Source organism: Podarcis pityusensis, assembly GCF_964106645.2.
Source record: "Podarcis pityusensis genome assembly, chromosome: Z".
Lineage (NCBI taxonomy): Eukaryota > Metazoa > Chordata > Lepidosauria > Squamata > Lacertidae > Podarcis > Podarcis pityusensis.
In genome coordinates this window covers 35587556-35659644 of record NC_138044.1, presented here as the reverse complement: position 1 = coordinate 35659644, position 72089 = coordinate 35587556, and the positions used below count along the sequence as shown (strand labels likewise).

Sequence of the window (72089 nt, the reverse complement as noted above, 5' to 3'; positions counted from 1 at the left end):
AGTGACTTTCAGCCATCTGGCCAATAATGGAGGCAATGCCAAAACTGGAGACTGCTGCTGCTGCTTGCTGCTCCTCGTCTTCCTCTTCTTCTGCGGTTTCTCCCTCCAGCCCCACACCCAGTGTTATTTTTCTAGAAAAAGAGGTGCCGAAACTCACCATAAATGCCTCGCTCTTTCTCTTAGAATGGCAATGGCGCCCACCTGAGAGGTGTCGGAATGGAGTTCTGGTGAGTTCCCTCTGAAAAAAAAGCCATGCCCACACCCAGTGTCTGTCAGATTCAAGCAGACAACTCCAGTTGCCCTCAAAGTGAGAAGGTGGGTTGCAAAAATCAAAACAATGTTAAGAACAGTTAAAACAGCTTACAGAAATATTAAAGACCATACATTTCAAGCATCCAAAGCCAGGGTAAAGAGAAGCACCTTCAACATTCAGTGAAAGTGAAGATGCCAGATGTACCTCTATAGGAAGGGAGTGCCACAACCTAGGGGCTGCTACAGAACATAGGCACCAACTATGTGGGGCTCTGGTTACCTATGGCTGCCTAGGCACCCATAAATTTTATATGAAGGGACCACCACCACCCAGGTTCCACTCAATGACATGTGCACACTGTGGGGCATTCACATGTCATGTCAGCACACCCCTGCACCATGCACAAGTGACCTCAGCATGCCACAGGGCATGCCGACATCACTTGGGTGTGAACGCACACCACAGTGACATCAGCATGCCCTGGGCATCCACTGTTGTGGGGCCAAGTCGGCACACCTCCTACAGAGAATACCTTCTCCTGGGTCATCACCATCCCAAGCCTCTGAGAGTAGGAGAATGACCAAAAGGGTCCCTTTGCCTATCTTAGCACCCGAGAGGGTGTGTAGGAAAGGTCACCATTTAGGGCTTTGAATCTAATGTGAATACCTTGAACTAGGTTTGGAAATGCCCTGGCAATCAGTGCTGGTGTTTTAAAGCACAGATTATGTGTGATCCAGACAGAGCATCTACCGTTCTATAGTTCTATGTACATCTTCCTTTCTCCTGCAGCCAATGATGCACGCCCTTCAACATTTTACAAATGAAAAAAACAGTGACATGAGTCTTATACCTCTCTACTCATTGTGTTTTATTACTTCTTTCATATACCAAAATACACACACACACACGTGCCCTACTGCAACATAACAAATAAATCCACCCCAATATAACAACAACAAACCTACTCCAGCAAACAGTACCAGCCGCAGCAGCAACAAAATAACATTTCCCCAATTCTCCATAAACGAATTGAATACTTAGCATATAATATTTTGCAGTTTGTTCACTAGAGGGCATGCTTTAGCTGTAAATGTAAAACTGGTGATTAAGGTGGGGGAATAATAATAATATGTGGGAAAAAGAACCTTTTCTGGTCTAATGCGACAAAAATGGCTAACAAGATGTTAACATTAATTTTATCACAATCATTATTTTTATCCTGCTTATGATGGAAGGATTACTATTTCCTAAAGTATCTGATGGTTCCTTTCCCACAAACCAACAAAGCAGAGATTGGGGTGGGGTGGGGGAGAGCTGAGATAAGATCATTCCCACTCGGGGGCTGTTAGGTAGGGAGGAATGAAAGTATGGTGTGTGCACAAAAAAGGGGGGGGGGCGGATCTCTCTAAGGCCCTTAGATCAAGTTGGTATTGCTGGGCCATCACCATGTGGTGAAGAAGTACCTAGCTCAGAAAAGGAAGGAAGGAAGGAAGGAAGGAAGGAAGGAAGGAAGGAAGGAAGGAAGGAAATTAATTAACTAGGATAGCAGGGATAAAGTGTTTCACTTGTTTGATTGTAATTTCCAAGTTAAAGTGTCTAGTTGTCATAACAACATCACCTACATAAGAGCGAGGGGAAGAGAAGGAAAAAAGGAGAGAAAGAGGTTTAAAACAAGAAGAAAACAAAGTTGCAGAATAGGTTTTGAAACAACCTGAATGGTTGGTGGTGGTGAATCTATTCCCCATTGTAATTCGATATTCTATAGTATTATTTTATCTTTGTATTTGTATTTCTCTTCCTGATATTACTACTACAATGGTTTCCCTGAAGCAAAACCTCTCCAGAGATCTACCCAAGGAGCAGCAATTCATGGTCAGCCCTGCCACTGACATTAGATTAGCTATAATTACCTTGCTGATGTCAAGCAGAACGACATTGCAGAATGAACAAGGCTTGTGAGACTTAAAGTCTAAATATGTTTTATTTCATTTTACCCTCCCTGTCGCTCAAGGCTCCTGAGAGATAACAATGTTTGAAAACAATGAGTGAGCTTTAAGGGGTGTGTATGTGGAAACAGTTCAAATAGAAAATCTGTTTCAGAGATAAATCCCCTGCTAAATATATTTTCTTCTCATACACAAGTAGTTAAATACTTATATGGAAACACACTAACACAGGAAGCTGCCTTATACTGAGCCAGATCATTAGTCCATCTAGTTTACTAATGCCTACACTGACTGGCAGCAGCTCTCCAGGGTTTCAGACTAGGGTCTCTTACAGCCCTACATGGAGATTCTGGGTGTTTAACATGGGGCCTTCTGCATACAATGCAGATGCACTAGTAGCTACACTACTGAGCTACATCACCCCCCACCCACCCCCGCCTGCAACTCTTTTATCTATGGCAGAGATTTAGAATCTCCAGGCATTATCCAGAGAACCACAAGTTCCTCATCCCCAATCCATGGTATACCATTAGGAGAAATCTTGGAACAGTGGAACAGACTGTCTTGGTAGGCAGTGGCTCTGCCTTCAGTGGAAGTATTTGAACAGAAGTCAGGTGACCATATGTCAGGATATGCTGCATCCCATGTTGCAGATCCTGCATTGAGCAGAGAGTTTGACTAGGTGACCTCCCCATCTTCTCTTCCAGCTCTATAACTCTCTAAACAGCATGCCTTCCAATCCAAATCCAAATGACTTCCTAACAAAGGTAAAGGGACCCCTGACCATTAGGTCCAGTCGTGACCGACTCTGGGGCTGCAGCGCTCATCTCGCTCTATAGGCCAAGGGAGCCGGCGTTTGTCCGCAGACAGCTTCCGGGTCATGTGGCCAGCATGACTAAGCCGCTTCTGGTGAACCAGAGCAGCGCACAGAAACGCCGTTTACCTTCCTGCCAGAGTGGTACCTACTTATCTACTTGCACTTTGACATACTTTCGAACTGCTAGGTGGGCAGGAGCTGGGACTGAACAACGGGAGCTCACCCCATCGCGGGGATTCGAACCGCCAACCTTCTGATCAGCAAGTCCTAGGTTCTGTGGTTTAACCCACAGCACCACCCGCGTCCCACCTCCAGACTAGAGATGATCAAAAGTCACCCCCCACATTTGCTTCCTTATTCAGTGGCAGAGCTACCTGTTGCTGGCTGCCAGCTGGTTGCCACCATTCCTCTCTGCACAGCACCCAGAGTGCCCAATATGCAAGAAGTGGTCCTTGTATACAGCTGAAAGAAAGAAGGCTAAGTACTGATGAAAATCCCCCACAGCTATATAAAAAAAAGTTCAGAGAATTTTCAGATCACTCCGAACCCTTTTGTGTCCGTAAGGTGTTATGTGAAAGTCCACAGAAGACAGAGTTACCTGTATAATTTGCTCACACAATAGGTAGTTTTGGCCACCAAGTTGGATAACTGTAAAAAGGAATGAGACAAATTTATGGAGGATAGGACTGTCAATGGCTACCAGTCATGGGTACTGAGCTCTGCTTCCACTGTTGGTGGCAGTGTTGCCGCTGAATACCAGTTGCTGGAAACCACAAGAGGAGAGAGGGTTTGGAGCTCAGGTCCTGCTTCCAGCACCTGCAGATACATATATAATGAAGCAAGTAAAACAACCATCTGATCAAATACAGAATATTGTAATGACTGACCATAATTGATATAAAGATCTACAATGCTAGATTTACCAAACTCAGGCTCATAATAGTTTGCTTCAGGCCAAAGCAGAAAAGAAGTATTCTCAGTCACATCCTGAAGGGACTGCAATGTTTGTGGCAGACCCGTTCCTTAGTCCAAGCCAGTATTGCAATATACCCTCATTAGTCAAATGTGAGTCCATCTCATGAGCTGGAAAGGTAAGGTGGACACTTCTGCAATGCCAAAAATTTGGAATGCATCACCCATTAAGAAGGGAAAAGAACGATGTAATATTTTAAAGGAGACTGCATATGTATATACATAGATTTCAAATTATTTACTATGTTCAAGTGCAATATTTCTCATCATAGTGAGATAATCTGTGACCAGGTAGCCTAGCTGCCTGCTCAATCTACTAGCTGCTGATGGGCAACTCCAAGCCTCCTGCAATCCTTCATATGGCTCTTTATCTTTCAACTCTATCAATCCACCCTTCAAACAGAAAACTCTGGCAAATAGAGGGCTTTCTTCCATAAAGTAGGACACGTGGCCACCTTAAGACTGTGGAAGCTAGGAGGCATTTTAGAAGGAATTCAGGGACAGAACCAAAACGTCAAAGTCTGCAGTTTGCTCCAGCCTATTCTGCATCCAATTATTTTACCCCAGAGATACAAGCTCTCAGCTTTCTACAGGAATGTCAGTATAGAGCATTATGCTCAGTTTTGCCTGTTTGCACTGAACCACATTTTGTTACCACCTGTAACCAGCAAAAAAGAAGAAGTAGCCAGATGCTTGAAGCTGCCAACAAACTCAAGATGGCTTCTACTCAACTGTGGTTTTTTGCTCTCTTGTCACCATTCTGTTTCTAAGAGTCTGGCACAACAGACTCCTTTTATCTTCAGTGCAGAGCACAAAGTGGATCACTAAGTGCAGCTAACCTTCTTCTCACACCAAATACAGTGGGATTGGCACCAGGGTACCACATGGGCTGGCACCTCTTGGTGACCATGTTCCACCCACTTTTGACGCTGCTGCTCCACCTCTCCATTGCTGCCAGTCAACTCACCCACTCTCTGGCCAGGATGGATTGAGCAAGTGAATAGTAGTGAGCAGTGATGTTCCAGAGCAGGAGATGCTACCAGCTGTTTACTTGCCAGTTCTCTTACTAGCAAGCCAGCAGCCAGGAGAAATTGTGATGAAGAGGATGAGGATCCACTGGTGGAAGGAGACTACTGTGAGAAGGCACCCTTTACCCAATACCCTCTACCCTGCCTCCCCTCCACAATGAAAACCCCTGGATCCGACAGGAAGACAGACACAAGGATTTCCAACCTGCATGAGCAGATCTGCTAAGTTGGAACCTGCACAACTAAAAAAAATGAAACTGAAACAATTTGCTTTTCACCTCACCTTAAAGGTCCCCTTATCGATTCCCTTTCTCCTCTTTCAGTTGCGCCTTTAATACCATTAGCTTAACTAGGTTACCACCGATTTCTCCTATGCGAGATCCAAATGAAGAGAAGGTGAGGACAAGGCAGGGGCTTGAAATGATCCTCAGAAAAGCTCCGTAATGAGAAATGTTGCCAGGTGAGTCAATCATATTTTCATCTGGAAAGTAGTTTAACCTCTGACTTTGCGGCTTTAAGGTAATTGTTCTATGCAACCAGCTGCCCCATCTCTACCAGCCCCTTGGCCTGGACTTGCTGAAATCATTAGCGAGGAAACCAGTAAAGGGCGGGGGGGGGGAAGCTGTCGAAACTCATGGTGGCAATGGGGTATAAAAGTCTTTAATGGTAATAATTCACGGAGAGAATGACAATTCATGGCTTTTTACAGCACACTGTATAATTTATGGGATGTTACACATTGAGGTGGGTGCCTAATGAGAGTTGTATAAAGTCATAAATCACCAGTATTTCCAGAAGCCCATTAAGGGCTGTGCATTCACCTCTATCCCAGCACAGCAATGCCTCATGTTAACCACACCCTGTCATGCCTTTATGGAGAAGGTATAGAGAGCTTGATGCTATGTTTTTTTAAAGCAGGGGGAGGGGGAGCAATCACACATACACACTAATCCAAAATGATGGAACAGGATGATTCAAGCTGAGCCAGATACGGTGACCTGACTTACTGGGGTATACACACACACACACACTGTTATTATTATCCAGGGCAATGCACAGGAAACACTTCATCATATAGATCATCTTCTGAAAAGCAACATTGTATTTAAAGTTCTAACGCAAAAGCCAGAGGGGGTGAGGAGGAGGAGAAGTATCTCCCACTATAGCAATAAAGTCCCCTCTCCATCAGCGATGAGCAATCATCATGACTATTGAGTGTTCTGAGCAGTAGAAATGAGCACAAGGATGTTTTTGCTATATTCACTAAGGAATTGGGTAGGAATATAATTTTGTTTGCTTCTTTTCTGTCCCAGGGCTGAAAATGCTTCACAGCAATGAACACCGGGTCTCTGAAATTAGACTGCAATTTTATACACCCTTATCTGGAGTAGGGATTGGCAGATCTGTCAGTTTCAGTTTCTCTCAGTTTCTCATTTCTCCAGTCTTCCACATTTCCACTTATTTTAGTAAGTCCTCATGAAATTTCACTTTAGTGTGAGTTTCTCCCAATATACTCATTTTTGCAGAACAACTTAGCCAAATGTATTGCATTTTTGTATGTTATTTTCACCAATATAAGCATGCATACTTTGTCAGAATATATGCATTTTTCTATACAGTATTTGGCTAGAGAACTGCAATGCAAAACTCAGAGATGTGTAAATTTCTAAGGATGAATTTGCTTCAGCTTATAATTTCAGAAAGTATGGATTAGGTAGGTTCATCTTTAAACATGAATTGAATCAATCTTCTGCCTCATCCCTACATGGGAGTAATTCTCATTGAACTCACTGGGCTTGTTTCTGAATAGGCACATTTGAGTAAAATACACATACTATGAGCCTATTCAAATGCAGTCTCAGAAAATAGGTTGGCCATGTGATGGGAAACAGGAATGAGCACTGGGCTTATACAATCTCTGCCATGAGGTGCAATTCAATAAGAACTATAGTCTACACCCATAGATGTCTGGTTCTCAATGCAGGTTTGTTGCATGGGGGTGGGTGGGAATACAGGAACTCTCCAACCCCACCACTGTGGATATTCAAGCTGTTAGGGTTAGGTACATGTAATAACCTTCAGTTTAATATGCTTTTCTCCATAAAGGAGTTGATTCTACATTTCTCCCAGGAAAAGTCAATTATAAAATGAAGATTAAATTATTCAGTGCACAAAATGTCATGAGAGAAAGAGAGAGATGCTCCAAGGGGTATATAAACACATTTATTTAGCAATGGAGTTAACTGTATGATTACCTACTGTTCTTTTAATTCAGTGAATGGTCCCTAACAATGTGCAACAGTGCTATTCATTAATGGTGATATTGCTGCTAAAAGATCATTATAAGCACATTCTTTTATTACAGTATCAGGAACATTAAAAAATGAATGTAAATGTACTACCTTGAAATAAAGCAGTTCTTCCAACAAAGCTGCATGTTCTGAAATGCAAATCAAAGAAGTATACAACAGAAGAATTCAGTGCAGATCTCCAGATCCAATTATATTTTCATGGTTTCCTTACTGAGTTCAGAGGCAGACCTCTGGTACCCGAAGCAGCGCTCGTCCCAGGAGGAATAGCACATGTCCCAGGGGGCATGGTGCACATCCTAGGGACATGGCATGCCACCTGCGGGGGACATGGTGTGCATCCCGGGTGCATGGTGTGCTTTCCTGGGGGCGTGGCGCACAGTGGCACGCACCCCGGGAGGTGCCGCTGATCGGGGGTCTGCATTTTGTCCCCCCCTTTGTAATGGCACCCTGGGCGTGCCCCGCTGTCCCCACCCTGGAACACCCCTACTCTCCTTGACTCAAATGATCAACAGAGCTTTACACTGGTCATGCACGTGCATTTGCCTGCAAGTTTACTAGATGCAAGCTACATCCACCACCCATTCAGAAATTAACTGCTAGAAACTGATGAAGAATCTGAATCATGAAGAATAGCAATGCTATTCACGCTAACAATATTTCAACTGGACGTCCTAAAAAGGGGATAAAATAAGGCCGGTAATTTTCTAAGAACAAGACAAAAAAAAGAGCCTGTCAGGTAAATGTGAACAGTTGGGGCACATGGAAAAGGCCTCTGAACAACTGTGAATGCACATCTTAGGGTATGTCTTAGTTCATGAGATTAGAGACACTAGAGGTTACCTCATAATGTTGTTGACATCTGTCTGTCTTGAGAGACAATGGAGTGCACCTCTGAGGGTGAAGTTAAGCCGCTAGTGAATTACACTGCCTGTTGTGCCTCGAGAGGCCAGTAACTGCTGCCTCCCATGTTGCTTTTATGTGTTAGAAGCTCTGAAGTGACCCTGGGGTACAAGCCTATGCAGTGTGTATGGAGGTCCTAGGCTGCACAGATGACAAGACTCATCTCTCTGCCTCACTGGTGTGGTTCAAAGGAAAGTTGAGCAATATGTTTGGCACCAGCTTGGCTGCAGGCGTTGTTGGAAGGATGCGTTCAAGATGCTGTCCAACCACCTTAGGGACTCCTCCCTGGATTTGTGTAGGGTTTACTCCTTAGCCGTTTCTTCTCCCAAAGATGTCCCACAAGGCAGCAGATATGGATTTTCCTCTGGATTTACTCTTGAAGCTATTATCATGAATGAGTACAGTCACAAGACAGCAGAGGTTTAGGGTCAGAGTTTTCCTTCTCTTAGTTGAACTACCTTCCCAGGTTGTTGAGTACCATCTGCTCCTCACTTCCCTCTACAGTACATGCAGTAACTGCCTTCTTGACTGTTAACCCATTTAATCTACTAGAGCCTCCTGTCTCTGCATGCAGGGGAAGTCCCTAACTCAACAATCATTATATCAGGTGTAGGGAACCTTTTGTTCTCCTAAGGTTGCTGAACTATAACTCCCAGCAGCCCCAGCAAGCATGGTTGATGGTCAGGGATGATAGGAGTTGTAGTTCAGCAGCACCTGAATATTCAGGTAAATACACAAATAAAATCTCTTTTTTTATTCTTCATCAATCACAATACAGTCGTACCTTGGTTCTCAAACTTAATCCGTTCCAGAAGTCCGTTCCAAAACCAAGGAGCGCTTTCACATAGAAAGTAATGCAAAACAGATTAATCCATTCCAGACTTTTAAAAACAACCCCAAAACAGATGGGTAGCCGTGTTGGTCTGCCATAGTCGAAATAAAAAAATTCCTTCCTGTAGCACCTTAAAGACCAACTAAGTTAGTTCTTGGTATAAGCTTTCGTGTGCATGCACACTTTTTTTATTTCAACCCCAAAACAGCAATTTAGCATGAATTTTACTATCTAATGAGGCCATTGATCCATAAAATGAAAGCAATAATCAATGTACTGTACTATAAAATAAATAAGACAGTATTGTTGATGATAAAAATTAGAAAAATTTAAAAAAAATCTTACCTACACTGATAATAGTCATTGTTTGGATGGGGGGGGGGCTTTTATCCATTTCTGCAGCCACACAATCAATCAATCAATCAATCAATCAGTAGCTGAACTGGGTTCCACATAGTTGCAAAAACAAATTAACCAAAAAGGCTTCAAAAACAAAAATGGGGGGGGGGGGGACAAGAACAAAAGTGTCAAACTTAATCCATTCCGGAAGTCCATTTGACTTCTGAAATGTTTGAAAACCAAGGCGAAGCTTCTGATTGGCGCTGGTGCCCCGGAAACAATAGCTGACGGTCACATTGGATGTTTGGCTTCTGAAAAACGTTCGAGAACCGGAACACTTACTTTTGGGGTTTCGGCGTTTGAGAACCAAGGTACCACTGTACCGACCAAATTAAGCAATTTACAAAACTATTTCTCATGCAGGCCTTAGAGCCAAACTATGCATGAGCTTAACTGTACAGTTGCACCACTAAGTTCATGTGGATTTCCACCCGCAAACACACACACAAAATTGCCATTTTTTTCTATTATTCTATTCTATTCTATTATTCTATTCTTATTTGCAATGCAGATTGTAGGCATGGAGACCTTAATCTGGACTGAGGTTATGGGAGGGCAAAGGGTTAAAACTGTAGGGAGTTGTCATTCACAACACACACACACACACACACACACACCCCATAGGGCCTGATGCAGATGTGCACATCTACACCCACATGGTACTGACAATTTGTAGGGCAAAATTGTACACGTACACTCAAGGGCAGAACCACTGCTAAGGTCTTGTGTGCTTCATGTGAGCCTCCATTAACACAAGGTTTATATATGCCTTTTCTGCCAGCCTGGCACCACTAGCTGCCGAACTGGAAAGAAATGTCCAAGCCGAACCAGGCTAAGTATAAAAACAACAAATTACTGATTAAGTTTTTAAAGCCTCGAACTAATCTTGGATTCCTCCAAAGAGCACAATTTCATCCCTCAAGCACTCCAACCTGTTCAGCAGTGATAAAAGTTTGAGCTTCTGTCGCTACCTTTTAAAAATCAAACAAAAAAACCAACCCAAACAATTATCTTCCTTGTGAGATTCTACTCTATTTATTCCTGCCAGGGCCTTTGAGCAAAACGTGTGTGTGTGTGTGTGTGTGTGTGTGTGTGTGTGAATTCCAGCGTCTGAAACAGCCTTTTGATGTCATCACTATACAGTATACAAGCCTGGCCACAGTACTGAATTGGCCTTGACTGATGGATAGCCTCTGTGGGAAAGTGGGACAAGGGGAGTTCAACCTTGCTACTGCTTCTTGATCTCTCTGAAAATTTTGATACCGTTGCCCATGATATCCTTCTGGACCAGCTCCATGAAATGGGAATCAGGGACACTCTATTACAATGGTTCCAGTTTAATCTGTGCAACAAATCCAGAAAAATAGCACTGGGTGAATGCTCCTCAGCCTCCTAGCACTATTTATCCCCAAGGCTGTTTAATATCTATATGAAGCCACTAAGGTGAGTCATTAAGAGTTTTGGGGCAAGGTGCCACTTTAAGGTGGTATGATGATGCTTCAAAGGTATAGTGCAAGATGGGGTCTTTAAAAAACTGGGGGATTGTTTCCACTGGAGAGACTCCAAAGGTCCATCTCCAAAGGGAAAGTTTGCAATCTAACATAGTTTCTAACACAGCACATAATGGTTGTTGGGGTAAAAGTAAACATGTTCACTTTGATAAGGTATGGTCCCCATATATCAACTAGGGAAACAGAAGCAATGTTAATATGAGACCTCCAGACACTCATGCGTACTTGTGGCGAGGCTATGTCACGAATGGTTGAAGCCTTGAATAGGTATTCAGTTAATTGGTTATTTGACAGTGGAGCTGCTCAATGTTTCTTTTTATATGCATTTGATATAAGCACAAGACATTCTACAGGTTTTGTTGGAATTGATTTGTCATTTTACTATGAATTAATAAAATTTTATATTTATAGAAAACTGGGAAGTGTCATCTCTGCCCCACATTCACAGCATGCATTTAAAGAACTATGATACTAAGGCCATGATTTCCTTCAAAGAATTATGGGAGCTGAAGTCTGTTAAGGGTATTGAGAGTTGTTTAGTAGACCCTTCTTTCCCTCAGAGCTACAGTTCTCAGCATGGTTTAACAATCAATCCCTTTTCCTAGGGAACTCTGGGAATTGTTGAGCAAAGTAATAACTGCCCACAAAGTCAACATCTTGATGTCACAGCATAAAAATGTTTGTATGAATCAGCTCTATATAGTAAGATGTGGACTGAGGCATTTCCTTGAGGGAGAGAGGGTGGGGGAGAGAGAAAGAAGAGGAGAGAGATATACACACATTCAAAAAGCCTGAATGATTTCTCCTCTTCTACATGTTGGTAATTAAAATTAATGGGCTGTATTGAAAACATGTGCATTGTTTAAACAGTTACAGGAAAAATTAATACTGCATTTCTGACGGTAACTGTAATTTATCGTTAGGTGGTGTTATTGGCAAAAGAAGCGGCTTCTTTTGTTAATATGTTCAGGAAGATTTATTCCATGCAAGTGTGAACTAATGAACACAATCTATATTCAGATATTGCTTTTACTCACTTAACTGTTCTGCTGTGAATTTTCAGAACAGTTGGCAGAGGTAGGAAGGATGAAAAGAAAGAAAAAACAAATTAGCTATACCCAATGCATTTAAGCCACAAAAAGTTGGGGTGGGGAAGAAGAGGACAAGAATGGATAGAGTTACCAGGAAAATTCCTGCTTCTATGAAGATGTCCTATAAGAGCGTGACTCAATACTGAACTATTGGATGGGCGCAATGGACTGGTTTGTAAGTCACAGGGACACCAAGGTTTGGACGTAACGATGGAAGCTTCCTTGTGCTCAGCCCATCCAACCCAGTGCTGTTTATGCTGATCAGCAGTGACATTCCAGGATTTCAGGCAGGACAGTCTCCCAGCCCTACATGGAGATGCTGGAAATCGAACTTGGAACCTTCTGCATGCAAATCAGATGCTTTACTACTGAGCTACAGTCCTTCCCAGCAAAGTATAGTTGTTCCAAACCAAGGAGGGAATCTGACTGCACAAGGAGAGAAAGAGGGGAATTACTTTCAACAGTCATGGGGGAAGAAGAAAAGAAGAGTTTGGATTTGATATCCCACTTAATTTCGTTGTCCCCGAAGGGGGCAATGACAATAAAGATATTATTATTATTATTATTATTATTATTATCACTACCCAAACGAGTCTCAAAGCGGCTAACATTCTCCTTTCCCTTCCTCCCCCACAACAAACACTCTGTGAAGTGAGTGGGGCTGAGAGACTTCAGAGAAGTGTGACTAGCCCAAGGTCACCCAGCAGCTGCATGTGGAGGAGCGGAGATGCAAATCCGGTTCACCAGATTACGAGTCCACCGTTCTTAACCACTACACCACACTGGGAGAGCCATAACTGATCAGCAGAGCCAACCCTAACATTGGACAGAATAAGGTGACTGCCTGGGGTGGCAAATGCTTGGGGAAGAAGGAAGCAGTGGCTGGATCAGGCCAGTGGCCCATCTGACCCAGCGTCCTATACTCAAAGTGGCCAAACGGGTGCCGATGGGAAGAAACTGAAAGCAGAAACTGAGTGCAACGGTTTCTATTTGTGCCTCCTAGCAACGGAAGTGGAACTTAAACATCATAGCTGGTAGCCTTATCTTCCATGAGTTTGTCTAATTCTCTTGCCTTAGCCACTGATACTGTTGAGAAATGTGTGTGCATTACCAAGGACTGGCTAGCTTGCTTGAAAGCTATAGGACCTTGCAAGAGGTCACATAGACACATGCACACTGAGATCATATGATATGCCAGCAGGTGCATTCTAAGCCAATATGATTCATTTTAAGAACATAGGAGTTTGTCTACCAAATACCTATGATGCTTTAGTTGATATTCCTGCATTGCAGGAGGTTGGACTAGATGACCCTTGGTATCCTTTCCAGCTCTACAGTTCTATGATTCTATGACCAGCTTCTTATCTGCCAACCACATAGCTGCTGTACCTTGGTCACCGTACACAGAGGAGTTGGATCGTGGCCACTGATTGGATTTTGAGAGTATTAAAAATTTGTTTCCTAGTTGCTCTTAAAGATTTGTAAGAACCCTGCGGTTTTTTTCTCCCCTTTAAATTTACCTAAGTGATTTTAGATTAATATCCCATTCCTCCCCCCCCCCCCACAATGTGCTGTATAATTTATTTACACTGCTGTACTCTACAGTATGTTTTATGTAGCAAATTTACAGGTCAGCAACTCGTGACTTGTGGCACTGTAAATTAAGCTAATAATTGGATTAGAATAGATGGCGGCGTGATTCTATTTGATGAGGTTTCATCAATCCATAATGAAGATGAGCTCAGCCTGCAATAAAAGGGAATTAGCAAACCTGTGCAAAAACTTACTTTGCCTTCATTATTGGATTACAAAATTCCGATGGCAAGAATTCTTTATGGTATAACGCCAGCCATAAAACTGGGGGACAGTGCTTAGTATGGAAGGAAGAGGGAACAGCGAAAGGTGTGGGAACCCACAGGTGATTGAATTCCTAACTGACATTTCATTGCTTTCTTAGATCTGCAAGATAAATTCAATATCCATAAGAATAAATTTCAAATATGGGAAGATTAGAATTGTATCCTCACAAAAGTTAATAATTTATCTGTCACTCTAGAGACATTCAACTCAGCACATTACTGGAGACTGAACACACACACACACACACACACACACACACACACACATACACAATGTTTCACATGCTTTTGGTACTCTCAGCAAGACCCAAATACATACTGTTGTTACATTACCTATATAAAGAAAGTCTGATCTTCAAATCAGTGTCAATATCTTTAGTAACAGGAAGAGTTCTTTAACCTGCCTACCTTTGTGGGGGGGGGAATCCCCCTCAAAAAGAGAACTTTACAAATCAGATACTAGGGTCAAATGGATCACAGTCAAGTCGTAGTTTACTTGTTTTTTTGTTCTAAAAAAATGAAACGTGTTTGAGAACGACTTCGATTTATCATAAGAATATGCAACTATGGGAGAGATTGCTGTTTACTGTACAAGGTTTAAGTGGAATAGTACCTCGTATCCATAATGACTCCAGCATTGGGAACATGAGAAGCTGCCTTATGCTCAGTCAGACTACTAGTTCATCTAGCTCAGTACTGTACATATTTAACTGGCTTTCCAGGATTTCAGGCTCCTGGAGATTCTTGAGATTGAATCTGGGACCTTTGGCAGGCAAAGCACTTCATAATGAACATTTCCTACATCTTAATTAAGAGAATTGTAGATTTGTTACATTATCATAGCTGTACAGTCATAACTTGGATCCTAAATGCCTTGGTATTTGGACATTTTGGCTCCCGAATGCCGCAAACCCAGAAGTGAGTGTTCCGACAGGGCTTCTGCAGCTTCTGATTGACTGCAGGAGCTTCCTATAGCCAATCAGAAGCCACACTTTGGTTTCCATAAATTTTGGAAGTCAAAACGGACTTCCAGAATGGATTCCGTTTGACTTCCAAAGTACGATTGTACAGTAAACCTGCAACCTACGCCAGGGTTACGTTTTGGGGATTGTGCCTAAAGCCAAAATTTGTGTATAATCAAAACGCACTGGATGCAATGGTGGATGGGACTGCAAAAGCCTTTTCCCCCAGATGCCCACCCCCTTCTGCTCCCTTTTAAATTTGTTTACTTCCCCCCCTTTTGCCCAGCACACAAGTTAAATGTAAATTGCAGGCTTACTGTATTACTTACTTACTTAATTAATTAATTAATTTCTATACTACCCTTCATCCAAGGACCACAGGGTGGCTTTCAATATTAAAACACAAACATGCATACATACCATAGTAACAAACAAAAACCAACACTGCCCCGTCTTGCTGGAGACCACTGCCAAGAGATCAAGGAAATGCCTGTGTTAAATAGGTTTGTCTTCAAAAGCCAGCAGAGTGCCAGTACAGATATATAGATTTCATACATAGATTTCATACATTTCAGGAAGGAGTGTGTTCCCTAACATCAGTGACACCAGTAAACAAATAAACACCCACCTACACGTCAACGCAAACCGATAACCATTAGACCATGTCAAGACTAACTGGGTCTAATTTGTTGATCTTAATATTCTCAGTGTGGTTGCACATTATCAGGAAATAGTTCTGCTTATAATATGTATTACAGACTATAAATTCATTGAGGTGGGACCTCTTTTAATGCTCAGTGACAGAGCATCTGCCTGGCATGCAGAAGAACCAGGGTTCAATACCTGGCAACTCCAGGTCAGGCTGGAAGACATTCCTACCTGCGCTCTAGTCAGTGACCAGAATTAATCTATTCATTCATTCCTACCTGAAACCCTGGAGAGCCACTGCCAGTCAATGTAGGCAGTACAGTCATACCTCGGGATAAATATGCTTCAGGATACGTTTTTTCTGGTTGCGCTCTGCGGCAACCTGGAAGTAACAGAGTGCATTACTTCTGGGTTTTGCCACTCGTGCATACGCAGACGGTCAAAATGATGTCACACGCATGCGCAGAAGTGGCGAAACGCAATCGCGCATGTGCAGTTGCTTCTTACGTTCTGTTCAGGATGCAAACGGGGCTCCAGAACAGATCCCGTTCGCATCCTGAGGTACCACTGTACTGAGTTAAAGAGACCTACTGCCTGAGTCAGGGTAAGGGTCATAGGTTTTACATACAACAAATAGGTTGTAGGCAATACTAATCCTACTCAGAGTAGCTGCCTTGACATTAATGAACATGACTTAGGGCCATTAATTGCAATGGGTGTCCTTCGGGTAGCAATTTGTTGCATACAACCCTATGTACCAAATGTTATGCTTTAAAGTGGAATGCAAATTCATGGTCTTCCAATAAGGGTAATAAGAGTTATAAATAACATTCAAAGGAAGTATTCATCCACTCCACAGCTTCATAATGTGGGCAGCACCAGAAGTTGAAAAATGAAAAAGAGAGAGGTGAGCCACAAGCTGACATCAGATGAGAAGATGTAACTCCAAAACAGTAGAAATCTAATAAGCCTAGCATGTTTTGATATGAAAGCTTCCTCAGGCAGACTACATCCTGACATCCTGTGCTTTCAAAGAAGACCCTTCCTAGACGGTTCTCTCTTTGTTCACCCTTTCCCCCCAAGTTTAGCAAAAGGAGCAAAGACTTTCCTTACAGTATTCTCATATATGAGGAAATGCTTCCAAACCCAAAGATCAGTAGAGCAATGGAAGAAGCTGCCTATGGAGACTGTTGGGTCTCTCCCGCCTTGGAAGAATTCAGTGTGAGCTCTTGTGGAATCAAAGAGCTGGGCAGAGTCCAATGAACCAATCCTTAGTCCAAGAAACTAAAAGCTACATTTCAAGTCTCCCTGTTTCCCTTCCTCCTTCCTTTCCCTCCCTCCTGGTGTACAGGATTCTAAGAAAAGGAACCACAGCAGAAGTGTGGTGTGAGCAGGAATAAAATCTCTCACAGCTATATTTTAGTAGCAGTAGACTCCTTTCAACAAAAGTTCACAAAGTCCTGAACGCTTGACAAAAAAAATGCAAAATAATTCATCAGTAATAAAACTGTTTGTGGGGAGTATGCTTTGCAACTCCCTGATAAATGGCATTAGGCTGATGACCCTTCTATATTGTTTTAGATGCCTGCTGATATGTTTTGTTTTTTAAAATAAAATAAAAATCAACAAACCTGCACAGACATTTAATTTATTTGCCTACCCTACCCACGTTTTAAAGTTTACTGATTTTATCTATGTTCTAATAATAATTATTTTATGTCTATTTTAAATGTTCTGGGTTTTGGGGGGGATTTTAACTATCTGATTAAATAGTTTATAAATCTTATAAAAAAAAATAAAAACCACAATACTATCAAAGTAATCAGCAGCAGCACAATACATAATCACAGGAACCACAATGCAACCATCTTGTTAAGCCTCATACGCCAAAAGGAATAGATATGTTTTCAGTAGGTAAAGAAAAAATGGATGATGGACTCAAGGGCATCCTGATCAAATGTGCAGATGACACCAAACTGGGAGGTGTGGCTAACACCCCAGAGGACAGGATCACACTTCAAAACGACCTTGACAGATTAGAGAACTGGGCCAAAACAAACAAGATGAATTTTAACAGGGAGAAATGTAAAGTATTGCACTTGGGCAAAAAAAATGAGAGGCACAAATACAAGATTGGTGACACCTGGCTTGAGAGCAGTACATGTGAAAAGGATCTAGGAGTCTTGGTTGACCACAAACTTGACATGAGCCAACAGTGTGACGCGGCAGCTAAAAAAGCCAATGCAATTCTGGGCTGCATCAATAGGAGTATAGCATCTAGATCAAGGGAAGTAATAGTGCCACTGTATTCTGCTCTGGTCAGACCTCACCTGGAGTACTGTGTCCAGTTCTGGGCACCACAGTTCAAGAAGGACACTGACAAACTGGAACGTGTCCAGAGGAGGGCAACCAAAATGGTCAAAGGCCTGGAAACGATGCCTTATGAGGAACGGCTAAGGGAGCTGGGCATGTTTAGCCTGGAGAAGAGGAGGTTAAGGGGCGATATGATAGCCATGTTCAAATATATCAAAGGATGTCACATAGAGGAGGGAGAAAGGTTGTTTTCTGCTGCTCCAGAGAAGTGGACACGGAGCAATGGATCCAAACTACAAGAAAGAAGATTCCACCTAAACATTAGGAAGAACTTCCTGACAGTAAGAGCTGTTTGACAGTGGACTTTGCTGCCAAGGAGTGTGGTGGAGTCTCCTTCTTTGGAGGTCTTTAAGCAGAGGCTTGACAACCATATGTCAGGAGTGCTCTGATGGTGTTTCCTGCTTGGCAGGGGGTTGGACTCGATGGCCCTTGTGGTCTCTTCCAACTCTATGATTCTATGATTCTATGATTCTATGAAATATTAGTGAGGAGGATGAGTGTCTTCACTCAATGGGAGGGAATTCCACAGAAGAACCCACAAGTCACCCGCCACGGCGAGGCGGAGACCCATCAAAAACCACAGGCGGGAGAAGCCTGTGGACGTGGGATTCGGCTGGCACCTTTGCGCCCCCCCCCCACTCGCGGGGAAACCCTGTTTTGGGGATCCGGAGCGACGTGGGGGGAGTGGCATGGTGCTTTGAATCGACTGCTTCTTTCACGGAGTGAAGCCGCATTGCTGTTGCCAGAGAGCGCTGACTTTTTCCTGTGGACAATTGGATTTTAAACAACTGCCTGTGAGTAGAACGGAAAATTGGACTATGAAATTTCTTAATTAGGCACCGAAAGCGGGAAGGTCTAAACAGGAAGTCCGCCTTCCGCTTTTGTAGAGAGATTGAAGCAAAGACACGGCAAGCTAGAGTTTAGAAAGTCATCTGTAAAGGATTAAATTTTCATCATTTAAAATTACTGAACCCCCCTTGGAAGCAGGAGAAGAGGGGGGAACCTTTTTTAGACTGTTTAAACCTGCAGAAAAGAGAGTAAAGAAAGGTAATTTTTCACCGTCTTGAACCTGGGAGCGGGGTGTCAGGACAGACGTTTTGGGGAAGTTCATTGACTATGGACAAACGTTTTTGACAGATAGTTAAAAGAAGAGAAACATATTGATTCCATTGTTCCCTTTCGCATTTAAAAGGAACAAAATATCGACAAAATATCCAAAAAATGAAAACTTTGTTGCTAGATCTGCTTTTTTTTTTAAAAAAAAAAGATGGATACAAATAGAAATTGTTTCCCCTAGAGGGAGCTTGTGAAACTGTTATTAAAGTCGAACTGGGGAGCGTTGCAGCTGTAAAGATTAAAGATCGTGGGACCAGACTTCGACCTTGAACAAGAATGTGCTCAGAGGGTCTGGTGCTTGCCTTTTGCAAGACAAGTGCTTTATTGGAACAGTTACACGAGAAGATGGATTTGATGACTGTTGCGATCGGAAATTTTGGACAGGCAGTGGGTACCTATATAGAACCCACTCAGGAATTAATCCAGGAATGTGCTTTGACAGACCAGATGAGGGAGGAGGTTGTTGCTGGACCTCGGGTGGCAGAGATGGAGGGAGCTGTGGCCCAGCAGGAACATGAGTTGTTGGATTTGACGAACGAACCTGGAAAAAGTCAGATTTGGAGAGATGGAGTTCTGTTTGGCTTGGAGATGGGGGGCTGGATAGACCCCCCTATGCAGGGATGTTTTGACCTTTCAAGTCTGACTTTGGGCTGGGGGGAGTTCGGAGTTGTGGGGGCCCTTAACTTTGGAGGGACCTTGAAACATGCCTTTAAATACCACATGGATTTCAGTGTTGACTATGGAAAAGGGGCTGACTTGTCGAGAAGGGACAAAAATATTGTCAAGCTGGAGTCTCCCCGAGTAAAAGGAGCAGAAGACAAAGCAAAGTACAGGTATAAACATGAAGAAGACCTGCGAAAGGGACATGGAAAAGACTTAAGAGCCTCGGATATAAGGTCACCAGGTTGATGGACTAGATGGATGGGATAGAAAGGACTGACAAAACCCGAGACCAGGAAGAAGAGACGATGGATGAAGATTGGAAGAAAGTTTTAAAAATTTATTTAGAAAAGTATCGTAAAATTAATGAGTATTAGAAAAATGTTGGAATGAAATTATTTGGCTTTAGCAGAAATGTTAAAAAGAATTATGTAAGAATATGTTATGGTTAAAAGAATTTGGTATAAATAAGATTTAAGTTTTAAGTTTTAGGGTTTTTTTATGGTAAGATAAGGTTAAAATAGATTAAGGTAATTTAATGACAGAATATTGTGAAAGATGGAAAGGATTTGCTGAGATAATTAACAACTAGAATACAAAAAAGGGAGGTGTGAGGAGGTCGATGAAATAAGTTAATGAAAGTTAAGGATTTGGGAATATTGGATTTGTTTTTAACTTTTTTGTTTATTTTTGTTTTTTGATTTTGATGCATTGTGTGTTTTGTTTTTTCTTTTTGACTTTGGCTTTTATTGATTTGTATTGTTTAATTGTTACTTTTATCTACTTTTTTCTTTCTTTTTCTCTTTCTCTTGTTTTTTCCTTCTTTTTTCTTTGTAACTTTAAAATTCTCAATAAATATCTTTTAAAAAAAAACCCCACAAGTCACTGCTGCACATGCCATAGTGAAGAATGGCACTCTCAGTAGATCTGCATCTGTTAATCTTAAAGTACATATGGAGAGAGTTTCTTCTTCAAGAACTCAGGCCCCAAACTGCATATGGCTTTATACACCAAAGGGAGCACCTTAATTGGACCCTCTAACTAACTGTCAGCCAATGCTATCTTTTAAACAGTGATGTCACAAGATCAAACCTAGTTTTTCTACCCAATAATCTGCTGGCAGCGTTTTGCACTAGTTGAAACTTCTCATCCATCTTCCATGACAGCCCCACATGCAATGCATTACAGTAGTCTAATTGGGAAATTACCAGCTTCATGTATTATGTAGGAAAGCTCGCAGACCTTTGGTCCTGGCATTGCAGCCTCTTTCTCTCCTTTGCTAGTTGGGTGTAATTACTGCCCCACTCCTATTTATTTAATATAATTCTAACAAGTCTTTCATCAGCAATAAAATGGATATCTAATATCCTTTGAATGCCTGGACAAACAAATGGCTTTTTTAGGTGGTGCCAAAATGTGCCACAGAGGGAAGGGCATTCCATAAACAGGAAGCCTCCATTGAGGTGGGAAGGTGCTTTCTTACATCACTGCATAACAGCAACTTATCCATATGTAATTAGTACTCACATATCAGAGTTCAATATCCAAAGCAAAACTGTATAGACTAGAAGTACAATTATTTGCATTCTTACAGGCAATAACTTTTCCAGCTCTCATGCAGAAGTAAATCCTAGCCTTACTACCAGAGCTACCACTTAACTCAGAGGCTTTCCCCCAACTACTAGGAACCCACCCATTCACTTCAGTGGAGGAAGCAGCTCTGCAGAAGCAAAGGGATGCACCTCTTCTCTATTGATGTGAAGCTTCTCTACATAGTTGGTTTGCATGCACACTGCAGCCTCAAAGTGCTTTGTACTGGGGCTCCAAAAATGAGAAAGGATAAATGCCCATTTAGACAAGGGATGGAGGAACTGGTAGCCTTCCAGAAGCTGATAGGTTCCAAATCCCATGCTCCATAGGAAGCACAGGCAGTGGTCGGGGAAGATGGGAGTTGTAGTCCAACAAAATATTTAAAATGCAAACCTCTTAACTCTGGCTGTGGACACCTGAAGTGTTGTGTGTTTTAAGGGCTACCCTATTCCTGTCACCACCCTGGGGCCTGCTGGTGAAAGAAGGGCAGGTAATAAATTTAATCATCAGCATCATCACTGGGGGAGGCAGAGGTTCACCATCCTTCCCTTAACTGGAAATTCCAGGGACTGAGGCTGCAACATTAAATCATCCACTGAGCTCTGACCCTCCCCCTATTCCTATTCTTAGCAGAAAGGAAGAATGATAATTGTCCCCTTTTTCTCTTTCCACCTGCAAGCTTTTGTTTTATCATTTGTTTTCTTTAAACAAGCTTCCTTTCTTTTACACCAAAGTTTCTTTGAAAACCAAAAGTAAAATCCATTGTTTCTGTGTCACGCTATAAAAAGAATAGATTTGTGACTATGGATGGTACTCTGCTATTTCATTAAGAATGTGATCATAAAAAGGAGAGCCAGCAGAGGGAGGGAGGGAGGGGGTGCTCATCAGACCATCACAGCAATGAGCAATTCGCTTGTTTTAGTCAAGAGGCAGGTAATAGATTCAGCTATAGATTTTCCTCTTATTGCATTTTTCTTATGATATCTATATTTTCAGAGGGAAATGTGCAGCTGCTTCATGTGGTGAAAAGGAAGATGGGAAGCATTCTAAAAGCATTTGAAGGTACCTGTGCAGTTTGCCAGTCCAAATTCACATCAAGGGCATTGTCTCTCCTTTTTGAAGCATCTGCTTTAAGTAAACAGAAGCAGGCTTTTGTAAGGATAAATTAACATCAGTTTGTCACATAGTAATTGGACCCATTTATATGCAAAACCTCTAACAGCAGCCGATGTATATGTCATAATTAAAGCAGGGGGGTAGGGTGGGGATTATCAAAGTGGCCTTACTTGGATGTGGCAAGGTAAGTGCTTCCTTCATCATTTCATTGGTGGAAGGAGGGAAGGAAGCTGTCTTTCCTAAGGAGGCCTCTGAAAGAACAGCTGATAGAAAAACTGTCAAAAGAGTAATGTATCCAACTATATAGATTCTTGCTCTAAATGCCATATAATCTGTGCATCCAAAAAGTTGAAAGCAGAAAGCTTTAGGTCCCTAAAGACATGCCTTGTGAAAAATAAATGCTTGTGTGGATGCCGAAGCTCTGTGGTGTCTTCTGTGCTTATAATGTAGAAAGCTGAAATGATAGAAAGTTTTGCTGGCAGTTCAGTCTGGTGATTGTAGTGAGGCATCTGCCTTTAAACAGCCAATCGGACTAAAGAGTATCCATTTTCATTCTCAGTCAAGTGTGCAAGGAAAAATTATGCTTACCCACATAGAACAATTTCCTAATCTTTCCACCTGAAAGAAGGATAGATTTATCTTTTCCCAAATGGAGTGGTGCTTTAAAATAAATAAATAAATGAAGAAATGGAATAGAATTATGGATAAAATCATGCAAAAGCAATACTGATAGGAAATAGACAGATTTACCTTAAGGTTACCAGATGTCTCCGTTTCCTGGGAACAGTCCCCAGATTTACAAATCAGTCCCCATACAAAATCCAGTTGAAATTCATTGGAAAAAATCTGGTAACCTTAATTTACTGAACTCTTATATAATGTGCACACAGAAACATTGGAACCATAGGAGGAAGAGTGAGGATGAGCATCTAGCCCCATCACATCATTATCACCCACCAAGAATTAGAGGCAAATACCTGCAGTGGAGAACCTACTCTAGTTAATCCTATACAACTAGAGTAGGTTCTCCACTGCAGATATAGTACAGAACCCTGGAAAATCAGCAGCAGAAAAGTCTCTCTGCTTCAGAAATTATTCCTCCAAAATCATGAAGGTCAGTGGCTGAAGTGGTAGAGGAGCAGAGGTTAGCAGCTTCATTCCCTATTTCTCAAGGTGTAGTGGTGAATCTTTTTCATGGCCTCATTGTCTTCTGAACAAACATTGCCAAAGGCAACCAGGAGACATTCTCAAAGTTCAAGGGCATATTCCAGCCAGGCAGAAACACTCAAGCAGGGCATAAAGAAGGGCCAGTGTGGGGGGTGGTGGCCTAAGGAGAGTCCCAAAGATCAAAGAGACCAGGAGCACAACATTTGATGCCTGGGCCTGAGATTCTCCACCCCAGCTATAAGGGATTAGAATGATTCAAGAAGGCTATACAAACAGTGCAAATCTACAATGAAATGTTCCTATTTATTTTCCTACCTACAAACTAACCACTCTCTTATTTAATTTGCCATCAATTGATTACTGATTCGTATTGTTTATTGATTCCTAACTTGCCCCGTAAACTTATTTTGACTCAGTTAGTCCTATGACTAGCAACCAATAATATATATTCTATGTAGGAAACCCGATTTACAAAAAACATACAGGCCCACTGGCATATAAACTGATATATTTTATTTGTCATAGCCACAAGCTGTTGGTACAAGGATTTAAGCAAGAATGGTATCTCATGCACAATCATGTTCCCATACCTTCTTAACCAAAAAATGCTATAAATGAACCGTGAAGTCATCCTTGATTAATTGACTAAGGAGACTGGGCATCATAGGGGGGACCTGTACTAATGCATTTTTCACTAATGGCTATGTTGGGGAACTAAAGGAAGATAAAAATTGTATGAGCATTTTTACTGATTTATGCACAGATGAAAACTGCCAAGGACAAGCAGAGTAACAGATTTAAAGGAATTTATAAGACTGAGAATTAGATTCAATTATATTTCAATCTGGCCATGAAAAGAACAACAGAAATTATATATAGGGCTGATTTTTTTAGGACTCTGTTACTTAGAGTTCATGTAAGTTTAAGGATCTTTAAAAACTGCAAATGAAAACATTTAGAGAATTAAGTAACACTTTAAAAATAAATAAATAAATAAATAAATAGAACTTCCTGCTCTTTAAAAAAAAAAATGCTACACATATGCCTCATTTAATTCTCACCCATATGAACCTCCCTTATTTTGAGGCCCTTCTAATAGTGTCCTCTTCCTTTTGGGGGATCAGATATGTGATGACCAAGGACAGGGCTTTCTTGAGTGTGTTCTTTCCAAGGAGGACCACAAGGTTCTGGATCTTCATATTTTCAGAAGCAGGAAACACTTTTTCCATGTTCCCCGGGCATGTGCAATGTGACAGGCTGGAAGGAGAAGGTGTCTCTGCCCTTCCATCCAAGACAAGCTCCTCCAGACTCCACCTATGTAGTGATGCTCCTCATTCTTCCCACAGAAAGGGTGGGTGATCACAGAAAGGGTGGTAGCTCACACAAAGCTCTATATTGGGGCATTACAAGGATGTGGGGAGGCTGTCACTTGATGGCAGCAAACCTGATCCAGACAGTCTGTCTGCCCCTTTATCATCCTCCCTGGCTGCTGTGAGAAAACGAGCTGCAGGTGTGGCAAAGGCTGAACCACTTTGACATAAATTGCTACTGCCCAGCTGGGGTTTAAATTAGTCTGTTACATCACAGAATTGAGTGGGGCCTTGCATGTCATCTAGTCTAACTCCCTGCTTGATGCAGGAAATACAGAACAAGAGACTCTCTAACAGTTGGCTGTCAAACTTGTGCAAAGTGGCCTTTTCTGGGGGGGGGGGGGTTGGAAGTAAGAAAAAGACAAAACTGGAAGAAATTTCAACTCAGCTCCAAATGGAGCCAATGACCTCTGTCTCTGAGGAAGAGTTTCCCATGCCTGTCAGAGGTGGATTTTGGGGAGCGTGACCAGTTTGCCCACACTGGGTGCCAAGCCGAGAAGGCATCACAGCAATGGCATCCAATGGAAGGTGAGAGGTGGTGGGGCACCAAATTTTGACATTGTACAAGGCACCACTGAAATATAAAAGACACTGCTCCTCTTCAGTAATTGGTTCCATTTAGAGCTGAGTTAAAAAGTAACATGTTTATCAGATTCCTGAGATGTTTACTTTTTCCCACCCCCTAAAAAGCCACTTGGAATATTTGGAAAGCACAGGTTGGAGAAGTGGGATCTGGTGCCTGTGGATCCTCATGGAAAATTCCAGGGGAGTGAATCCATCTCTTCCATGGAGATACTGCTATATTTCTAGCATTCCTGCCCTCTGAATCTTGCCTTCTTGCTTTGCATTAACCATGTCCACAGCTTTAGAGTGAGGTTTCTCATAGGGTTCAGAAAAAGCATATCTAACCATCTTTCCAAATTAGTCAACAACTTGGAATACAGAGGCATTGGATGCCAGAGCAATGAGATATAATTCATTTGAAGGTAATCTTTGACAGCTCTTCTTGGTCATTTCCAATAAACATCATTTTGGCATATTAGTATCTCCTTTGACTGTAGAGAGACACTCCAGTCAGAGGCATGGATAGGCTTTCCATCAAAATGGTCTTGTTGACATATAGAAAGCTGTACTCGAGCGCTTTGAAATGTTTTCTCCTGGTTTGCAGAAAATCCCATCAGTCAAAATTACAATCCTTTTCACTGAAACTCCTGAAAGAGGCCTTGATGAATCATCACCAACCAAGTACCAGTGGGAATCTCCATTCTCAAGAAATTTGCAACTAAATGAAAGTCTCTGGTCTAAACACCACCTGTTTGGCAGACTGCCTAAACCACATTTCTCCAATATTGTGACTGATGTCTACGTAGACATTTTCCCACCACCCTGAAGAAGTTAACCACCAGTTATTTTATTTGATTCAAACAGCCCAACTCTGAATTTTTCATTATAATGTACGATTCAAATAAAGAATATCCCAGTTGTGTTTTCTGGTTGCTGCTCAACCCTGAAGCGGTATCCATTCTGAATTAGATTAAGTTGAACAAGAATAATTTCAGTGTTTCTGAACTACCGGTTTCATTTTTCCTTCTTCCCAAAACCTTCTCAAGCTCAAATTACTTTCACTAGCCTGTAGGTGTTCGAGATGTTATTTCCAATGTGTCAAATATATACTGTCTGGTTTCCACTCTGCCTGTAGCATAGCAAGATTGGTGAGGCCTACATGACTGTGTTAAAATATGTTAATGCACATCATCTCAAAGCTGCCCCAACTTCCTTTGCATCTTGGACCATAGAAGTTAAAAGACCTCCGTAAAAGACATCAATCACTGTCAAGCAATACTCGTGGTTAGGTTGCCAGATGAAGCCGTATTTTGTTTCTAGACCTGTAAGAAGGTGCATATGTTGTGCGGTAGATTCTGCTCTATCTATGCACTATGTGGAATCTTCTGCACTGGACTGTATTCTTGTAAGGAATGCATCAAGGATAAAGCACTCATATTTCTCACCATTTTTACCATATTATTAGAAATCACTAGTTGTTTATTATACTTCATAGACCACTAGTGGTCTCTGCTGCTATCATTAGGCATTGACTGGACTCTTGAGCAGGCTATAGCTGTGGGGGAAGGATTCCGTTCCCCACAAAGAATGGTCCACAAAACCAGAGGCATATGATAACTGAAGACAGAATGGTGATCAGGTTGCAAATGAAGCAAGCAATACATTGTCCTGTTCACTGTGGGCCAGATTTCTATTATTTATACCAGGCGGAGTCAATTCAGAATCTTCATACAGCTCACCAATTGCTTGCAACTGCATGCAGCTGGAAGCAAGTTTTCCACACATTTTAAAACTTTTTAAAGTTTTAGCCAATGGGTGTGTAGGTGTAAACAATACATGAATTCAAAAACTCATGTGGTATGGCTTAATTTCTGAATCAGAGGTGTGGAGTCAATCTTGTCTGAAAATCCTATTTGGGCCCTCTATGGACGCTCCATGTCCATAGATGTGCAATGGAGGAAAAAAATTAGAGTGCAAAAGATGGTGACCCTTTGCACATGTGCAATTGCATGCTTTCCTAAATAAGTGCTGTTCAAGTCCTATTGTGATTAAACAGCAAGGTTAAAAAAATGCAGTCCTACAAGTAAAAATGTTACCAGCTTTCCAAGTCATGTGCCAAAGGTAAGAAAATGTTCTTGTTCAGACAAAGCAAGCAAAAGTAAAACACTGGTTTTCAAGAACTTTTTTTAAAAAAACAACCACAACACTGATGTAAACTATATTTTATAGATTTAAGCTTTGCAAAAGGTTTCATCATGCTGTACATTAGCAACAACCTTTTTACAACCCCCCCCAAAGAATCCAAACCACACACACATACACCTAAACACACATACACACACACACACAGAGAGAGAGAGAGAGAGAGAGAGAGAAAGAGAGAGAGCATTCTTTAAAAACATATCCAAATTCCTGCTTATGTGATTAGCCTGGGGTTTCAAAAGAAAACTGACCACAGTTCCTAGGTATTAATCTGAATTGCTAATTACCTGCAAAGAATCAGGGAGGCTGTTCATTACTGGAATTAATTTACCATACAGCTGAGACATGACTAGTCATTCCAGAAAGAAAGGAACAGGATTAGTTTTTATTTTGTTTGTTTGAAGCAAGTACTGCTACCAGAAGGAGAAAATAATAATAATAATAATAATAATAATAATAATAATAATAATAATAATGTAAAAACACAAAGTAGGATGTATGCATGAGGTTTTCATCCCACTGCTTCTTAACAAAATTATTGTGCCAGATTTGTGTAGTTGCCGTAATCTGCAGCACCTGGAGGGTAAATGCATTACTGAAATACATTTGATATGTTGAAGGGTTTATGATTTATCCACTATCTAAGAAGGTACTGGCTGAAATGGCAACTACTTCAAATACAAGTAACTCATGAGAGCATAAGAAGGACCTGATGAATCAGGTCAATGACCAGTCTAGCCCAACATCCTTTTCTCATAGTGACCATTCAGATACTTGTAGGAAATCCTCAAGCATTCTCCCCTGCTGTTGTTTCCAGCAACTGGTATTAAAACTCCAAATATTTGTACATGTTGCTATCTGGCAATTAGCAATACGAGAAATTCTTCATCCTTCCCTATGGGCAGATGCACCTTCAAGGCATTTTCCTACAATGGGAGTTGCCATATCATGATGGGTATACAGGTCCTCTATGAGTGAATACAGAGCACTGAGGAACACCAGCAAGATTGGGCTATATATGTGTATATGCTCTACCTGTGTGCTTCCCATGGGCATATGATTGGCCATAATTGGTAACCAATACAAGTCTAGGTAGGTTTCTTTCTATTTGATTGAGCAGGGTTCTCCTTGTGTCTGCTGAGTGAGCTTAGTTCTCAGTGGCTCCTATCAAAATTATAGGGGTAACAAAATGGACTGTTAATAAAAGTCAAAGTGGCAAAGCCAGCCTGTCACCCTGACCATTGGAGTCACCAGGAATAGGGTGCAGACTTTACCCTCACCCCATGATGGACTTAAATGCACCCCACTGTTTGCCTATGTAAGTGAGCAACTACCAATTGCATCTATGGGGGAAAGTAAACATCTGACTTGATAATAATGCAGTTGTGATGGGGAAATGTGCCGAAAATTGAATGACATGGACTCTAAAAAACAGATCATCTATGCAAATGCAATGTGACCCCTCAGTGGATTCCTGAAATGTGCACTCTCCTTCCATGTTTACTGCCCTTTCATAATGATTACCTCTCAGGCACCTGTATTAGCTCTAAAGCCAAAATGCTTTAATTACTTGTTTTTAACTGTTTTTATTGATTTTGATTTTTCTTGTAAACCTCTTAAATGCTTTGTTACAATCAAGCAGTATATAAATTTGGAATGTAAATAAATATATGAAAGTGCTGAGTCTATCTATATCCTTAGTGTGCCCAAGCAATGGTATTCCAGATTTGCATTTCACACACACAGGGGTTTGGTCCCCCCCCCTGCATTCCCAGTGTACTTTCTCCAGAACCGATCCCATTAACAAATCCCCCCTTCCTTTTCAAGCAACTGTAAGTAACAAGAAGTATGACAAATATGAAACACAACAAACAGTGTTCTCAGTTCTTATACTTACTGCCTCCTGAAAGCATTGTAATTTTCTGACTAGCTCTTGAGCACTTCTGCAACAAGAGTCTTTTCACTACACACTGCAATTTATAGGCAGGAATGTACAGAACATCCATTTAGCTGGTCAGCTCCCCAAGGGGGAAGGGCAGTGCTGTCAGGAAGTGCCAATTGCCTCATTTGAAGCTTTGTTCTATAAGGGGAAGCAAATATTAAAACTTTGTACCAACTGAGCTTCAGCACTAAGATTTTAATACAAATTGACATTTGTCCTACCCACCTACCAGTATCGAGCCCCCACCTACCCCCCATGTCAAGTATTGACATCCCCCAAAACAGTGTCTTGTGTCAGCCATGACAAGGCAGAGTTTACCTCATTGCACAGAGAAGTCAATATCCCAAGTGCAGCAGTCTGAATTCTTGCAAATTTCTGAAGTGCTATAGAAATACATGCACACATACTCATTTTAGTTTGAGGTGTGAGGCTCTGAATACGGCTTTGACATTCTACAGCTTCCATCTCTGCTGTGTTTCATTTAAATGAACAATTTTTTGCCCGAGTCAGAAAGGAACACGCAAAAGTAAGTGTGTGGGGGGGGGGGGGAGAGAGAGAGATGCAAGTAGGACCTTAAGAACACGTTGCAATCTGGCTGCTTCTGTGAGTTGTATCCAACTTTAGCTATACTCAAGAGTAGACTCACTGAAATTAACAGACATGACGTCCTTAGGTCTATTCATTTCAACTGGTCTACTCTGAGTAGAAATTACTTGGCAACAACATCACTCCCTCTCTATGGAGCTGTATTTTGGCTGTGTGTGGCGGCATGTAAGTAGCAGCAATTTTTCAGGACCATGGATAGCTGAGAGCAAGCTCAACTCAAGCTCATAGCAGACTTTTGGAGAAAGAGGGGGTTTTGCATGCTGCCCCAGCAGTGTCCTCTTTACAAGTAGATTCAAAGGATTCACACAGCAAGGCATCCTGGATCAACTGCAATGTTGTCCAGCAGGCTTGAAGTAAGAGATACTCATTAGGAGCTCGGTAAGCAGGAGTGCTATCCAGCAGCAGCTGGACTTACAGGACTATCCTATTCTCAGAAGAGTTGTTGCAAAAGCTTTGCAGTGGTACCTTGGGTTACAGATGCTTTGGGCTACAAACGCTTCAAGTTACAGACTTGGAAGTAGTACCTCGGGTTAAGAACTTTGCTTCTGGATGAGAACAGAAATCGTGCTCTGGCGGCGCGGCGGCAGCAGGAGGCCCCATTAGCTAAAGTGGTACCTCTAGTTAAGAACAGTTTCAGGTTAAGAACAGACCTCCAGAACGAATTAAGTTCTTAACAAGAGGTACCACTGTATACTGAGCAGCTTAATAGTGACCCTGCAGCCCCACTTTTTCCTGAAATAGGACCAGTATAGAACTTCATAACAACAACAATTTAAAAAGAAAATGGCTGGCAAGATGGGAATGGATGGGCCAGGGGTGGGGCAGAGTTAGAGAAGGACAGGATTATTTGGGAGTGGGGAACCTTGATGCTGTGGATATTCCAATTTTTGCAGCTTTTTATGTCATTCCCTCCTGCACCCCCATCTGTTGCTGTACTCTTATTTATTTCACCCCCTTCCTGGGCTTCTTTCTATTTCATAGGGTGATCCAAGCCAATCAGGGATAACATAGACATGTGGGTTAAGAAAGCAAATTTATACTTAGGGCATTCCCCCCCCCAGGGGCTGGCTACAAAAATGATCATAGCCATTCAAGAAAGGACCATAGCTCAGTGGCAGAGCATCACCTTCATAGGCAGAATGCCACAAGTTCCCCCTCCAGAATCTTCAGGTAAGGCTGGGAAGGTCTGTGCTTGAAACCTGCCAGTCAGTACAGACAATATTGAGCTTGATAAACAAATGGTCTGACACAGTATAAGGCAGCTTCTTATACTCCTAAGAACCAGATAGAAAAGAAAGAACCACTAACCGGCTGAAGGGCACAGGTTGGGGGAAGATGTCATTTTCTCTGATTGCAGTGGCCTGCTAGGGCTCACCCACGATTGCAAACAGTCCCACCATAAGTCTTACGCTGCAAGTCTATCCTTGGGTAATCAGGCAGGCCTTGTGTAAGACTTTTTAATGGAAATGTTCAGTCACCATATTCAGGGCCAAGGACAAATTTACTTTAAGACAATATTGGGCCTGTCTGCAGGTTTTGCCTACCTCACAGCAACTGTCACAATGCATTGTGTTGGATCCTTATTCAAGGTAGACAGGGGAGAAGATCAACAGCATCAGCCCCCCGATCTAATATTTAGGGTATCCCATTAAGGGGATCCAGGGGGAAGTGCTTCTGTCTGGACACCCAGATGGGGGCTGCTGCGCCATAGCACTCTCAAAATAGTGGTCTTGGAGGGGTCACTCTGATTTTTATGTACTTCATAAGGCGATTTTTAATCTTCATTAACCCTGCCAAAATAATCAACCACCAGGAGGTTGATCGATACAGGATACACACCCAATGCCTGTTCCAAAACCTGCTGACATCTGTTATCAATAAAGTTGTGGCTTGTTTTATCCCAAAATGGTTATACTGTGTTCATTACAGCTTCACCATGCCTTGGCCCCACTACCCATGGTGTCACTGTGCCTCAGCCTGCAAGCATTATGCCTCTGAATTATCAACTGTTGTTGAGGAATAACTGTGGAAGAGGGTTGTTGAGCCTATGTGATCCAGCAGAGGTTTTCATATGCTCTGCTCCCCCCGCCAAAAGGAACCAGAACTCCAATCTGAACCTTCCAGCCCAGATCAGTAGTGAAGTACATGTGACCTTGCTGGGTTTTTTCATGCAGATAAAATGTGCACTTTCCATCTTCAGTTCTCCTCAGCCCCCTACCTTTCACCCCATGCTAAATTTCCACTTTGATAACTTTCGTAGCAAAGAGTGAGGAAAATTGATGGCCTGGTGACAGTACCTAATGCAGAAGTGTCAGTTATGGAGGTGGGGGATAAGATTTTTGAAGCAAGAGGTTTCTAACTTTGAAATTTTTATGTAAACCAAGCAAGCAAAATGCATATATATATATATATATATATAGATGTGTGTGTGTGTGTGTGTGTAAATTGCTGTTGCATTTCTAGTAAGAGATTTTGCTTGAACAAGAGTTGCTTGTCTGCCACTGCCTTGTCCTACATACAGAATGCCCTAAAATTTCTCAGGCTGGAGACATGCTAAAATAGTCCTACAAAGAGGGAATATGCATTTGAGAAATTGCTGAGGGTGCTTAGAAGATGTTTCACTTAAATAGTATGCTATTTAATAGTATACACTGGTATGGGGAGTCTGTGGCCCTTCCAATGTTGTATGACTACAAAGCCTATCATCTGTATCGTTTTCCAGCTGACTGGGACTGATGGGGGCTATAGTCATCTGAAGGTCACAGGTTTGCCGCGCTGATATATCCAATCTCACTGATGTGATATTGGAGAGGTGAAAATATCCTCCTATATTTGTTTTTCTTTCTAAAAATAATAATAATCAGTGAAATGTATTTAACATTAGGGGTCCCATTTTCTTGGGAGTAAAACCCATGGACTTATTCAGTAGACATGCATGATTAAACTCTAAATACCACTCTTCTATCAAGTATAGAAAGATTCTTATTATGCAGGACAGTACTCATTTTTTTTAAAAAAATGAGATAAATGCCTGAACAGGGGTCATGTTTTCTCCAACGCAGAAGTCCAAAGTCACTAATAAGACGTTTAAAACTAAACTCTCTGTAAAAGACAATTAGGAGAACGAACAGCAGCAGGATAATCACTGATCATAATAGCAGAGAGGTCTCATCAGGATGAGGAAACTGCTATGGTGTGTGTGTGTGTTTCATTCTTATAAGAAGTTATTTATCTGCCCTCAGCAGATTATTCTGTCACACTATTAAAACATCATTGGCCCAACACATGAGGCAGGTCATTCCCCAGATCATTCCCACCCCCCACTGGGCAACTAGATCTCAGCCCTTCTGTTTGAAGTTAGAACCAACATTTTGCTTTATTAGTTTTGTTTCCTGTATTTCTAAGTTCTCAATGTTCCTTGAACAGACCACAAAGAATCCAGTGGTACCCGAAAAACATGCATTAGAACTTATTACCACTTCGCTGCGGGAGGTACTGCAAGATGGTTTTTTAAAAAAATACAAGACTAGTATGATGGACAAATCTGTCAATTTCAGTTCTCCCAAGCTTTCCATTTTTTCCGATCTTAAACTGAGTTCTCCATTTTTCCATATGTTTGTGATTATGTCCTCACAAACATTCATCAGAATTTTAGTGTGAATTTTTCCTGATAAGCCTATTTTCATATGCACTTTTGAGTAATATACACATTTTTAAAATTCATTTTCTCTAAAAATAATGCAGTATATTCGTATAATTGGTACACATTACTTGACTGGAAAACTAGAATGCAAAATTCAAAGTGCAAACTTTGAAGGATAGTGTTTTGGTTCACATATTGTGTCAAAATATATGAATTTTGTGTTCTCCTTTCAGGCAAACTGAATCAAATTTCACCCCATCTCTAAAGACTAGCCCTGCTAATCTTATGGGATGCATCTTCTCATATTTAAGTGTACTGGCATGCATTTCTTTTCTCCATCACAATCTCTGACACTCATCTTTTCATTAGAAGTTCACCCCATCTCTTCTGATAACTCTCTTAGAACACTCCAAACCCTAATAATCCTGTGCAAACTGGTCTGTGCTTTCAGTACAGAATACAGCCTGTGCTACAATTCCACTGTGAGTTCTGAGAAGGAAGCAGGGAGGAGGAAGAAATTGCAAATCCATTAATCTAATATTCTCCCTCCTTTTTGTCATGGAAACAGAAGGGAGAGAAAAACATTTCTCTCTCCTTTTACACACAATTTTACATTATCTTTGCATGCTAAGGATGTCTGTAACAGAATCATAGTGACCCACAGGGAAATCTATCAGTTATACATTTATGTCATAAAGGATACATTAATGTCATATTATTGTTACAGGGAACGAGGGCTGCTTATTACCCTCAAGAGAACATTTTGCCTATATTACCCAGAACCCAGCTATCTTACTCATATGGTATACATATAGAGAGAGAATATACAGAAAGAGTGTGTGTACACACACACACATACACACACACAAACACACACACACACACTGTACTGAGATGTTTAACTGTCTGCATGGTGGAAATTACTCTACCATGCTATTAAAAGACAGATTGCTGAGGGAATCATGACATAGAATATTGACATATTTCTATTAGCTTCAAAGGAGAGAAAGTGATAGATGCTAATGAAACTGTAGAATAAGGAAATAATTGTGATATGCTCATAGGAGGACTATGTGACTAGGAGTGCCTATTTCCACCTATGGCTTGTTGGCCAGTTACAGCTCCTATTGGGCAGCTATGACTTGGTCATGGTACTCCATGCTCTGATACCTTCCAGAACGGGGCTCCCCTTGAGGATAACAGAGAAACTTCAATTGGTTCAAAATGCTGTAGGCAGCTTGCATTTAGAACTCATATGATCTAAAAGAGCTGCATTAGCTGCCAGGTAATTTCTTGACTGTAAATGACTTAGGCCCCAAATATGTGAAAGACCACCTCCTTCCCAGGTGCAAAAGCAGAGAGGGCCTTCTTGGTATTTTCACCTGTCTCAGTGGTTTAAAGGGCTGTGGCCCAGGATAGGGCACTGCCTTTATGGAAGGGAGGAGCATGGGGATAAAAAAAAAATAGTTTGCAGTGCCTGTGAATCAGCTCAGACCTCACCTACTGTTGGTCTCCCTGCCTTCCAATCCACTACTCCGAATAGGCAACAGCGGCCACCATCGTCTATAACAGAGTAAGGAGTCCGCAGAGCAAAAGTGTGAAATCTGCAGAAGATACTTGGAGCATTATGCTGACAGGAAGCATTTCCAAAGTCATTTGTGGTGATTTAGGGAATGTCACAGAAACGAAGCACTCATAAAATGGAAACTTGCTTAGTTAAGATACAGGGGGTGGGGCCTAACTACTCTGATTAATTCGTGGTAATCATGCAAGTGAACATCCCGCCTTCCTGCACTGCAGAAAGTACAACACACAAGAAAGGGAATGTCAGTATAACCATAGTAACCTCAGTAATACAATTTAGAAGTAACACTCTAATCATATACTCCCATTATTCTGAGAAAGAAGTGGAAAACATTTAACAACAAAATGTGTTATGGCCATAGCCATCTTCTAGAGCTCTTCAGATAACACCTATTCAGGTAAGGACTGTTTCACAGATTACATTGTTTAGGTGCAGTGGCGGAGCTTCAAGCTCTGGTGGTGGGGGGGTGGAGAGCAGGTGGGGGCGTGACATGCTGCCTGCAGGGGCGTAGCACCCAGCACAGGAGGGGCAGCCACAACGGCACCCCGCCGGGATCGTGCCGCCGGGGGCAGTGCATTGCCCCCACACCCTGTTCCTCCGACAGTGTTTAGGTGTACAGCTGTTGAAAACCTCCTAATGAAGGGGAGTCTACCACCTTCTGTGGAAGTCTGTTCCACTGTTGAACAGCTCTACTATCAGAAAGTTCTTCCTAAAATATAGTCAGAATCTTCTTTCTTGCAATCTGAATCCATTGGTTTGGGTTCTACCCTCTGGAACAACTAAAAAAAAGCTTCTTCCAACTTCCATGCGACTACCCTTCAAATATTTGAAGATGGCTGTTATATCACCTCTCAGTCTTCTAGTCTCCAGGTTAAACTTATCCAACTCCCTCAAACATTCATCATAAGCCTTGGTTTCCAGAGCCCGGACCCTGCCTTCCTCTGCATATGTTCCAATTTATCAATGCCATTTTAAAACCATTGTGTTCAGTACTGGACACAGTACTCCAGTTGAGGCCTGACTAAGGCAGAAGTGAGTGATACTATTACTTCCCTTGATCTGAGCACTATACTTCTGTTGATGCATCCTTTCACAAATGCAGTAGTATTCCAAATATTTCCTTTCTCTGATGCAGAAGCCCTCCAAAGCCAGTAGTCCCAAAGAGCAGGATCAATGATTAAGACTGATGGGAGTTATTATCCAACAGCAGCTGAAAGGACACAGGTCCCCCGCCCTGCATGACAGAAGTAGTCTACTATATTCATTATATTTTATTTCTTCATTAAATAAATTATTCACTTAGCTCAGTTGGTTAGTGCATGGTGCTGACAATGCCAAGGTCACGGGTTCAATCCCCATCCAGGCCACAAGCATATTCCTGCATTGCAAGGGTTTGGACTAGATGACCCTCAGGGGTCCCTTCCAACTCTAACTTATGCAATGAAGGAGCCCAAAGCAGCAAACAAGTCAAAAGTAGAATAAAATCAAAACTTCTTTTTTAAAAAAATCACCTTACTCTCATAGCTCACAATTTCAGGGTTTCCTGGAACAGATCTTTCAGCAACCAAATGCCTGGTTAAATAAGAATGTTTTAAGATTCTTCCTTAGCATTTATAATGAGTGAGGAAGACATAACTCACTAGGGAAGGCATTCCATAAATGGGGAACCACAACTGAGAAGGTCCCTATTGTGGATTTCTGAGAACTGGGCAACCCCCAGTGGTGGTACCACCAATCAGGCAAGCCCTGAGGATCCTTTTTCATCTGACCATTTGTTGTTTTTTAAAAAAATTGCCGGAAAATGTTATTTATGGATGCCGCTACTGTGGCTCGTGTTTTGTTAATGACTGATGTTATAATGTGTTTTTACTTTTTTGATGGAAGCTGCTCAGAGTGGCTGGGGAAACACAGCCACTGGGGCAGGGTATAAATTATTATTATTATTATTATTATTATTATTATTATTATTATTATTACTATTTATTACAAAGCAAGAAGAACAGGTACTCTATCACTGAACTATGGCCTTCCCAAATTATAACATATTTTTGTTATTATTTCCCTTTGTTCTTTTAGGATGTTGTTTTAGGCATTGCCACAATATCCCGCATCTTTATTATCCACAAGAGAGCAGATTCACAGTAACCCTCCCCAGGTTCCTCCAATATACAGGTCCTGAAGCCACCCGCTTGACTCCTTTACTATAAAGATGGGCTGGTGCTGTCTTTTGATACATTGTAGGTTAAGTACAGTATGTGAGCTTCAATATCCTTGCAGGCTATGCTGCATGCATTTAACCATGCTGTGATTTATGCATCTTTCCATCTTAGAAATAAATTCTCTTTTGGTGTATCATTTGAATCTTTTCCTCTTGGGGGACTACAAAATATCCCGTCCATTTCCTCTGAGACATCCTTTTTTCAAGGCTGGTTCACTTTCTGTTCTTAATCTCAATTGGGGACTGGTGGGGCGTGAGTGAAAAAGCATGCCCCACACAGTTATCTCTTAGCATCTGGCAGTGTCAATTTTTGTTACTGAATGCAGAAAAACTACCCATTGATTTTCCTTTGGGGTCACTGTAGCCGGGTGCTCTCATGTTTTAATAGCCTTATTTATTATTGGCCAACTGCTATTCTGTCTGCCACTCTAACTGCACACATTATTTCAATGCTAATAAACATCCAATATGCCCCCCAAACATTGACCATTACAGCCTTTAACAAGACACGTTTGCAGATTTAACTCACAGAATGCAGAACATAGAAAAGACACCAAAGGGAATCTGATCATCATTTGTTTTATTTTGTTTTATTTCTTGCTCTAAGGTTTCAATTTCCTGTTCCAAAAACATTATCACACTATCGGGGGAAGATTTCTTGAAGGCTGCAGAGAATTAACTCTGTCTTGCATGCTGCCTTATGTCTGCTTTTTCTTCAGTTTGTGTTTTATTCTCAAAGCATTCGAGCGATTGCTGCTCCTTTTGCTGACACTACTGTGGCTTTGAACAGCTAGCCAGAGATAGCAGATGATAGGAGATTAGATAAGAATAAGCTTTAGAAAACACAAACAGTACAGTGAGGCTTGAATAGGAAGTAGAATTTATTTATCCCAGGTCTGTTCTTGTGGATGGAAAAAATGTCTTGAACAAATGAATGTTGTTTTGCCAGCACACCCTTAAAGAAGGCTGAAGAAACCATAACCATGATGAAAAAAGTTACATTTATTCAAATACAATATAGAGGATCTGCAAACAGCCAAACAAACATAATTAGCCAAATAAAAATATAGCCTGGGCAGTGAAATTCCCCACTCCTGGATGTGTTTATAGGCTTCACCTGTGGCCCCACAGCAAAGGATTATAAATAATTCTTCATCTTTGCTATGAGAACTGTGACTATTTGAACCCGACAAGTGCACAGTGGCACTAGCAGGTCAGTATTCACCCCACTGCACCTCCCAAATCTAAAGGGCACCCCAAGGACAAAAGCCCAAGTGGCATATAGAGAAAGAGAGTGCTCTTACCCCAGTAATGCCTCAGTTATTTACACTCAATTAAATAAAAGAATTTCCCTTCTGTCCCGCTTGTGGGGTTTAGAATTCTCCTTATTTGGGTGCAGAACTGTGGCAATCTTTGTGCAAATAGTTGTTTCTTTGGTTTAGTGCAGAGCTCGGTTATTTGTTAAATTCATAACCTACCTTTCTTCCCAAAGCCTGGAGTCCACACGGCTTTCATTAGCCAGTATTCTCAGCGCTATGTAGTCTGAAGGCAGATGGTGCAGCCACCTTACTGAAGGCAAAGAGGGCTGGGTCAGTGCCTGGAGCTTGCCAAGGACAGGGGTCACCAGCAGGGTACCTGCAAGTTACAAGAAATTCTAACTAAACATTAGAAAGAACTTTTTGTGGTAAGAGCTGTTCGACAGTGGGATGGTCTCCCTTGGGAGGTTGTGGGCTCTCCTTCCTTGTAGCTTTTTAAGCAGAGGTTGGATGGCCATCTGTCATGGATGCTTTTGTTGAAATTCTTGTATTGCAGGGTGTTGCACTAGATGACTCTCAAGGTCCATTCTGGCTCTACAATTCTATGATTCTGTGTGCCCACAGAGGCTTTCAATGGACCCCACATGGTCCTCTCCCACACTGAAAGTCTGGAAAGAAGCATCCTATTGCATCCAGTAAAATAGTTTGTGATTTGTTGTGGTGCCTGTGTGGTGCCCACAGTGGTTTCTCTGGCTTTGCAAAGATGCCCATGGGTACAAAAGAATTGGAAACCACTGGTTTAGGAATTTGTGTAAGAGCCCAAGTTCCATGACAGAAGAAATATAGGATATGTTTAAGCGATATATTTTAAAAGTCAATTTGCATTTAGCAAATTAGGAAGAAAACTTGCTAAAAGCTCCATTTTATAACTCTTACACAGTTTCTCAAAGTTTCATCTGAATAAAAGGAAACCACAAAAGAATCATGTCCTTTTTGGGGGTAAATTGCAAATGCATGAAAAAGTTATAATAGCCTTCAAGTGATGGATAAAATTACCACACTGTCCATTATAATTTTCATCTTCCTTTAAATTAAAAGAAAGATAATTTTCATGATTAACTCATTTCTTTTTAGCTCATCAACCCTGTCCTACAGCTATATTTCCAGGGAAATTGGCCACTTAGCTGTTTCCCAAGTGATTTGACCTTTATTCTTGTGGCTAAATGAACAATCCTTTCTCAGTGTTGGGCTAGCAACAAGAGCTCTGAAGGGGACTTTCTTGCTATTAATATTGGTCCAGTGACCCAAGAAACAACAACTGAATGAGAGAACATCTCAGATCTGAATATTTATTTTATTTGCCTCTATCATGGGTTGAGTAGCTTCCAGCTGCTTAGCCCCACTCCTCTGCCTCAGAGGATATCAGTAAGCTCTTCTGCCTAGTAGGTAGAGGTCAACGGGCAGCACCGTGCAAGATGAAGAATAAAGTCAGAAAATACCACCTAAACAATCCTGACACCATGTTATTTCTCCTCCTGATTCCAGACTTGAATAAGATTTCCATTTTGATATTCTTTGTAAGCCGCCTTGAGAGCCTCTTGGGGCAGTAAGTTTAATAAATTAATAAACACTGTTCCGAAGAAAGTGGTAGAATAATAATTTTTAAAATGTTATATGTATTCAATTGATCAAACACTGGTAATTTAAGAACTTTCTCATTGACTCAAAGGTCCCCCCCCCCCATTAATTGAGCAGCAATTATGCAATTATTTTTGTTAAAAATAATTAACAAACAAACATCAACACAAAACAGTCATTCTCTTTTGTGAGAGTGTTTCAGGCTTCAGTCCTAAACAAAGTTATCTGAGAGTTGGACCCATTCAACTTAATGAGACCTGCATCTCATGTGCTGTAAGGGAGAATGCTTTTTTAGAGATGAGTCATTTGGCCTGTCTAACCTCACCCTAGCTTCTGGCTGTAGGATTCAGACATTATTCCTCACCCACCATAGTAGTTGGAAATCAAGGAGGGGGTAGAACCTCTGACCCCATGACTCACCAAAAGGGGCAAATATAACTGTGAGTGAGGGAAGCCCTTTTGCTACTCTCTAGATATCTTTGTTCTTCCAACTGCTTTCAGTCTAAGTATGGGTCATCCTTTCACTCCAGCAACACAGATAGTGGTGTAGTTATTCACATAGGGCTGTCCACACATTACATTCAACAAGTGTACAATCTATGTACCTGTGTGCACAGATGGTTGAGCTGTACACCCATACAGCTGTTCACATGTAACATTCAACCAGTGTATACAATATGTACACAACAACTGAGCTGTACAAATCAAAAAGTGTATATTCTTTCACATAAACACTTGTGCATGTATACAGACAGATTGCACCTTTGTTGACTGTTACATGTCAGCAAGCCTAGTTTATCCCTGCCTCCATTAGTATGTATACAACACCATGCATATAATAATAATATTAGTAATAATGGTAGTATTTGAAAACAAGACATTCCAAAGAGTGTCAAGCTGTGCCTTAGAGCTACCAAACTCCCATAACAAAGGCACAAGGCTTATTTTACTTCAGCTCAGCCTAAGGAAAGTTTCAACGGTTGCCAGACTGTTCACAATTACTCAGGAAACGAGGTGCTTGTAGCCAAATATATGTATGATTGTTCTGTACAAAGAGGTGATTTATTTCTGCTACAAGGGCATTTGTTCGCCCAATGTATAAAATAACATTTTTCAGAAACTTCAAAGCCCCAGCGGTCAGGCAAAAATAAATCCTCAGACTAGTTTTTATGTGAAGCAAGAGTAATCATATAACCCTCGATTCCCACAACAGTCCTTTAAGAGATCCTCCCCTATTACATTTTTATACAATGCTCGCTTCCGTTTCTTCTGTCAAAATACCAGCTCGGCTGCACTACCATCTTTAATCAGCAGACTTCTAAATCTTCCCTGCAACTGGAGTGGGGGGGTGTTGTGTGGGTAAAGAAGTGTGTTATAAGAAAGCTATTCATCACGTCAGGCCAAAACAAACTGGTCACTGTGCAGGAAAGAAATTATTTTTCAACCGCACTTGTTAGTCATTTATAAAATTGAGCAATACACACAGTGTATATTTATGGTCTGGGAAAGAAAACTCTGCCCAAGTTATTTTTTACAATAAAGGAGAGGAAGTGTAGCTATTTGGCTTGGAAACAGAGAGCTAGGAGATATATTTGTATGTATAAGCATGTGCATATGTATATCACAGTTATCTCGTTGTCTTCCTTCGGAGAAAAATATTTTCTCTCTTGTCCTTTGAAAATGTCTTACTGGATTTTAAAGGTGAAGTGCCTGCGATCTTTGGAGGAGACTGAAGATAACAAAAAGTACACCCCACATATCTTTCAAAGAAGCTCTAGGCTATTTATAATCCAAAGCAAAAATTAAATGTAGTGTTCCCCATTAAAATCATCAGTACAGTGGTACCTCGGGTTACATACACTTCAGGTTACAGACGCTTCAGGTTACAGACTCTGCTAACCCAGAAATAGTACCACGGGTTAAGAACTTTGCTTCAGGATGGGAACAGAAATTGTGCTCCGGCGGCGCAGCGGTAGCAGGAGGCCCCATTAGCTAAAGTGGTGCTTCAGGTTAAGTACAGTTTCAGGTTAAGAACGGACCTCCAGAACGAATTAAGTACTTAACCCAAGGTACCACTGTATGTAAAAACCAAGACTCTGCAACAAAATCCAAACCAGACAATAACAGATCTAAAACATTGAAGACCCACCAACAAAAAGAGAAAACATGGGTAAAAGACTTTTTTTTAACAGCAGGGGTGAATAATTTGTTCGCCCTTAGATAGCTCTCCAGGAACTTCATGCCAAAGGTGGGTGTGGCAAAAGGTGAGCATAGCCACTCTACACACAAATTCACACATGTAGGATTGCCATATTTTGAAGAGCAAAAAAGTAGACACACTTACCAATTTCTAATTTTAGCTATGGATCGCTATGACAACTCTACCCATGAAAAAGAGGACACGTCCTGGGAAAAGATGACATATGGCAACCCACACATATACAAACATGCAGGACAGAATTAAAATGAGTGTGGGAAATGCAGGACAATGAGGCTTTGGAGCATGGATGGGAAACCTGTGGACCTCCAGATGTTGTTGGTCCCATCAGCCCAAGCAAGCACAGCCAATAGTTCAGGATGATGGGAATTGTAGTCTAACACTTTCTGGAGGGCTGGAGGTCCCCCACCCCTGCTTTAATATTTTGTTTTGTTTTGTTTTACGAAGCAGAAGTCTTCTGTTAAAGTTTTTTCTTTTTTTGAATCAAGATTGAGATAATAGTTAAAAAATCTGCTGAAAAAGCTGGATGTTAATGCTACTGAGAGCAGCTTCCTTGTTCAAACATTGGTCTTAAATAAGGACAATTGTGTCTGATCTCTCTTGAGCAAAATCATTATGGCTGTGGTGCAGCAGGTGCAGTCAGCCAGATGCAGAAAATACAGAATAAATTTATCTGGGGTGGCTCCTTAAATTTGGAGGATCCTCAACTCTGATGCGAGCCTTATCAGGACACTGCAGTCATTTCACCAGCGAGTAAAGAAACACTTCTTTGTCCAAGAAGTTGAGTTGGACACTCAGGGCTGTCTTAAGCATATGCAGCACAGGGATGTAAAGATTCCCCCCCCCCCAGTTGCCCAGTCCCGGGTGCAGAGCAGGGTGGAGCCAGCCAGCTGCCTCAGCGTCTCGCTGGCTTGGTCGCCCCTAAACTCACGGAGCAGCAGAAGAGCCCACCACAGCACTCCAACTGATAGGCAGGCTCTTCTCCAGACTCAACTCTCAGGCCCCAGACTCTTGGCCTGGCACCTCTGACCTCTGAGAGCCCAGGACCCGGGGAGGGGTCTTAAAAAAACCTCAACAACTTCAATCCTAAAAAAAGGTCAACAACTTTGGTTGGCCGTCACAGCCCTTCACTTCATCAAATCTGGCCCTCTTTGAAAAAAGTTTGGACACCACTGGCCTACGGGTAAGATGCCCCTTTGGACACTAGCATTTCTGCATCCATGGTTGGTTTTATTTCTAATTGAATTCTGCATTATGTTTTGCTCTTACTCTGTTTTATTCTTGGTTTGAATTGATTGGGAAATTTTGGAACAAGATGGAGATAGACTGAAATTGCAGAGTTTTGAAAAATTAAAAAACAAAGTGCGAGACTGGCTCCATTATTTCCAGATAATGGAGGCATTTAAATTGGACAAGAAAATTGGCTTCCAGGTGGAAAGATCAAAATTAGAAACTGAACTGTTAGAACCCAAAACTAAGAATTTGTCAAGAATGTATAACTTGCTGCTGAAATGGAACACTCAGGATGAAACGGTAAAATCGGCTATGATTAAATGGGCACAGGACGTTGGACATAACATTATGTTTGCTGACTGGGAACAGTTGTGGACCACAGGTATGAAATTTACGGCATGTAATGCCTTAAGAGAGAATATTATGAAAATGATATACAGGTGGTACATAACCCCAGTCAAGCTTGCAAAAATCTATCACTTGCCCGATAATAAATGTTGGAAATGTAAAGAAACTGAAGGTACATTTTTTCACCTTTGGTGGACGTGCCCAAAGATTAAGGCTTTCTGGGAAATGATATATAATGAATTAAAAAAGGTATTTAAATATACCTTCCCTAAGAAACCAGAGGCCTTTCTCCTGGGCATAGTCGGCCAAATGGTGTTAAAAAAGGATAGAACTTTCTTTATGTATGCAACAACAGCAGCAAGAATACTTATCGCAAAGTATTGGAAGACACAAGAACTTCCCACGCTGGAGGAATGGCAGATGAAACTGATGGACTATATGGAACTGGCGCAAATGACTGGCAGAATCCGTGACCAGGGAGAAGAGGCGATGGAAGAAGATTGGAAGAAATTCAAAGACTACCTACAGAAATATTGCAAAATTAAGGAATGTTAGAGTGATGTTGGATTGAAAATAAGTGGTTTCCAGCTGTACAGGATAAAATTATAAGACAGACTAAGATTAAAGATCAGGATTAAAGAAGTTTAAGGAAACGGAAATTTGGTACTTAAGAGGTAAAATTTTAATGCTATATTACATCAAGATTAAAGATTAGGAGTAAATAAGTTAAAGGAAAGGGAAATTTGGTACTTAAGAGGTAAATTTTTAATGCTATATTACACTAAGAATAAAGATTGGGGTTAAAAAAGTGGAAAAGAAATTGCTGGAGGAACAATTTGGACTGGAATACAAAAGAGGGAGGTATGAGGCAGTCCAGAAAATAAGTAAATTTTAAAAAGGGAAATGAAAAAGTGATATTGTTTTTAATTGTTCTGTTTCTTTTTTTGTTGTTTTTTGTTTTTTGTTTTTGTTTTCCTTTTTTTGGAATTTGTATTGTGTATTTGTGTATTTCTTTTTTATGTTTTTTCTGTTCAACTTTTTATTGAAACTTTAATAAAAATTATTTTAAAAAAATATATATTCTTGGTTTGAATTGTATTTCCACCCTGAAAATACTTTCATTAAATAAATGTTGCCAGTAGTTATTATTGGTTTATTTATCACAATTATATACCAACTTTATCTTCCAATGAGTTTAAGGTGCTATACTTGGTTCTCCTCCTACCCATTTCATCCTCACAACCATGTGAGGCAGGTTAGGCTAAGAGATGTTGACTGGCCCAAGGTCACCCAGTGAGCTTCTTGGCAGAGTGGGGATTCCAACCTTGGCCTTCCAGGTCGTGGTCCAACACTTTAACCGTTAAGCCACACTGGCTCTTATAATGATGGGTTAAATTACTGAGGAATAAAATATGTTATCTTCTCTAGATCAGTGGTAGAGCATCTGCTTGTCATTCCGGAGGTCCGTACTTAACCTGAAACTGTTCTTAACCTGAAGCACCACTTTAGCTAATGGGGCCTCCTGCTGCTGCCGCGCCGCCAGAGCACAATTTCTGTTCTCATCCTGAAGCAAAGTTCTTAACCTGAAGCACTATTTCTGGGTTAGCAGAGTCCATAACCTGAAGCGTCTGTAACCCGAGGTACCACTGTATACTGCACGTTAATGTAGACCAATTAACTGACTCAATATTAGGCAGCTTCCTACGCCTGTATTTTTACCAACTTTTCTCAGTGCTTTTAAAAACATCAAAACATGCAAAAATCCCTAGCAGCCAAATGTTGAGAGGGAAAATCAATAGCAATTTAAAGGAAGCCTGTCCACCATTACTGACCTTCTAATTCAGAACCCCTGATAAGCTTCTAAGGAACCTCGAACAGAGGTTGGGCGGGGGGGAGAGAACCACTTCTCTAAACGATCTTTTACTACGTGAGTAAAATCAATACTTTTAAAGCAAAAAGAAGAAGCAGATAGAAAAAGTACTTGCTTTTAGATGATGGAAGCCTGCCTTGTAGCACGCTGGTCTTCAGCTGGTGGGTCAGGACCTATTTACTGGGCCATGGCCTGATCTAAGGTGGTCTGCAACAACAGCACTACCACCACAGAAAAATACAATAAAAAATGAAGAAATAAATCCCCAAATGCCTGTTTAGATTAAAGATTGCTTCTGTGTCTGAAAAGGCTGCAAAATAGTCCACGCTCTTTTTAAAATTAAAAAAACAAAAACCTGTAGGGGCCCCAGATCCTCCTTTGGCCCATAGGATATGGGGCAGAACTCCGTCTCTTCCTTACCACCCTACAGTTTTCCTACAAAAACTATCTTGCCCATAGCGCTCTTTGACCCTGAACACACAGCTTGCTGCAATGGCACATGCAGAGGAGGAAAGCAACTTCCCGGGAGTGATTTCAGCTGGAAAATTGGGAGAGGGGATTGTCAGTTCCCTTCCTATCAAAATCCTACACATCAAAATTCCATCCAGTCACTCATCCAGTTGCTAATTCTTAATTTATAAAACAATTATAGGCTAGACAACATGGGCTTCTTCCTAAAGGAGTTGTTTTCTTCTGTGTGTGTGAAAAGGAAAACTATTCTAAAATGGTATACATTTGTTGTTGTTGTTGTTGTTGTTGTTGTTGTTTTATTTCTTACACTCCCTTAACTATAAGGGATGGAAGGTGAAAGCTGTGGGATGTGAAACACATAGCAGTCAAGTACAACATTCCTAGAGTGGACGTGGATGCTTTGTACCAGCCAGGAGTCTAACTTCCTGTTTCCTCCTGAGCTGTGACAAAACTTCCTCTGCATGTGACTAAAGGCCTGTGTGTGTGTGAGAGAGAGAGGCCTAACCTGGGAAAGGGAGCACAGCTCTTTCCTTTGTCTCTTCTCTATTTTTGCTCTTCTACATGTTAGCAGAAGTGACTGCCTGTTTGCAGTCACTTAGGAACTAACTCCCTTATGGGATAGTTCCACATGTGTATATAGTTTTGTAACCTAAGTCTGCCTTCAGGAATACAACTGTGAACTGAATGAATGTGAGTAAACTACTTTTATATTGACTTTAATAAGACTCTCATGTTTATTCGTTTTAAGAGGGGCAGGGCGGGATCTTACCAGGAATCTTATACTGAGAGACTTAGATGAGACTGAAACAAGCAAACCGCTGTGTGTTTAAAGGGGCATGTTACTCTGCTAAGATATAGAACTTGCTAACGCAAGTTAGGAAGGATATCATTAAACAATATATCCTCTCCTGCATCCCTGAACATTCCCACAAAAGCAATGTAAAAATACAAATTAAAAAGAGTTTAAAGCAAATTACTGTCACAAGCAGAGGGTGTTAAGGGCTACTGTAATGAAATATTTTTGCAAGTACCAATTTTTTCCGTGTATAAGACTAGGTTTTTTTATTCAGATATCATCTTTAAAATTGGAGGTTGTCTTATACATGGATTGTTCAACGTGGGGACGTGGGATTGTTTGCTGCTGTGAGTGGTAGATTGTTATTGGTGGCTGTGGCAAAGGGACGGTGTTGATTGGCTGTCACTGCAGCAATTGGGCGAGTGATTTGCTGCCTTTGTTAGTGAGGGGACAGAGGACAAGTAGCTTTTGTGAGGCGTGCGAGAGGCATTATTGGTCTTGCGGGTGAGCGATTTTTGGCATTCCCCCTAAAAAGAGCTCAACAACTGTAGGCAACCCCCACAAAAGAAGCTCAGCAACTCTGGGCAATTCTCCCCCCAAAAAGCTAAACAACTTTGGGGGATCCCCCCATTTTCTTAATTTTGAGTCCCCAAAAACAGGGGGCATCTTATACAAGGGGGTGTGTTATACACGGAAAAATACGGTATATTTTCACCCAATCAATGGAGTTTTTCAATTGATTCAAAGTTGCTGTTTTTCAGCTGATCAATCTATGGCAGAGTCTTATGCATATCTACTCTGGAGTAAGTCCTAGTAAGTTATGTGGGGTTTTGATTCCATGTGAATATGCATAGGATTGTAGGCTCAACCAATGAGTTGAGTAAAGTTGCTGTCCTAGGAGATATTCCGGCAATTTTTCAGAGGACAGAGGTGTACATAGCCTTTTTGTCCCCTCTTCTTCAGGAATCACTGAAAGGTCTAACAGTACCTGGTGTGTGGAGAATATCTAATCTGAAATAGATATCCCACCCTGCAAAATCCAACAAATAGAGGCCATCTTTTGAATTCACTGCAATCACACTGAAGACACCCATATAGTAATTCTTTCTTAGTAAATATTTCTAACACGTACACGGGCTTTGCCCAATAAAATTATCCAGGATCAGATCAAATATATAACTTAAACTAAAAGAGAGAAAGTGGGTGGAAGCCTATTTTAATCCATGACAGAGTTTCAATTACAGTATTATTCTTTTTGATATATGCACATACACTCGCTGTGCCTTTACCCCTTCCCCACAGAAAAGACCAATTAGCTTCATATCCATTTAATCTCCCTCCTCAACTCACTCTCCAGAGCAACTTGATATAAAAAAGACATGAATCACTAATGTAACTAGGATATTAATATGTTAAACAATTAATCACACTGGGTTATATTCAATGTTAGTGCAACTCGGATTAGAGACATTGTAATTAGTACAATGACTATAGGTCCAATAATTTCAGTGGGTCTACTTGAAGTATAACATAGTTGGGTACAGTCCAATGGTGTGTTGTTGTTGTTGTTTTCAAAGTCTGCATAAAGTGTAGCAGGGGCTACATCTGAATTTCTAGGGTTCAAATGTGCCTGGAAGTCTTAGGTCACATTTGCACGATTCATGTGACACACTAATTTTCATTAGTGTGAAATTTCACACTAATGATTTAGGGGATGTTTTCAGAAATTTCTAAATATATGTTTAGGGTAATTTTGGACAATAAGGGGTGGTGGGAGTTGTAGTCCAACAACATCAGGAGGGCACTGCATGGGTGAACCTAATTTTGCATAGATTTTAACCCATAAGAATATAAATAGAGTCCTGCAGGACCAGGCCAATTTATCCATCTAATCCAGCGTTTCTCAAATTGGGGTCGCCAGCTATTTTTGGACTACAACTCCCATCATTCCTAGCTATCAGGGCCAGTGGTCAGGGATGATGGGAACTGTGGTTCAAAAAGAGCTGGAGACTCAAGTTTTGGAAACCTTGAAGTCTAATCCAACATCCTGTTCTCATAGTGACCAATCAGATGCCTGTGGAAAAAACGCAAGCAGAAACTGAGTGCATCATCACTCTGCCCACCTGATTTTCAGTAACTGGCATTGATCACATGCTACAAGTTTAAGGCATTCCCTTGGTCTGAAAGGCTAAAGGCTACTGCTGTGATGAGTTATCTCTTACTATTCAGAAATCAGTGCTACATCCACTAAAAACACTATGGAAGCTGTGTGTTGCTTAGATTTCCAGCTGTGATCCCAGAATATCTGTGCAATAAATTCTTTCATAGGCCAATATGTGACCATATTTGTTAATGTGGATCAGGCCAGATGGAAAACATTGTGCAGTAGATCATGTAGCTTCTTGTCACCTAGGGGCAGATTCCTCTATTCATTTCGTAATTACCTAAGTCAAGCAGACAATTTGAAAATAAGATGGTTGCTGGCTGATTTGGACAAGTTTGATTCCTGCAGGTTCACATTATAGGCACTAACAATAAGAAAAGTTACAAACTACCTTTTTTTACTGCCAGGTGGATTTTTAAAAATTTAAAATAATTGCTGAACTTTACTCTCTCTCTTTTTGGCAACTTGCATTTCTGTAAATTTATATATTTACCATTTTTTTTAATATTACTTTTTTGTGAGTAATAGCCATTGGCTATAAACTGTAAAAATAAAAATAAAAAAAAAATTGACTGGACTAATGAACATTATGGTCTCCACTGGATCAAGAGGTTCCTTGACTAAATGTTTTTAGATTAAAATAATAATGTGTGTTCTTTAAAAAAAAAAAATCCTTGTAATAGAAATGACATTTTTATCACCAGTGAGACATTTGCTTCTATTGTAAAGCTGGCTAGATTGTAGCATGGTTTTTCAATATAAGCGATGGAACAAAGAACCTGTATTCAAGTAAAGCTCAACCTTGGATTTCATATTTTTAAAGGAGTGAGCCTAGGAAGACAAGGAAGTCAGCTATGTCTGTTTAGGAGGATGTTCATTTAATAAAGGAAAAGTCCCCAAGGCCATGTTAAGCTGCCAGGTTTATAATTAAAAACACACACACAAATAAATCCCTTCAATTCCAAACGCTTAAAATAGACTTTGAGCATTGAGTTGATGCCACAAGGAAAGCTCATGTTCAACTCTCTCTCTTATAACTGTTAAAGTGGGGGGGACATTAAAGATGCGTCTAGGACAAGCTGAATGAAGAACGATGTTGCACTATAATGTTTCAGGCCCAAAATTACATGGTTTTGTTTTCATCAGAAAAATAACTTTTAACAGCCTGTCATGGTTTACTGGGTAACAATGGGTAAGACTCCATGCCTGGGTTGCATGCAGTCTAAAATGGTAAGATACAAGTTTGCTTACTCACGAAGAGAATTAAGCCTATGTTATGCTGCACACAAAGACCATAAAATCGGGTAATGTGGTTGGGCAATGCCATAATCCTTTTTCAGCAATGGAATCATGAGCAACTGTCAATCTTGATTTGCACAAGATGCCAACTAGCCCACAGTGGTACATGATCAGATATTACCAAAGAGACCTTCAGGTGTGCACAAAAGGAATCTTAAGGAACCATTTCATACATGACCCTTTGCATTTTTAACAAACGGTTATTTGATATGATACCAGCCATAAGTGTCAGGGTTCTCTTCCATCAAAAAAACATTGCTGCCTGAGGAATCAGTTTTGACACTCAGAGTGACAAAACTAGTTAACAAGTTGATTTTGCAGTCAAACCTTTCAAGGGCGAAACTGCTTAAATAAGGCAGCATGACAAGTGAAAGATACATGGTTCTGCTCTACAGGTTGCCTTGTTAGCAGATACTCTTTCTTGGTTCTGGCTTTATTAGTAGTAATAGTAGCAGAAATAGTTCAGAAGGGAAACATTCTCCACTGCATAGAAAAACCACTATTGCACACTATGTAACATGGCCAAATGAGGCTTCTCTATCTGGACTTTGGGACTCTTCCTCAGTCCCCAGGAATGCAATCCTCAACAGTCCTGCTGTGCATCATCCTTTAGTGCTTTTGCCTTGATCCTTGACCCCTCTCCTTCATTGCCTATGTAGAGATGGGTTTGTGTGAGTGTGGAAACTTCTAACTTCTGCAGGCTGGGATGTAGCCTACAATAAAAAGTAGGAATCATATACGTGGCTCCATCCTTCTAGACCTACCCACCCCTGGCATAAGGTCCCTATATGTTTCCTCAAGAAAGAATGCAGTCCCCAGTCTGAGGAAGGTCCCCCATCCCTAAACATAATGTCAGAAGCATCAGCTATCCACTTTTATTCAGAAACATGTGCATCTGCAAGGTTCCACTGACTTCAGATACAAACTATAGCAGCATCAGATGGGCAGCAGTAGGGTATAAAGTCTTCTGTGTTTAGACAGATTTTAATGGTTTATTTTTCTCCCAAGGGGAAAAACAGCTCTAAATTAAGGAGAAAACATGAGAAATTCTTACACTTATTATGTTTGTGTTAATCCAATGTCTACGTTTATTTATTTATTTATTTATTTATTTATTTATTTACATACCCAGATCTGGCAGATGGCAAACCTTAGCTTGCAAATTAAGTTACTTTACTTCTAAATGGTGCATCTTCTAGAGAAAAATTGCAGACCTAACCCGCATATACATGTGACAAGGAAATGCAATTAGGCAGATAAATTTAACTACGAATGCAGTGGCTGCTTCAAATGAAGGAATGAAGTCTACCTTTCCTTCCTGTGCATTACAAATGGTTCAATTAGAAATGTAGCAATGCCATTTTCATAGATGTTTAAAACATATATCAAATGCATTGCCTGTTATGAAATACATTTTTCTGTTGGCTCAACTCCCATTGAGATCTACTTCTAGGAAATGAGTTTTTGTAAAATGTTTGCAATTGCGTGGGTTCCATCCTCCCCCATGGAGCCATTCTCACAGATCCAAATTATATCTAGATATATTTTTCTGTTGACCATAATCCACAATCAGTTAACCCATGCATCTAACTAAATGGTTGTTAATTTTTAATATTTCAATGAGGAAGAAAATATGCCAAGATCCATTTTACCATGGTAAAGGCAATTGTGTATTAATTGATTGATTAATTAAAGAATTTAGATGCCAAACATTCATGGCACAGCCCAGTAAAGCAGTTCACAATATAAATAAATTACACACAGAGAGAGAGAATAAAAACTAAAAACAACAGATACAACCAACCATTTGAAAGCAAGACTAAACTAGAAATAGATTTTTGTCACCTGAATTTCAACCACAAAGTTAGAGGGTCATCATTCTTAGCTGCAAACTTTGCCTATGTGACAATCATCATATCACCAATAAATCTTGCCTTCCCATTTGATCCCCTGATGGGACAGGCTTGATAAGGTAACTTCATACTCTGCAGACAAACTTATACACAATGATTACATTTAATGCAGTTCAGGGCATTTCCTATGCACTGCAGAGTAGCTGGAGCACCCAGTCAGATTATTATTACTATTATTATTCATGTTTATTAAACGGCCTCGGTCCAGTATATCTGAAGGAGCGTCTCCACCCCCATCGTTCTACCTGGACACTGAGGTCCAGCACCAAGGGCCTTCTGGCAGTTCCCTCACTGCGATAAGCCAATTTAAAGGGAACCAGGCAGAGGGCCTTCTTGGTAGTGGTGCCCTCCCTGTGGAACACCCTCCCATCAGATGTCAAAGAGAACAACAACTACCAGACTTTTAGAAGACATCTGAAGGCAGCCCTGCTTAGGGAAGCTTTTAATGTTTGATGTATTACAGTATTTTAATATTTTTCTGGAAGCCACCCAGAGTGGCTGGGGAAGCCCAGCCAAATGGGCAGGGTATAAATAAATTTATTATTATTATTATTATTATTATTATTATTATTATTATTAAATTCATGTTTCCTTACTATTGTAACATCATTCAACTTTACATTCAACTCTAGCAGTCTGATTATCAAACTAGGCATAATTTCCTTTCCCCTGCCTTTAATAAGAGTTCTGCATAACTTTAAAATGCCTCCAGCATTTTCAGGGGCCCCAAGGCAAAGGAGAATATGCCTTCCTTGCAGATATAGGACTTGGCCATCTTTTTCAAAACTGGTGATGAGAGAGTGTCCACCATATCAGATAGCAATAGGCTGCCTTAGGAGGTGCATGCTACACTCATTTCTGTACACTTTAATCTTGCCCAGCGACTTCTCTGCCTTCTGCCAGCTCACAGCCCACTCAAACAAATGCTGCAGTGTCTGTCAGCAGCATGGAGCATATCACGAGCAGAGCAATGTTTGCTGGTCTTTGTGCTCTGGTGTGACTGCTTCTTAGAGAAAGATAAGTGAGATTTTTGTAAGGCCAGTCTGAAAGTAAATGGTGGATATGAAACAAACTGAAAGAACTGGGAAAATTAAAGAGGAAAAAGGATTTGTATAGATTTACATGTTACCTCTCTCTCAGAATCCAGTAAATCAGCTAGAACCACAAGAAGACTAATAATTGCTAATTTAAAGCCAAGTATTATTGTCCACTGTCCTATTTTTATGTTTGTTATTTGAAGTACATTGCAAATATATTTTCATATTTGTGGATCTTATTGCTGATTGCATCTGACTGCGGACCCATTTACGCTATATATTTAAAGCGGTATCATACGACATTAAAGAGTCGTGGTTTTCCCCCAAAGAACCCTGGAAGTTGTAGTTTATTGGTGCTGAAAGGAGACCCTGATTCCCTTCACAGAGCTACAGTTCTCAAAAGGGTTTAACAGTCAACCCCTCTTACCAGGAAACACTGGAGATTGTGGCTCTGTGAAGGGAGTAACAGCTATTAGCACCCTTAACAAAGTACAGTTCCCAAGATTCCTGGGTGAAAGCCGTGGCTCTGTAAAGTATTATGATGTTGCTTTAAATGTATAGGGCAGATAGGGCTTCCCTCTTTGTTTGCTTGATCAGTTAGGAACTTTTCCCAGCAGTGCTGTTTGTGATGCACTGGAAAAAGACAGCTAGACAATACAGCCATCCATCCCTGGCCAGCAAAACACTGCCACCAAGAAAATGGGGGCATCTAGGGAAGCTCAGGAGAAATGGCCAAGGGAGCTGCCACTGCTGCCTCCCTACTTCCAGTATTTACTGACTGGGGTAGCAACCTTACTTCGTAGAATGGTAGTATCGGCCACTGATACATGCCTCATTTGTGGGTACCAAAATGAATGGAAAAAACGTAGCTGGTTTTCAGCACTCATCATAGCCTGAACATTAACAACTCCATAAGATGTATTAACCTTCTGCAATAAGACCTGTTAAGCCCAATTGTGTCGATAACTTATATATCCACTCCCAAATGTGGATTTAATATGGACCATAACGCTTGCAAATTACAGAAGCAATTGTCTTCAAAACAGCACAACACCATAATTCATTCAGCTAAAAAACATTGCACAAGAGCGTGAAATTAGGTTATATTTAGACCCAGTTTCTCTATCAGAGAGTTTTAAAAATACTGTTTTCTTGGCAGCAACCCTCTGTTGAACGTTCTAAATTAAAGGGTGAGTGGGGGAAATCAATCCAGCCTCTCACCATTTATGTAGTTACGGGAAAGGCACGCTCTTATTAAAACATCTAGGGCACCTTTCTGCAATACTGTCCTTCTTATGTTTTAGACTCTACAGTGCCCATTATCCCTGAGCTTAGGTGGTGCTAGAGATCAAGGAGAAATTAGATTCATTTCACATCTAAAAGCAAACCTATCTGATTTTTCTCTTTCTTAACCAATATCCAAAATGAAACACAGCCATCCTTTTGGAAATTGCACTTCTCCAAATTTGTAATGCCAAGTAATCTCTCTCTCTCTCTCTCTCTCTCTCTCTCTGCTCTGTGCGCGCGCAACACACACACACACACGGGTAAAGTATGTATATAAATGCATGTGTCACTACATCATATTAGGGTAAGGGGAATTGCTTTACTGATATGTGTGCATTAAACATAATTACATACACAATGTGCATATTAAGAGAAATTCACAATAAAAATGATGAATTTTCAAGAGGACTTTTCAAATAAGAATTTGGAAACGGATGTTATAATGTGGAAAAATGAACTTAAGATTGGAAAAATAAGATACTGAGAGAAACCAAAATCAACAGATTCCCCCATCCCTTGCTGGTGCTCTTGGGAGTTGAGTCCTAAACATGTGCAAGTTTGGGGAAGGTTGATCTAAGGATATATAGTCCTAGCTGCAGATCAGCTTTTCCTCCAACTTGCTTACCTTCACCAAGTATCCCTTCTCCCAGCTTGCCGAGAACCAGATCTAAAAACATACCACAAAATTTAGCTTTTCTTGATGCAGAGTTTGAAATCACATGGGTGAAAAATTTTATAGGACCACATGCACACAGCCCTTGTATTATCTCTCTCTGTGTGTGAGAGAGTGTGTGTGTGTGTGTGAGAGAGAGAGAGTGCTGAGGTCTCCCCTATGCCGCTGGGCTACAACTCCCCTCACCCCTCACCACCAGCCATGCTTGCTGGAGCTGAAGGAAGATGGACACCTAAAGTGCCTCAGGTTCCCCATTCTGATCTAGTGGCTAAAGGACTTTGTCTTGTTCTTGCTGAGAATAATGGCCAATCTCCTCAAATGTGTTTGCTCATACTACCTTTTCTTGCAACAGAATTATCTTTTGGCAATAACTACACTCAAGTATGGAGGCAGGAAATGTATATACCCTAACATAGCAATAGATTAAAAAGATGGGGGTATCACAGATGGGAGATAGGTAAAGACTTTCAATGCTTCGATTCCCAGCAAAGTGCTGAATATTGCAGGAAGTAAAGATTGTGACTTTCAAATGCTGGCAATTTGGCCAATCTCCAGTTCTAAGTTTATAGATAAAAACCTATAATTGCCATGAGAGTGGGGAGAAAGCAAAGAGAAAGAGGTGTGAGTTAAGGACCATCTGGCTCCCCAACTGCAGGGAAGAAGATTAGATAGCATGGATTATTAAAAACTCTCAGCCCCTCTATAATTAAATAGCTGGAGCAAGTTTGTATTGATGATACCCCACCATACCTACTAAGTCCTGGTAAAAGCTACCTCCCAACACACACACACACACACACACACACACACACACACTTTTAAATGCCCAGCTGTGTGATCATTATCCTAGGCACAGGACATAATTTAGAAACCAGAGACCAAGCTGACATGTCGTACAATTAAAATATACTTCAGCTGCAATAGTATAGAGCCAGTAATTCCATTTTGACTTCTGGGTGGTAAGTCAGCAGACAGATGAATAAATACAGTGATGGTAATAAAATGTTAAAAGGGTACAGAAATGATTTCCCCCCTTTACACTAGCATTCAGTAATTCAGGGAAATGTTTTGGAGCCAAGAAATGTCCTTTGTTAAATTCATAGTGGCTCTCTTAATTAAATGACATTGATTATCCAGGTCAAAAGAGTAATTTTTTTTCTTCTTAAAAAAAAGTAGGAGACAGGAAGTTGGTTTCTACATTTTGGATATTTAAGGGGATAGATATCAAGAATGAACCAGATGTCTTTTGAAAAATAGAGCTCTGTACAACTTCTTTCCATATTCCTAAATCTTGACAATTTCATACCGGAGTTCAATGTGTACTTTTAGCTCAATCAGATAATTGAGTTTAAATTGAAAATGGATTCAGAATTCCCAAACACACCAAGAGAAAGGGCTCAATCAACAAAAAGATGCCTTTGAGCTTTGCTTCAAAACATTGGCGATTTCCAAACATGAGAACATTTTAATTACAACCTTTGCCACCAAAATATTTCCAGTGCTGCCTTTAGTTCTTTGAATTAACATCATCATCTCCAAAACAGCATTAAGAAAATGATGTGAAATTTAACATGTTTGCAAACCATGTGACCCCACCACTGGGATTACCTTTCCACCCAGTTTAGTTCTAAACCATTTACCATGTCACTGCAAAGATGAAAAAAGTAACTAGGGTGGGTGAGAAATATGAATATTCTGATTCAGCCTGGTGGAAACCTCTCTGAAATTAACTTGTCTTTGTTGACCTGAATCTACATTGATCTTCTAAACATTATTAAATTGAACATTCTGTATGGTTCAAGGGCAGTTTCCTTTTGTCAGTGGCTCGCTGCTCTGCAGCTTCCTCTGGTGTCACATTTAAATAACACATTTTAATGTTATAAACGGCAAGTGTAGATCCGTCCTTGGTATAGAAACCTCTGACTTTTGCATGCCTCAGATGTAGCCTACTGGGCATAGCTAAGAGTCTGGCTGCTTTTACGTCTGACCCCATGCAGCACTAACAAGGACACACACACACACCCCTGAATGTTGTTCATGAAGGAATGTGGTCCATAGGATGGAAATGTTTCCACAGCCCTGCTGTAAGCAGCAAAGGGGAAACAGCCTTTTACCTTTGGGAAAGTGGGAAGAGTGGAAAGCTGCCATGAATTGAAAGTAAGAAGTGTGACTTTGCCATTAAGTTATATTTAAAGTGCCAAAAGGTGAGGAGGTTCACACTCAGTTATTACTGACTGCTAGCGCAGAGGAAAAGAGGAAGAAAACAATAAACATTTTGCTCAGCAAACTCTCCAACTACTGCTGCTGTTTTTAAAGCAGATTGTGCTTGGGGAATTGGATTATCTCAGGACAGATTTAAAATGGCACCAAAGCCGAGTTGCATCCATAATACTCCCGCACTCTGTGCCCCTTGTGTGGGTAGAATTTACATCTCTATTCATTAACCTTGTTTGTAAACCATGTTTTTGTTTTGTTTTAATAAATGATACTGATTTTACAAGCTTGCACCACTTCTCCTCATTACAGAGATTCTAAATGACTTAAAGCTGCCCCTTGCCGTTCTCTGGGGATTGCTAATAACACAACCACTCCAGAATGTAATTATCCTCATTCCCACAGCCAAATGAAAGAAACTTCTAAAACCTTCACTTTCAAGTTAAGGCTCGGAGGAATGAAGAGTTTAGAAGTTCCTTTAAAGTTATTTTGCTCAGTAGACAAAGGTTATTCATTTTTATTAGAACAATCTCATTACACAATGAGCTGACTCAGCTTTGTTCTTTAGTAGATATAATGTAGATTATGAAAATCAGGAGGACACATGCCACAGCAGCTATTGGCTTAGGAACAAGTTATAGAAAGCTCTGTGTGTGTGTGTGTGTGTGTGTGTGTGTGTGTGTGTGGTAGCTTCTGCAAAGGCTTTGATAGTTCATCCCAGAATAACTATGCTAGACCATGTCTTGTGGTGCTTAACAATATTTTAACTCAGGGGTGAGAAAATGCAAGCTAAATGCAGACCTCTAAAGCTCAGTTTCTGACCGTCTAGGGATGGGGGAGAAATTTGATTCAGTTCACATTTAAAGGCAAAACTACCTTATTTGCACTTTCCAAAATAGTGCAAGTATTAAAATGCAGAGAATTTGTGTTTCTGCAAATTTTGTGATGCTGTTCTCCAACCAAACATTTACAATAATGCATCTGTTTAGGGGGAAATGTGCATGCAAATTGCTATATCAGTGAAAATAACATTCAAAAATGGATTAAAATGTGTGCATTAGTCAAAACTGCATGCAATAATGTATTTACTAGGAGAAATTATAAAATGCTGACAAATTTTCATGGGGATTAAGAAATGGCTCAGGAAACATGGGGAATTAAATTTAAGGTTGGGAAAATGAGAAATTTGGGGAAGCAAAATCAACAGATCCATCCATTCCTATTCAGGACTCTAGGCCACAACCCTCACCAGCCCTGCTCTGTGTTGTCCTTGAGTGCTTTTGCCTGGTTGAAATGCGTCCTTGAATGGTGACAACTCATTTTTCTTGCCTAGGTTGAGAGGGTGTATATGAGTGGCCAATGACTGGTGTGACTGACCACAAAGAATGGCCACAAGGATTACCACATTTTGTGGGGCTTGCTTGCTAGCCTAGGGCACCATATCAAGTGTAGGAATATGCACCACCATAAACAGATGTGGCCTTGACCAGTAACATGATGCAGTATTGAGAAATGGGGAAGGTGGAAGTCGGTGCGGAATTAGTGCTTCATGGTCCTTGAAATATCTTGTACGGAGTGTTCTCTTTATTTCTTCGTATCATCAACGCAAGTTGATCAATGATAACCACCCCATAAGCCACTTAGAGGTTTTACAGTTAAGCAGTATATAAGTTTTGTAAAATAAATTAATGAATGTGGAATATTTACCATTCAACCTGGCCAACCATTATACCACTGACACAGTGCAAAGATGATTGTGCTCTTTTCTGAATGTTTTTGAAATTTTTTGTTGGTTGGTTGCAACCGATTGTTTAAAAATCCACATAACATATAATTTGATCAATAATTGGAATACAGTGGTACCTCGGGTTATATACGCTTCAGGTTACAGACTCTGCTAACCCAGAAATAGTACCTCGGGTTAAGAACTTTGGTTCAGGATGAGAACAGAAATTGTGCAGCGGTAGCAGGAGGCCCAATTAGCTAAAGTGGTACTTCAGGTTAAGAACAGTTTCAGGTTAAGAACAGACCTCCCTCCAGAATGAATTAAGTTCTTAACCCGAGGTACCACTGTGTGTATGTATATGTGTGTGTGTGTGTGTGTGTGTGTGTGTGTGTGTGTGTATCTCCAGCAAGCTTTTGTCACTTTTCATTATTACCCCTGAATTGCAGATTAGATAGGTCTGAGCGTGAAGTTTCTTTGTGCATTATTGAGAAAAGAGATGCAAGGGCACAGCCAAGTGTGGGGAGGTAAGGTCATATTTTAGCCACTTCAAACCCTATGACTCCTCCTGGCAAGTGAACGTCTGGAGTGGGAACCTGTTAAATCTGTGTGGGTGCTTCCAGTGTGATTGAAAGCCAATGTTCTTGATCACATGGGAAGCCTCTACTGATGCAGCAAGGTGCCTACTGCAAAATTTCACTTTCATCAGAAAATTTGCACAACCATAGGGACAGGGCCATAGTTGCGTCCCTGCAACACCTATGTGCTCTCTTCTCTTAGGTTGATAATGCTAAGGGCTTATGAGAAAGCAGCCTTTCTGACAGTCAAATTAGACAGGGTGCCATTCAACCAGTTATGAGAAAAGGAGAAAAACTGGAAAGCCACACAGCGTCATGATTTAACATTTTAATTATAAAAAGCTTAAAATGCCTAAAAGTGAGCAATGAAATATAATATTCCTAATGCATTTCAAGTGAACTTCTTCTATTAGAAGACTCAACTGGAAAAGAAATATGACAAACCATGTTTAGCACAATATGGAATGAACAATGCAGGAAAAACTGTCAACGTGTTAAATAGAAGGAAAGGGTTTTTAATTAAATGTATTAAAATATCTGCAACTTCCCAATGAAGGGTTACATTAGCGTCATGATCTACATTGTTAGACTACAACTCCCATCATCCCTGACCACTGGACATGCCAGCTGGGAATGATGGGAATTGTAGGTCATCAACATCTGGAGACCATCACCTCATTACCTATGATCTATATGCATGTTTCACAAATCACTACAATAGCACATTTCATAATGTGATTTGCCTATTTCTTATTAAGTTTGTCCCAGTTTTCTGACTCTTGTCTTACAACTCCTAATCTTTCTGTCCATTCAGTCTCACAACACATTGAGAGCTGAGAAATCTGTGCAAAATGAAGGATGGATTGCTTTCAAGATCTGGGAAGCTTCAGATATGTTCTTTTAACCTATTTCTTTTCTCCTCCTTGCAGAATGACAAATGGTTTAGTAGTGAAAGAGCCAACTGTCAAATGAATTACATTACAAGCTTTAAGCCTGTAGCATCTCTGAAGCTCCTCTAAAGTAAGTTCCTTGAGGTCCATGGTCATGGTTGGTTATGCATCCTGTACCATGTGAAATTATCTAAGAGTTCCTGTCCATAAACACCTTTGACTTCTACAAATCCTCTGAGATTTTATTTAATCTTCTCTGTGCTTTCCTGATGTACAGAATACATTCTTATACATGGATTACCTCTTTCTTTTTAGCCCCCACCCCAGTTTATGAATCAAACCTCACACGGTTCTCATTCTCCGGAATGTATGTATTTAACTTGTTGGTATCAATCTAGTAAGCTTTTTTAAAAAAACAAAACAAAACAAAACAGTTCTGTTCCATGTTAAGTGTGGATGTACGCCAGGAGAAAAACTGCAGAAACACCCGCCCCCCCCCCCCCGCTCTCTCTCTCTCTCTAGATATATACTCTCTCAGCAACTTCCAATCATTTGCTTAACCAGCGAAACAATAGTTCTACCAGTCAGCTTTAACATCTCAACCTAGGAGTTTGAATTTAAGCTGTGCTCTTTTTGCTGCACTATATCATCACTGGTTCACAGAGCAACTGAAAGCAAAAACCTAATTGGGAAAAATTGCAGAGATGTAGATTCAATAGAAATACACTGTCTAGGGAGACAACTATGGTGGCCTCAACTACATACAAAAAAGGAAGGGTTTTTTGAGCACGGTGGAAGCCCTACACACACACACACACACACACACACACACACACACACACACACCCCATCACCTGAGAGGAAGAGCAGGTATCAACCTGATAACTCAGGTTCTAAGTTGTGTGTGGAGCCTAGACAGGGTTTCAGACAGATGACATTGTCAGCCCTACCTGAAGATTGAAACTGTCACCTTTTACACTCAAAGCAGATGCTTTACCACTGAGCTATACCTTTTCCCTAAAGCATATGAAAATAGGCGGTTGTTTTATGCTGCCTTTGTCCACCTAGCTCAGTACTGTCTAGAGTCTAGACAGCACTGTCTAGACTGCCTGGCAATGGCTTTCCAGGGTTTCAAGCAGGATTCCTATCTGGAGATGTCAAGGATTGAATATGAGACCTTCTGCAGGCAGAGAAGATGCTCTAGTACTGAGCCCTTGCCTGTAGAACTTGCACCAATGATTGGAGGGCCATGTGGCAATAACATGGTGGGGTAGGGGCAGTCTGGAAGGCCCAACTCTTTGCCTCATATTGGGGGTAAACATCTGTACAAGACTAGAGTGTAAACAAATATCTATGCACTAGGGAAACACCTTTAAAACTTGCTATAATTGGTGTAACCATTCTGATAGATACCTGTGATATTTGAAAACCTCTCAATACCACAGCAACTGTGGATTTAAGGGAAAAGTTGACCATCCCCAAAATAAGGTTTGCATCAAAACAGACTTACACAAATTAAGAGGGAGAGTCACTCTAGGAAGCAGGTAATTGCTGTTTACCAAGGAGAACTTGAATTGGCTGTCAAAACCCCTCAGGCCAGATGTTCCTTTTCTGACTTTTTTCTGACTTCATGGGGAAACAGGTGTTATGTAGAATGTTTGCTTGCATTTCCTGTGAGGTGGCAGGTGTGCTACCCTAGCAGTTGCACTGTCTACATGCTGCCTGCCCACAGCCAGTATTTGGTTTCATAGGAAACCTATTGCTGATTTGGAAAGGAATAATAGGCAATAACAAAAATAAAAACAGAAAAAATGGAAGTGCCAAGAACTGTGTTGTCTCAGCTGGAATACCCTTTCTAATAAAGATTCAGATCCTTTACAAGAAAGGAAGTGTTGCTCCTGTTTTCACAAGAGTTTATTTAACCAAGTCACGCATTTCAAAAGTCAGTATCTGACTTATGGTTCATTCCAGTTGGCCACTAACTAGAATGCAGTGTGAAACAGGTAGATAAAAGAGTAGAGCTTTGCCAAATAGGACCAGGGGGAGGGGGAGGGGCAGACAATTTTCAGCCTGAGGGCCACATACCCTCTTGTCAAACCTTCCAAGTGTTGCATGCCAGTGATGGGTGGAGCCAGATGCAAAATGTGGGTGTAACCACAGGCAAAAGAGAGAGCAACAAATGAGACATACGTCAGTTATGCAGGACTAGGATACAGTACACATACGTACGCAAACCCACAAATACAACCTCTCCATCTTCCATTCAGGGAAACATCTGGAGAGCAACAGTTTAGAATTAGACCGCATGATTAACTGGGACCAGGAATTTTGATTACATTATTGCTGTGTTAAGCCATTTTCATTAGCTACTGGTTTGTTTTCAGGCTTAATTCAAAGTGCTGCATTTCCCTCTCACGTAAACAAACAAACAAACAAACTAAACACTGTGGGACCTAGAGATCTTAAAACAAGGGTATTGTCTGAAGTCAACTGAGACCTTAACCTTGCTGGAGTAAAGCAGGCCTGAGGCCAATCTATACCTGGATGGGTGATTGGCAAGTACATATACACTGCCTTGGGTTCCATGATGGAAAAAATGTGAGCTGTAAATGTAAGAAAATAAGTAAGTAAATGAACAGCTATCTCAAAAGAGAGACACATAGGATTCATTTTTCTGATGGATCTGAAACAGTCATTCCCAGCAGAATTTAACTGAGCCTTGAAAAGTGCCCGGAGCTGAGACTGATAGTGAGGTACAGCATCTCATGTCCAACTTCCCCCTTCAGCTCTGTGTCCTTTTCAAAGGCGAAGAAGATAAGCAATCTCATGACAAAGGGGAACAGTGGTGCTGATGCTAGCTCAGAGGCTTCATGGGGACCAGGGAAAGACCTCAAAGGTGTCATTGCACCTATGGGTGTGACCCCCTGTGTCGTGGTGTAGCCTGCAAATGCCACAAATAAATGGTCCTTTTTCTGTGTCCAATTAAAGCAGACCCATATGGTAAAAATCTGTTTCTGGCTCTGGGTACATTTTCGGACTGCATCTCACTGTGTTACTTTTTGTAGCCTCCCTCCCATTTCACCCCCTTTTTGACAGATTTTTTTATTATTTTGAAAGCAAAGCTAAAATAGCCTTACAACCTCTAATCAAGCATCCAATGAGTGTGCTTTTGGGTTTTCATTATACTCCCCCCAATAACTACCACAATAAAGAGCAACATTTTCCTCTCGCAGCTGTGTGGTTGCAATCAAATGTATATTGGACAGGGATATGCAAGGAAAAAATGCCAAATACATGAGTGATAATTCAGGACATCCAATATCTGAGCAATATTTAGTTTATCTTGCCATAAAAGCATGTCATGGAAATTAAAATAATCATGCAATAATGCCATGGAAGAGAGAAAGGAAAAAGAGAGGAATTGGGTGATCAAGGGGGAAATGCTTCGTTTAAACTATGCATTTAGAACTCGTGATTTCATGAATAGATTATTTCCAAGCATTTAGGCATATTGCATCAGTATCTTCTATACCTATACACTTCTGTACAAATAGAACAACAAATATTCAGTCTTGAATTTCCACACACCCCATGCAATAATACTGATAGTATTTGGAAGGGCAAAATCACTTCATAAATCCACTCTGCTTTTAGAGTTCTGAGTGGTAGTAAACTAGTAGACAAATCTTGTATGCTTGTGAGCATTGGCTAGCAAGTAAATTAAATAATTTTCATGGAAATTACTAACTGCTGTCTTGGAAAAGGTGTTGCCTTCATTCACATTCATGCTGAGGATCATCACTGGCTATGGATGGAATAGAAGTTCGATTCAGTTCTCATCTAGTTTGCACTTTCATAAACAATACATGAACTGAAACATCTATCCTTTGATATTTGCATTTTGCTGAATTTTGTGCTGCAGTTCTCCAGCCAAGTAAAGTACGCGGAAATGTGTTATGTTGGGGAGAATCATTTGCAAAACATCATTCATAAATGTATTTATTATAAGATATTCATACTAAAATGTTGGTGTTTTGTTTTTTCTAAAAAATATCATAAATTGCTGCAGAGGTGTGGGAAACTGAATTAAAAGAGCTTCCCTAAGATCCCTGACTGTTATTTCAAACAACAGCCTCCGGTGGCAGAGCAACATCTCAAGCCATTATTTCTTCAGATGTAACAATGGGTGGGGGACTTCAGGCCCAAGGGCCAGGTGAGGCCTTCCAGCCATCACTACCTTGTCCTCTATACTCTCCCAAGACCATGTCTCCCCAGGTCACACTAGGTCGCATCCGTCATCATACATACACCCCCACCCCTCACCGAGTCCTCTTTCTGAATGGAATGTGTCCTTCAACTGAGATAATGCCTCTTGCTTGCCTAGATGGAGGAGGAAGACATATGTCTGTGTTTGTAGAAATGCTTTGTCTTTTGACTGGGTGCTATAGGAGCCAATTCCTAGGGGTCGTGGGGGCTTCAGCCCCCACAATAAAATATTTCAGGGGCCTGGGCCTCCACAATTACCTGGGCCTCCACAATATTTTATTCAAAGCACCCCTTGGTGGGTGCAATGAAAAATTTAAGTTGTAAGTTGCTTTGAACTTCTTTTTTAGGGGGGGGAAGTGCCGTTACGTTGTATTTCGATGTTGTAACCCACCCTTGGATCTTAGGGTGAAGGGCAGGTAATAACTTTAATAATCATTATAACTATAATCACATCCATTGTTCTGCCTATGGCCTGACCTACCACTGGAATGTGGGTCTCCGAAGGTTGCCCACAAGGGAATGTGGCCCTTTCACCCCTCTGCCTGAAACCACCACTTGAACAAATTCTGATTTGCAACCAGCTTCTAACTCTGGTCTCAAATCTTGGCACAGTGGACACTCAAGCCCATGTGAAGAAACTTCCCTATGCATAGAAACATAGCATGTTCTGGAGAGGCCTTCTTCACAAATGGAGAGAATGCTGCTGCATTCAAGCCTGCTTACAGGCTTCCCATGGGCATTTGATTGGCCACTATGAGAACAGGACGCTGGACTAGATGGGCCTTTGATAAAGGGGCAAGCTCTTCTTCTGATCTTATGAGCACATGGCAGGCTCATATGGAACACAGCTGAAGGAAAGCACTAGCAACATTATTTGCTCCCAATATACATTCATAGATCCCCAGGAGCTAAAAACTCCCCTAAATTTCCACCTGAACATTTGATAGGATATTTTCTATTCCTATTCCCAGTGTTATCTGCAGAGAATTTTATTTAGAGGTCAAAGGGGGGGGGGGAGAGAATGTGAGGGGAGAGGGAGGGAGAGAGTGCAATCTCAAAGTAGAAATAAGCATACAGCCTATGAATCCTCAGAGAAAAATCCACATGTAATTAAACCTTCTCTGTGCTGTGATATATATAGTTCTCTAGGTTAGCATTTCTGGGCTTGTAATGCTAGACTTCTTTTATAATAAAACAAAAAATAAAAATTCATTTAATTACACCATATGTAGAGCTTATAAAGCGAAAGCTGGTTATAAATATATAATGCATGAACTGGTATTTTCTCAAAGCTGCCAATGCACACTGGCGGTATAATCAAGAACTCTGCAAACTACAATAATGATAACCAAAGATCTATATCTAACTTGCTGATTCCCTATTAAACCAGTGACCGTTATTGTGCTTTGTGTGTTAACACATGGTACCATCAAAAGGCAGTTTAAAAAAAAATGTATTTAAGCCTGAAACTCTTCACTGTTCATTACTCCTGGAAGTGAAAGCAGTAACTACTTGACTCGCTCACTATCATTACATTTTTTTTATTACCCATTGTGTGTGTACTGCCATCAGTTTCCACCATCTGTTTCCTTAGGTTTCATTTTTTGCATGATGATCCATAAAACTCACATCTTTTTCATCTCTTTTTACATTTGCTAAACCTTCTTTTGCTTAGAAATATGTACACAAATTTTTGATGATCAAAATATATTTGTTTTCAAAAGGCAGAAGTCTATGCACTCCAATAGACCAAGAGTAAATCCTATTCATGAAAAGGCACTTCAACAGCTCAACCTCTTTGAAGATCAGCCTCAGTTGTGCACAATAATCTGTGTGCTTTAAAAGTGGGGGGGGGGGGGCTGTCACATCCCCACCACCATTATATCAAGTCTCTGTGCACCTGTCCAATGGACTATGACTAGCAGAGACTGGGAAATTATTCCAAGCTCATATCAGATTAAGTTGCAAATGATCAAAGTTCTTACAAATAAAACTCCAGAAAAACTCAGTTCAAGGCTTGACACGTGTAATAGCCCTTCGGACAAATCTGGCACTCCAAATGTTCTTGAACTCCAACTCCTATAAGCCCCAGCCAACATTACCAATGAACCATGGGTAATGAGAGTTGTAGTCCAACAACACCTGGCAGACCACAGGTTCCCTATCTTTTCCTTAGGAGAATTGCATCAATCACTGCTGGTCCTGCTGGAATTTCTCAGTTAGTGGGAATGACAGACAAAGTTTGGCAACAAGGGCTTGGGGACATAAGGATGGGATTGGAGAAGCCAGAGAATTTGGCGGCCTGTAAAGCTCATCAGCCACTTAGAAGACTATTTTGGCAGATGAAATGATAAAACACCACCATCCCTTCTTTGGATTCTTTGAGTACTTCTTCACACAAAGCATTCATGGACACCAACTTAGATGACGTCAGAAGAGGCTTAGACAAATTCATGGAGGATAATGCTAACAAAGGCTACTACACTTTGCCTCCATGGTAAGGCTTCTGAATACCTGTCAGGCTTCAGGAACTTGGCTTCCTCCCCCCTTTGGCAGTAGATAAGCAGAACAAAGAGAAATAAGTCTCTTACCAGTTAGAATTTTTAATCACAGTGAGAGAACAAAAAATCCATTCCTAGGAATGAAGGTGCTCCCAATTAAGGGATCCACCCACTTCCTCCCTAGTCACCCACATCACTACCACGTCTTGCAACCTGATCTCATGGCCACTGTGCTTTCTGTGCTGCGACCTTATCTGCTCTTCTTGACCTTGGGCTCAGCAAAAGTGAGTCTGTTAACTCTCCCAGTTTTCCTCCTCCTAGCCGTTCGCCATCCAGTACTTCCCAGCTTCTGCCTTCTGAACTATGTCCCTCTGCAAACCACTGTTCCAAATCTATACTGTCCTCCAGCTCCTGGGAAGATTCAGCATCCTGATCGGGGGAGGGGGAGCTTCCCACCATTACTCCTCAGTGCAGCCCTCCTCAGTGTGGTCCCTGACAATACCAGTTGCTGGAAAGTGCAAGAGTGGACTGTGCTCTTGTGCTCAGGGCTTGCTTGAGTGTTTCCCATAGACATCTGATTGTCCACTGTGAGAAAAGGATGCTGGAGTAGAGGATCCATTGGTCAGATCCAGCAGGCTCTTCCTGTGTTGTTATCAGATCCTGGCTTGGATGAACTACACTGGCAACTGCAACCAATTCTACTTTATAGGGATCTCTTTACATGCACCTGAATGAGCTCTTTAGGGAAAGGGCAGGATAAAAATGCAATGCATAAAAAATAAAATACACCATGCAGTTATCCATATTTAAAAGCCGTGTTTTAAACACCCACAGTATAACAACTCCTAATAAAGCACATCCACACGTAGTAATTGTGTTACTCATAAGCCCCTTTTTAGTCTGTGGGTATACAGCAAATTCACAAGAAAGTACGTAGATTATGCAGCACGCCCATTGAATGAGAGCCAACCTCCTACTGAGTTAATAGACTCCAGCAGTTTGTAACATGCTGTTACCATCCCGTCAATATCAATACACCACAATAATTACGTTTCCCTGATATGCAGCGATGCGATAGAGCGTAACATCTCTCCTGCTTTCAGGAGAATTCCTGCTGCCCTAGGCATAACAGAAAATGACTCCCTCTTTCTGTTAGAACAATTTCCTACCTGATTTTCTTTTGCCCTGGGCAACTGCTTTGCCTGTCCAAAGAAAAGAAGGCGTTATAGGGACACAGGGCATAAAATTATCTATCTGACCGTCTGGGACAGTTATTTGCAGATGAATGCCATTTCATGATTGTTCTTTATAGAAGCCAAAGGTATCTCAACTGGTCAGCTCAATTCAAAAAACATATTGTTGAACTGGAAAATGTAAAAAAAAAAAGGGAGGCAAATAAGATTATTTTTCTTGCTGCCCACTATGAAAAATTACATTTATTTGTTTTATTTCATAAAATTTCTAAACTGTTTGGGGGAGAGACCCTAAAAATGGCACATAACTTCATATAACTTATGTCATTAAGTTTCTGTGTGCTCTGGCACTCATCGTGGTACTTCATGCACCAGAAGTGGTTTAGTCATGCTGGTCACATGACTGGGAAAGCTGTCTGTGGGCAAATGCCGGCTCCTTTGGCCTGAACGCGGAGATGAGAGTCACACCCCATAGTCGCCTTTGACTGGACATGACCCTCTGGGGGTCCTTTACCTTTACCATTTTACCTAATGCCATTATATAAATTATGCTTTCAGTACATTATTTTACCCCATTCATTTCAATGCAAAAGAAATGTAATGAAAATTGTGGTAGGGGGACAAAATCAATGATATAGCATTTGCAGACTGAAAGCAACCACAACAGTGAATGCAGATCGTATTGAATATTAGGCTCATGGCACGAGTGGCACGGTGGTCTAAACCACAGAGCCTAGCACGTCAAAGTGCAAGTAGATAAATAGGTACCACTCTGGCGGGAAGGTAAACAGCGTTTCCGTGCGCTGCTCTGGTTCACCAGAAGCAGCTTAGTCATGCTGGCCACATGACCTGGAAGCTGTACGCCGGATCCCTCGGCCAATAAAGCGACATGAGCGCTGCAACCCCAGAGTCGTCCGCGACTGGACCTAATGGTCAGGGGTCCGTTTACCTTTTACCTATAATTGTAGAGTTGGAAAGGACCACAAGGGTCATCTAGTCCAATCCCATGTAATGCAGGAATATTTCACCCAAACATGGGCTCAAACCCATGACCCTGAGATTAAGAGTCTCATGCTCTACTGGCTGAGCTGTCCCAACATCTCCACCTATGATGAAATGTGACAATGTTTGGGGCTATTTAGTTTAGAGAAAGGTAATAAGAGAAAACATCAATCAATCAATTCAATTGCATTTATGAATCGCTTCCCATAAAATACCTGGATGGAAGTGATTTCACAGTAACCGCAATGAACAAAAAACAAAGCAAAAAAATTCATATTTAAAATCAATTTCAAATTCAATACAGAAACAGACAGAGATAAAGATCTCCATTTAAAAGCTTATTGAAAGGGAACATGGGTGCCCAAAACTCAATAGAGACAGCCTGTGCCTGATAGATGGAGTTCCCATTAGAGATGTATAAATCTATGCATGTTGTGAGAAAGTGGGTAGAGAGATACATTTTCTCCTTCTCTCATAATACTAGAACCTGGTAGAGCCACCCATTGAAGCTAAATGTTGAAAGATCCAGGACAGACAAAGGAAAGGTCATTTTTACAAAGCCCATATCAAACTATGGCATTTGTTTGCACAAAATGTAGCAATAGTCAGGTTAGATATATTTTAAAAGGGATGAGGGGGGAATCATGGAAGATAAGACTACTAGAGGCTCCTAACCATGATGGCTAAGCTCTGCCTTCACTCTTGGAGGCAGTATTGTCTCTGAATACCAGAGGAGTCACAATTGGGGAGAGTGCTGTTGTGCTCAGGTCCTGGTTGTAGGCTTCTCATAGGCATATGGTTGGCTACTGTGAGAAGAGAACATTGGACTAGAGATATTGGACTCCATTCCACCAGGGTTCTTCTTATGTTCTTAAAAGGCAGAGGTTGTTTTCGTCATTCAGAGGAATGCTTGTCCCTGCATCTACCTGATGTGTTATCTGCTGAACCCTCCTCCAATTAACCCCAACATTTGCAGTGTGGCAGATGGCAAACAGGGACGGAGCATTTTTGGTTGTGGCTAGAGATGCAAATCTTGATAAAACTGACATGAATCAGCAGTTCCTGGAGGAATATGAGGACTGGAAGATTCTGCGCATCTCAAAATTCTGCGATGCAATACTTGGCTCAAAAAATCAACCAAGATGTCTAAGTGTACATGCTTAGCTAAAATACTGAATGTCAAGAAATTATATTTGTATCCCACCAAAAACTGAGTTAAGAGATGGTGTTTGCTCATGGTAACCGAATAAGCTTCAGAGCTGGTGTGGGTATTTGAAACCAGGTGTTCCCAGTGCAGGTCCATCACCCTTTTCATTAAAGTATAGTGTTCCATTTTAGACTGTTCTATCCTTTCTAAGTATAAACAAGGGATGGTGTTCTTATGGCTCTCCATACATTGTTGAACCAATCAGCTACAGCCAGCACAATGGGCCAGGGATTATGGAAGATGGAGTCCAACAACATTTGGAGGGCCACAAATTCTACACCCTGGTATAAACAACACAGAGACTCAATAAATTGTATATGATAATAACTTACTGTGGAAATAACTTTCAGTAAATGCAACAAACCTCTTCCCTGTTACATGTTTTTAAATGATGAAAGGTGTGAACATTTTAATCCCAACAGCACTGAAAACAAAATTGAAAGAATATTAAGAGTGGTGGGATTCTTATTTTACTAATTTTCATAGTGTTTCCTGTTTTTAAAAGTCATATTCATTTCCAGTGACAACAACAAAATCCAGGCTTTTGTAATAGTCTTGTGGTGGGAAGAAGTGTATGTAAAAATTCACTCTCAGAAGACAGAATTTAGTCTGTGATCCAGAGAGTCAATT

At 40.9% G+C, this 72089-nt stretch overlaps 1 long non-coding RNA gene across 1 annotated transcript; it reads right to left on the bottom strand.

The window, feature by feature from the left end:
* Window positions 1–38272: 38272 nt before the first annotated feature.
* Window positions 38273–46474, bottom strand: LOC308468375. Its single transcript, XR_013981611.1, has 3 exons — window positions 46361–46474; window positions 39161–39317; window positions 38273–38472 (listed from the first exon to the last, which is right to left on the bottom strand). It is a non-coding gene; the product is annotated as an uncharacterized lncRNA (long non-coding RNA).
* Between the last annotated feature and the right edge of the window lie 25615 nt (window positions 46475–72089).